The sequence below is a fragment of the Misgurnus anguillicaudatus genome, chromosome 15 (genome assembly GCF_027580225.2).
Source record: "Misgurnus anguillicaudatus chromosome 15, ASM2758022v2, whole genome shotgun sequence".
In the NCBI taxonomy this organism is placed as follows: Eukaryota; Metazoa; Chordata; class Actinopteri; order Cypriniformes; family Cobitidae; genus Misgurnus; species Misgurnus anguillicaudatus.
This window is the reverse complement of record NC_073351.2, coordinates 18868241-18930000: the sequence shown is the minus strand read 5'-3', so window position 1 is coordinate 18930000 and position 61760 is coordinate 18868241. Positions and strand designations below refer to the sequence as shown.

The following is a 61760-nucleotide window of genomic DNA, read 5'->3' as shown; positions in this document are numbered from 1 at the left end:
CGGAATCTTCAGACGAACAAACACCCCGCGTGTCATCACTATAAGACATTTTTTGCCTTAGATATTAGACACTTCCTGTTTCTCTGATTTCACCATGACTTTGCCGCTTCGCGATGGCAACACCGTTCGAGATATCAAAAATCCCTTCGCAATTTAGCAAGTCCAATGTCTTGACATCATGATCACCACATTTGGTGTCATTTGCATGAATCCCCTAGGAGGAGTATTCAAAAGTTCACCGCATGCATTTTTTAAACAATCCAAAATGGCGGACTTCCTGTTGGGCGGAGCTAAAATGTTAGAGGGCGAAAGTTGTTCGGGTCGATGAGATCTATATGCGTACCAACTTTCGTAAATATGCGTACATGTTTGCCCGATCTGTGCACTCCTGTTTGTTTTTGCATTACAGGGGGCGCTACAGAGCCCCCGTGCCACGCCCGTGTTCCAGCCTTTGGCTTTCGGCGATCACGGACGACTCTGATGTCTGTGCCAAATTTCAAGAGTTTTCGAGTATGTTAAGGCCCCCAAAATGTCCAAAAGTGTTGAAAAAAAAAAAAATAAAATAAATAAAAATAAAAAGAAATATAGCTGCAAGCAGCAATGGCGGGCCCTCGCACGTTTATTTACCGCTACACGGTGCCTCCGAGAAAGCGATGTACGGTGGGCAAGTGCATCAAGTGGGTAAATATCGGTGGACTATTTTATGTTGTTACTGACCCATTTGGGGACTGTAGGTAAAAGAAACCACACATTTTAGACAAACGGGGGCGCTAGTGAGCCACTTAAGAGACACGCCTTTATCTCACCTTTTTGTCCACACTTAACAGCCGACAACTCTGATGTGTGTGCCAACTTTTAGATTAATCTAAGCACGCCAAGAGCCCTAAATATGCCTGAAATAAAAGTAAAGTTTGGGGCATTGTCATGGGAACAGCGTTCGAGATATCAAAAATCCCTTCGCAATTTATCATCTACAATGTTTCGGCATCATGTTGACCACTTATGGTGTCAATCGCATGAATCACATACGAGGAGTATTTAAAGGTTCACAGCATGTAACTGTCAGCCTTGAATATGCTGGAAAATGAAAGTAAAGTTTGACGCATTGCCATGAGAACAGCGTTCGAGATATCAAAAATCCCTTCGCAATTTATCATCTACAATGTCTCGGCATCATGTTGACCACTTTTGGTGTCAATCGCATGAAAATCCTAGAAGGAGTATTTAAAAGAACATTGCATGCAACTGTCAAAAAAATCCACCTTTGTGAATGACACACTTCCTGGTGCCTGGTGGTGGCGCTATACCCCAGACTCACAATAGGCACATCGATGCGATCGGAATCTTCAGACGAATAAACACCCCGCATGTCATCACAATAAGACATTTTTTGCCTTAGATATTACACACTTCCTGTTTCTCTGATTTCGCCATGACTTTGTCGCTTCGCCATGGCAGAACCGTTCGAGACATCAAAAATCCCTTCGCAATTTAGCAAGAACAATGTCTCGACATCATGATCACCACGTTTGGTGTCAATCCCATGTATTCCCTCGGAGGAGTATTCAAAAGTTCACCGCATGCATTTTTTAAACAATCCAAAATGGCCGACTTCCTGTTGGGCGGAGCTAATAGGTTAGAGTGTGAAAGTTGTTCGGGTCGATGAGATCTATATGTGTACTAACTTTCGTACATGTGCGTACATGTTTGCCCGATCTGCGCACTCCTGTTTGTTTTTGCATTACAGGGGGCGCTACAGAGCCCCCGTACCACGCCCGTGTTCCAGCCTTTGGCTTTCGGCGATCACGGACGACTCTGATGTCTGTGCCAAATTTCAAGAGTTTTCGAGTATGTTAAGGCCCCCAAAATGCCCAAAAGTGTTGAAAAAAATAAAAAAAAAAATAAAAAAAATAATAAAAATAATAATCCGAGCAAAAACAATAGGGCTTCGCACCTTTCGGTGCAGGCCATTCTGGCCTGCTCCTCGGTGCTCGGGCCCTAAATATAGCTGCAAGCAGCGATGGCGGGCCCTCGCACGTTTGTTTACCGCTACACGGTGCCTCCGAGAAAACGATGCACGGTGGGCAAGTGCATCAAGTGGGTAAATATCATGCTGCTACTGACCCATTTAGGTACTGTAGGTAAAAGAAACCCCACATTTTAGACAAATGGGGGCACTAGTGAGCCACTAAATAGACATGCCTTTATCTGACGTTTTTGTCAACACTTAACAGCCGACAAATCTGATGTGTGTGCCAAATTTAAAGTTAATCTAAGCACACCAAGAGCCTTAAATATGCCTGACATAAAAGTAAAGTTTGACACGTTGCCATGGGAACAGCGTTAGAGATGTCAAAAATTCCTTCGCAATTTAGCGTCTACAATGTCTCAGCATCATGTTGACAACTTCTGGTGTGAATTGCATTATTTCCCTAGAAGGAGTATTAAAAAGAACATTGCATGCGACTGTCAGGCTTAAATAAGCCTTTAAAATGAAAGTAAAAAGTTTGACGCGTTGCCATGGGAACAGCGTTTGAGATATCAAAAATCCCTTCACTATTTATCATCTCCAATGTCTCGGCATCATGTTGACCACGTTTGGTGTCAATCGCATGAATATCCTAGAAGGAGTATTGAAAAGTTCACTGCATGGGCTTAAATATGCCTTTAAAATGAAAGTAAAAAGTTTGACGCGTTGCCATGGGAACAGCGTTTGAGATATCAAAAATCCCTTCACTATTTATCATCTACTATGTCTTGGCATCATGTTGACCACTTTTGGTGTCAATCGCATAAACATTCTAGGAGGAGTATTTAAAAGAACATCACATGGAACTGTCAAAAAAATCAACCTTTGTGACTGCAACACTTCCTGGCGCCTGGTGGTGGCGCTATACCCGAGACTTACAATAGGCACATCGATGCGATCGGAATCTTCAGACGAACAAACACTCCGCGTGTCATCACAATAAGATATTTTTTGCCTTAGATATTAGACACTTTCTGTTTCTCTGATTTCGCCATGACTTTGCCGCTTCGCCATTGCAACACCGTTCGAGATATCAAAAATCCCTTCGCAATTTAGCAAGTCCAATGTCTTGACATCATGATCACCACGTTTGGTGTCATTTGCTTGAATCCCCTAGGAGGAGTATTCAAAAGTTCACCGCATGCATTTTTTAAACAATCCAAAATGGCCGACTTCCTGTGGGGCGGAGCTAATAGGTTTGATTGTGAAAGTTGTTCGGGTCGATGAGATCTATATACGTACTAACTTTCGTACATGTGCGTACATGTTTGCCCGATTTGTGCACCAATATTTTTTTTGCATTACAGGGGGCGCTACAGAGCCCTACTGCCACACCCGTGTTCCAGCGTTTGCCCAGTCCTAATGGCCGACGACTTTGAGGTCTGTGCCAAATTTCCGGTGTTTTCGAGCATGTTAAGCACCCAAAGTGCATGCCAAGTGCTTACATATCCCTGAAAATGAAAGTAAAGTTTGACGTGTTGCCATGGGAGCAGCATTCGAGATATCAAAAATCCCTTCGCAATTTATCATCTACAATGTCTCAGCATCATGTTGACCACTTTTGGTGTCAATCGCATGAAAATCCTAGGAGGAGTATTTAAAAGTACACCGCATGCAACTGTCAAAAAATCCACCTTTTGTGACTGCCACGCTTCCTGGTGCCTGTTGGTGGCGCTATACCCGAGACTCACAATAGGCACATCGATGCGATCGGAATCCTTGGCCGAACATACACACTGCGTTTTTATCCCAATAAGAAATTTTTTGCTTTAGATATTAGACACTTCCTGTTTCTCTGAATTCGCCATGAATTTGTCGCCTCGCCATGGCAACACCGTTCGAGATATCAAAAATCCCTTCGCAATTTAGCAAGTCCAATGTCTCAGCATCATGTTCACCACAATTGGTGTCAATCGCATGAATCCCCTAAAAGAAGTATTTAAAAGTTCATGATTAACACACTTCCTGCTGCCTGGTGGTGGCGCTATACCTGAGACTCACAATAGGCACATCGATGCGATCGGAATCTTCAGACGAACAAATGCCTCGCTTGGCATCACAATAAGACATTTTTTGCCTTAGATATTAGACACTTCCTGTTTCTCTAATTTCGCCACAAATTTGTCGCCTCGCCATGGCAGGACCGTTCGAGATATCAAAAATCCCTTCGCAATTTAGCAAGTACAATGTCTCGACATCATGATCACCACATTTGGTGTCATTCGCATGAATCCCCTAGAAGGAGTATTTAAAAGTTCACCGCATGCATTTTTTAAACGATGCAAAATATCCGACTTCCTGTTGGGCGGAGCTTAAATGTTAGAGGGCGAAAGTTGTTCGGGTTGATGAGATCTATAAGCGTACCAATTCTCGTACATGTGCGTAAATTTTTGCCCGATCTGTGCATCAATGGTTTCTTCTGCATTACAGGGGGCGCTACAGAGCCCCCGTGCCACGCCCGTTGTCCAGCCTTTGGTTTTCTGCAATGACGGACGACTCTGACGTCTGTGCCAAATTTCAAGAGTTTTCGAGTATGTTAAGGCACCCAAAATCCCCAAAAGTGTTAAAAAAAATAAAAATAAAAAAAAAAAAAAAAAAAATAATAAATTTGAGCAAAAACAATAGGGCTTCGCACCTTTCGGTGCAGGCCATTCTGGCCTGCTCCTCGGTGCTCGGGCCCTAATAATCCGAGCAAAAACAATAGGGCTTCGCACCTTTCGGTGCAGGCCATTCTGGCCTGCTCCTCGGTGCTCGGGCCCTAACTAGATATTAAAGTTTGAGGACAAACTTTATGTTGGCTTGACAAAGCCTGGTCTGAACGTTTTAAACAGTTTGACAGAAGTTTGACAGAAGTTTGGTTAAGCATGCTATCTTGTTGTTAGTATGCTTCAGTATGAAGCTTTTTAAAATAAAGCTAACATAATTTACCATTAAGCTGGCATGATTTAGCATGAAGCTAACATGATTTAGCATAAAGTCAGCATAAAGCTAACATGTTTAAAGACCCAACCCCCATGTCTCTATGATGTTCTGATGCGAAGATATAAGGCTTTGTTTATTCCATTGCTAGGGTACTAAGTTTGGTTGCTAGGCAGAAAACTGGCATCCCATAATGATTTCACTTCAAGTCACAAGTAAAACGGTCCAACCCCCATGTCTCTATGATGTTCTGATACGGAGATATAAGGCTTTGTTTGTTCCGTTGCTAGGGTGCTAAGTTTGGTTGCTAGGCAGAAAATTGGCATCCCATAATGATCACACTTCAAGCCACAAATAAAACAGTTCAACCCCTGTGTCTCTATGATGTTCTGAAGCGGAGATATAAGGCTTTGTTTATTCCGTTGCTAGGGTACTAAGTTTGGTTGCTAGGCAGAAAACTGGCATCCCATAATGATTTCACTTCAAGTCACAAGTAAAACGGTCCAACCCCCATGTCTCTATGATGTTCTGATACGGAGATATAAGGCTTTGTTTGTTCCGTTACTAGGGTACTAAGTTTGGTTGCTAGGCAGAAAATTGGCATCCCATAATGATCACACTTCAAGCCACAAGTAAAACGGTCCAACCCCCGTGTCTCTATGATGTTCTGAAGGGGAGATATAAGGCTTTGTTTATTCCGTTGCTAGGGTACTAAGTTTGGTTGCTAGGGAGAAAATTGGCATCCCATAATGATCAACCTTCAAGCCACAAGTAAAACGGTCCAACCCCCGTGTCTCTATGATGTTCTGAAGCGGAGATATAAGGCTTTGTTTATTCCGTTGCTAGGGTACTAAGTTTGGTTGCTAGGGAGAAAATTGGCATCCCATAATGATCAACCTTCAAGCCACAAGTAAAACGGTCCAACCCCCGTGTCTCTATGATGTTCTGAAGCGGAGATATAAGGCTTTGTTTATTCCGTTGCTAGGGTACTAAGTTTGGTTGCTAGGGAGAAAATTGGCATCCCATAATGATCAACCTTCAAGCCACAAGTAAAACGGTCCAACCCCCGTGTCTCTATGATGTTCTGAAGGGGAGATATAAGGCTTTGTTTATTCCGTTGCTAGGGTACTAAGTTTGGTTGCTAGGGAGAAAATTGGCATCCCATAATGATCAGACTTCAAGCCACAAGTAAAACGGTCCAACCCCCGTGTCTCTATGATGTTCTGAAGCGGAGATATAAGGCTTTGTTTATTCCGTTGCTAGGGTACTAAGTTTGGTTGCTAGGGAGAAAATTGGCATCCCATAATGATCAACCTTCAAGCCACAAGTAAAACGGTCCAACCCCCGTGTCTCTAAGATGTTCTGAAGCGGAGATATAGGGCTTTGTTTATTCTGTTGCTAGGGTACTAAGTTTGGTTGCTAGGGAGAAAATTGGCATCCCATAATGATCACACTTCAAGCCACAAGTAAAACGGTGCAACCCCCATGTCTCTATGATGTTCTGAAGCGGAGATATAAGGCTTTGTTTATTCCGTTGCTAGGGTACTAAGTTTGGTTGCTAGGGAGAAAATTGGCATCCCATAATGATCCCCCTTCAAGCCACAAGTAAAACGGTCCAACCCCCGTGTCTCTAAGATGTTCTGAAGCGGAGATATAAGGCTTTGTTTATTCCGTTGCTAGGGTACTAAGTTTGGTTGCTAGGGAGAAAATTGGCATCCCATAATGATCCCCCTTCAAGCCACAAGTAAAACGGTCCAACCCCCGTGTCTCTAAGATGTTCTGAAGCGGAGATATAAGGCTTTGTTTATTCCGTTGCTAGGGTACTAAGTTTGGTTGCTAGGGAGAAAATTGGCATCCCATAATGATCACACTTCAAGCCACAAGTAAAACAGCCCAACCCCCGTGTCTCTATGATGTTCTGAAGCGGAGATATAAGGCTTTGTTTATTCCGTTGCTAGGGTACTAAGTTTGGTTGCTAGGGAGAAAATTGGCATCCCATAATGATCACCCTTCAAGCCACAAGTAAAACGGTCCAACCCCCGTGTCTCTATGATGTTCTGAAGCGGAGATATAAGGCTTTGTTTGTTCTGTTGCTAGGGTGCTCATATTTGGTTGCTAGGGGCGTGGCTTAATAACTCTGTAAGAATCCTGAGAGACTGATTGGATGCCTGAGTAAAATGATCCCACCCCCATGTCTCTATGACAGTGTGATGCAAAGATATCCATCTGGGCATTTTATAATGGCAGTCTATGGGAGATGTTGCTAGGGTGCCCAAAATGGTTGCTAGGGGCGTGGCTTAATAGCTTTGGAGAGATCCTGAAAGACTGATTGGATGCCTGAGTAAAATGAGCCCACCCCCATGTCTCTACGACACTCTAGAATGAAGATATTCCTTCTGGGACGTTTTTATTCCCTTATATGGGCGTGTTTCCTGCCCCATTATAAGTCAATGGGGAAATTTGGGGGCCTCTTACACCCCAGGGGTACAGCTTACACCCCAATGTGATGTATGTTCTTACAGAGCCTGCCAGCCTCTTCAACTGTGATAAGCCACAAGTTTCTACAAATTTCACGTTCGCAGCTATGACCCGTCAAAGTTGGTCGTAATGTTAAGTCAATGGAATTTTTGGGGTGTTTGAGCGCCCCGTTTAGGAATTCGGTAGGTCCCATCAGTTAGAAAAGTCATAGCATAAATCTACGGACCAGTCTTAAAAGTTTTGTTAAGTTTTGTGGGTGTAGCTTGAAAGCTCTAGGAGGAGTTACAGTCAGAAAAAGTGGGGGAGCATAAGAATAATAACTAGATATTAAAGTTTGAGGACAAACTTTATGTTGGCTTGACAAAGCCTGGTCTGAACGTTTAAAACAGTTTGACAGAAGTTTGACAGAAGTTTGGTTTAGTAGGCTATCTTGTTGTTAGTATGCTTCAGTATGAAGCTTTTTAAAATAAAGCTAACATAATTTAGCATAAAGCTAGCATGATTTAGCATAAAGCTAGCATGATTTAACATGAAGCTAACATGATTTAGCATAAAGTCAGCATAAAGCTAACATGTTTAAAGACCCAACCCCCATGTCTCTATGATGTTCTGATGCGAAGATATAAGGCTTTGTTTATTCCGTTGCTAGGGTAATAAGTTTGGTTGCTAGGGAGAAAATTGGCATCCCATAATGATCAACCTTCAAGCCACAAGTAAAACGGTCCAACCCCCGTGTCTCTATGATGTTCTGAAGCTGAGATATAAGGCTTTGTTTATTCCGTTGCTAGGGTACTAAGTTTGGTTGCTAGGGAGAAAATTGGCATCCCATAATGATCAACCTTCAAGCCACAAGTAAAACGGTCCAACCCCCGTGTCTCTAAGATGTTCTGAAGCGGAGATAAAAGGCTTTGTTTATTCCGTTGCTAGGGTACTAAGTTTGGTTGCTAGGGAGAAAATTGGCATCCCATAATGATCAAACTTCAAGCCACAAGTAAAACGGTCCAACCCCCGTGTCTCTATGATGTTCTGAAGCGGAGATATAAGGCTTTGTTTATTCCGTTGCTAGGGTACTAAGTTTGGTTGCTAGGGAGAAAATTGGCATCCCATAATGATCAACCTTCAAGCCACAAGTAAAACGGTCCAACCCCCATGTCTCTATGATGTTCTGAAGCGGAGATATAAGGCTTTGTTTATTCCGTTGCTAGGGTAATAAGTTTGGTTGCTAGGGAGAAAATTGGCATCCCATAATGATCAACCTTCAAGCCACAAGTAAAACGGTCCAACCCCCGTGTCTCTATGATGTTCTGAAGCGGAGATATAAGGCTTTGTTTATTCCGTTGCTAGGGTACTAAGTTTGGTTGCTAGGGAGAAAATTGGCATCCCATAATGATCAACCTTCAAGCCACAAGTAAAACGGTCCAACCCCCATGTCTCTTAGATGTTCTGAAGCGGAGATATAAGGCTTTGTTTATTCCGTTGCTAGGGTACTAAGTTTGGTTGCTAGGGAGAAAATTGGCATCCCATAATGATCACACTTCAAGCCACAAGTAAAACGGTCCAACCCTCGAGTCTCTATGATGTTCTGATGCGGAGATATAAGGCTTTGTTTATTCCGTTGCTAGGGTACTAAGTTTGGTTGCTAGGGAGAAAATTGGCATCCCATAATGATCACACTTCAAGCCACAAGTAAAACGGTCCAACCCCCATGTCTCTTAGATGTTCTGAAGCGGAGATATAAGGCTTTGTTTATTCCGTTGCTAGGGTACTAAGTTTGGTTGCTAGGGAGAAAATTGGCATCCCATAATGATCAACCTTTAAGCCACAAGTAAAACGGTCCAACCCCCGTGTCTCTATGATGTTCTGAAGCGGAGATATAAGGCTTTGTTTATTCCGTTGCTAGGGTACTAAGTTTGGTTGCTAGGGAGAAAATTGGCATCCCATAATGATCACCCTTCAAGCCGCAAGTAAAATGGTCCAACCCCCATGTCTTTATGATGTTCTGAAGCGGAGATATAAGGCTTTGTTTGTTCTGTTGCTAGGGTGCTCATATTTGGTTGCTAGGGGCGTGGCTTAATAACTCTGTAAGAATCCTGAGAGACTGATTGGATGCCTGAGTAAAATGATCCCACCCCCATGTCTCTATGACAGTGTGATGCAAAGATATCCATCTGGGCATTTTATAATGGCAGTCTATGGGAGATGTTGCTAGGGTGCCCAAAATGGTTGCTAGGGGCGTGGCTTAATAGCTTTGGAGAGATCCTGAAAGACTGATTGGATGCCTGAGTAAAATGAGCCCACCCCCATGTCTCTACGACACTCTAGAATGAAGATATTCCTTCTGGGACGTTTTTATTCCCTTATATGGGCGTGTTTCCTGCCCCATTATAAGTCAATGGGGAAATTTGGGGGCCTCTTACACCCCAGGGGTACAGCTTACACCCCAATGTGATGTATGTTCTTACAGTGCCTGCCAGCCTCTTCAACTGTGATAACCCACAAGTTTCTACAAATTTCTCGTTCGCAGCTATGATCCGTCAAAGTTGGTCGTAATGTTAAGTCTATGGGAATTTTGGGGTGTTTGAGCGCCCCGTTTAGGAATTTGGTAGGTCCCATCAGTTAGAAAAGTCATAGCATAAATCTACGGACCAGTCTTAAAAGTTTTGTAAAGTTTTGTGGGTGTAGCTTGAAAGCTCTAGGAGGAGTTACAGTCAGAAAAAAATGTGAACAGAAGAATAATAATAACTAGATAGGTACATTTCCTGAAGAAAATGTGAGTGGTGCTTGCCGTGGCAAAATTCTGTGGACCATATATGATTATACTCCAAGCCAAAAGTAAAACGATCCAACTCCCGTGTCTGTACGATGTTCTGATGCGGAGATATAAGGCTGTGTTTATCCGGTTGCTAGGGTACTGTATTTGGTTGCTAGGGAAAAAATTGGTATCCACTAGGGATTACCCTCCGAGTCACGAGTCAAACGGTCCAACCCCCGTGTCTCTACGATGTTCTGATGCGGAGATATAAGGCTTTGTTTACGCTGTTGCTAGGGTACTGTATTTGGTTGCTAGGGAAAAAAATGGCATCCACTAGTGATTACCCTCCGAGTCACGAGCCAAACGGTCCAACCCCCGTGTCTCTACGATGTTCTGATGCTGAGATATAAGGCTTTGTTTACTCTGTTGCTAGGGTACTGTATTTGGTTGCTAGGGAAAAAATTGGCATCCACTAGTGATTACACGCCAAGTCACGAGTAAAACAGTCCAACCCCCGTGTCTCTACGATGTTCTGATGCGGAGATATAAGGCTTTGTTTACTCTGTTGCTAGGGTACTGTATTTGGTTGCTAGGGAAAAAATTGACATCCCATAATGATTACACTCCGAGTCACGAGTCAAACGGTCCAATCCCCGTGTCTGTACGATGTTCTGATGCGGAGATATAAGGCTTTGTTTACTCTGTTGCTAGGGTACTGTATTTGGTTGCTAGGGAAAAAATTGGCATCCCATAATGATTACACGCCGAGTCACGAGTCAAACGGTCCAACCCCCGTGTCTCTACGATGTTCTGATGCGGAGATATAAGGCTTTGTTTACTCTGTTGCTAGGGTACTGTATTTGGTTGCTAGGGAAAAAATTGGCATCCCATAATGATTACACTCTGAGTCACGAGTCAAACGGTCCAACCCCCGTGTCTCTACGATGTTCGTATGTCGAGATATAACTGTTTGAATTTTATGTTGCTAGGGTGCTCAAAAGTGGTTGCTAGGGGCGTGGCTTAATACCTATGTAAGGATCCTGAGAGACTGATTGGATGCCTGAGTAAAATGAGCCCACCCCCATGTCTCTATGACACTGTGTTGCAAAGATATCCATCTGGGCATTTTATAATGGCAGTCTATGGGAGATGTTGCTAGGGTGCCCAAAATTGTTGCTAGGGGCGTGGCTTAATAGCTCTGGGATGATCCTGAGAGACTGATTGGATGCCCGAGTAAAATGAGCCCACCCACTTATCTCTACGACACTGTAAAGCAAAGATATCCCATCTGGAACTGTTTTATTCCCTTATATGGGCATGTTTCCTGCCCCATTATAAGTCAATGGGAATTTTCGGGTGCCTCTTACACCCCAGAGGTACAACTTACACCCCAATGTCATGTATGTTCTTACATAGCCTACCACCCTCTTCAAATTTAGTAACCCACATGTTTCTACACAATCCTCACTCGTACCTATGACCCGTCAAAATTTTTCCAATGGTAAGTCTATGGGATTTTGCCCCATTGACTTTTCATTGGGCATTTTTGGGCACCTCTTACACCCCAGGGGTACAACTTACACCCCATTGTGATCCATGTTGTTACAGAGCCTACCACCCTCTTCAAATGTTGTAACCCACATGTTTCTATAAAATCCTCGAGCGGAGCTATGACTCATCAAAGTTGGGAGCAATGTTAAGTCAATGGGATTTTTCGGGTGGTTTTTCGCCCCCCTTTTGGAAATCTTGCATCCGATCCCTTATAAAAGTCATAGCAGACGTGTCCTCAATAAGCCGGTCATTTTGAGCCCTGTTTCATTGGTCTACGACAAACCGTGTGGGACGAGTTACGCGCCGAAAAAGTGTCCAGATATAAGAATAATAAATAAAGATATAATAAATAATAAGTATGAGCAATAGTAATAGTGATGCCTTGCATAAATGCAAGCACCACTAATAAGATTAAGATGAAGAACAGTATGTTGGCTTTTTTCAAGCCAACATAACTAGATATTAAAGTTTGAGGACAAACTTTATGTTGGCTTGACAAAGCCTGGTCTGAACGTTTAAGACAGTTTGACAGAAGTTTGACAGAAGTTTGGTTTAGTAGGCTATCTAGTTGTTAGTATGCTTAAGTATGAAGCTTTTTAAAATAAAGCTAACATAATTTAGCATAAAGCTAGCCTGATTTAGCATGAAGCTAACATGATTTAGCATAAAGTCAGCATAAAGCTAACATGTTTAAAGACCCAACCCCCATGTCTCTATGATGTTCTGATGCGGAGATATAGGGCTTTGTTTGTTCAGTTGCTAGGGTACTAAGTTTGGTTGCTAGGGAGAAAATTGGCATCCCATAATGATCACACTTCAAGCCACAAGTAAAACGGTCCAACCTCCGTGTTTCTAAGATGTTCTGAACCGAAGATATAAGGCTTTGTTTATTCCGTTGCTAGGGTACTAAGTTTGGTTGCTAGGGAGAAAATTGGCATCCCATAATGATCAACCTTCAAGCCACAAGTAAAACGGTCCAACCCCTGTGTCTCTATGATGTTCTGAAGCGGAGATAGAAGGCTTTGTTTATTCCGTTGCTAGGGTACTAAGTTTGGTTGCTAGGGAGAAAATTGGCATCCCATAATGATCAACCTTCAAGCCACAAGTAAAACGGTCCAACCCCCGTGTCTCTATGATGTTCTGAAGCGGAGATAGAAGGCTTTGTTTATTCCGTTGCTAGGGTACTAAGTTTGGTTGCTAGGGAGAAAATTGGCATCCCATAATGATCAACCTTCAAGCCACAAGTAAAACGGTCCAACCCCCGTGTCTCTATGATGTTCTGAAGCGGATATATAAGGCTTTGTTTATTCCGTTGCTAGGGTACTAAGTTTGGTTGCTAGGGAGAAAATTGGCGTCCCATAATGATCAACCTTCAAGCCACAAGTAAAACGGTCCAACCCCCGTGTCTCTATGATGTTCTGAAGCGGAGATATAAGGCTTTGTTTATTCCGTTGCTAGGGTACCAAGTTTGGTTGCTAGGGAGAAAATTGGCATCCCATAATGATCAACCTTCAAGCCACAAGTAAAACGGTCCAACCCCCGTGTCTCTATGATGTTCTGAAGCGGAGATATAAGGCTTTGTTTATTCCGTTGCTAGGGTACTAAGTTTGGTTGCTAGGGAGAAAATTGGCATCCCATAATGATCAACCTTCAAGCCACAAGTAAAACGGTCCAACCCCCGTGTCTCTAAGATGTTCTGAAGCGGAGATAAAAGGCTTTGTTTGTTCTGTTGCTAGGGTGCTCATATTTGGTTGCTAGGGGCGTGGCTTAAAAACTCTGTAAGGATCCCGAGAGACTGATTGGATGCCTGAGTAAAATGAACCCACCCCCATGTCTCTATGACAGTGTGATGCAAAGATATCCATATGGGCATTTTATAATGGCAGTCTAAGGGAGATGTTGCTAGGGTACCCAAAATTGTTGCTAGGGGCGTGGCTTAATAGCTCTGGGGTGATCCTAAGAGACTGATTGGATGTCTGAGTAAAATGAGCCCACCCCCATGTCTCTAGGACACTCTACAGTGAAGATATTCCATCTGGGACGCTTTTATTCCCTTATATGGGCATGTTTCCTGCCCCATTATAAGTCAATGGGAAATTTGGGGGGCCTCTTACACCCCAGGGGTACAGCTTACACCCCATTGTGATGTATGTTCTTACAGAGCCTGTCAGCCTCCTTAAATGTGGTAACCCACAAGTTTCTACAAGTTTCTCACTCGCAGCTATGACCCGTCAAAGTTTGTCTCAATGTTAAGTCAATGGAAATTTTGGGGTGTTTGAGCCCCCCGTTTAGGAATTCGGAAGGTCCCATCAGTTAGAAAAGCCATAGCATAAATCTACGGACCAGTCTTAAAAGTTTTGTAAAGTTTTGTGGGTGTAGCTTGAAAGCTCTAGGAGGAGTTACAGTTGGTAAAAGTGGGGGAGCATAAGAATAATAATAATAATAATAATAATAATAAGTTTAGAATGAAGAACAGTATGTTGGCTTTTTCAAGCCAACATAATAATAATAATAAGTTTAAGTGCAACAACAGTATGTTGGCTTTCTCAAGCCAACATAATAATATCCCTGAGGAATAGTAATAGTGATGCCTTGCATAAATGCAAGCACCACTAATAATAATTTTTACAATAGTAATAGTGATGCCTTGCATAAATGCAAGCACCACTAATAAGCTTAGATCGAAGAACAGTATGTTGGCTTTGTCAAGCCAACATAATAAAAAATCTATTCACAATCTCAGCACGCTTAAATTACAAATAAAATAGATGACTCCTTCTGCCTGCGTATTAACCTAATAAAACGTTGCAATAGTTTAGCCAACTTTAAAGCTCTTTTTATGCGTATCATAGCTTAACTTTATTTTTAGTTGTGTATTTGTCGGATATGCGGTTATCCATCATATAAACTGTAAATAAACGCCAGCGAACTACAGGCATAATCTTGGGCATCTATAAACGGGGCCCTTCCTCATTATAAACCTTTTCCTCTCCTTTCACTCGCTCTCAGTTCTCGGTGAGGCCGGCGGGGCGGATCCAACGTTACATTGGAATAGAAACCAAAAGGCAACTAAATCAACGCTTCGGCTTATTAACTTCTGACGATTGCTTTTCTCCCTTGTGGATATATTGCTCATAAAGGTGAGCACATCAATCCAGACGATCGTTGAACTAAAGATTTTAACCGTTTAGATTGTGTGATAAAATGGACAGTTTCTATTTAAAATGTTGCTATGACAGTGTGTTGTTGTACTTTAGGCCTTTGAGAAATGCTCTTACTTGTTTTACAAATGATTACTGTTTTTTTAATTATGTATGGGTATTGTGGATAGTGTTTTATTTGTCTTAGTGGTCTGTCATTGAAAGCATTTGTCACTATCAAGCCAAAATCTATGCTGTGTTAATTTCCTCATACACTGGAATTACAGGAATGGAGATCTACTGTCATATATGGTTATAAATCTATACTTATGATACCAACCAGCACTTTATGTGACAAATTTGTATGAGTTTGAATGGAATGGTTTCCAAGCTCAGACATAACTGTCTCTTGAGAAGAGACAGTTATCACAGCATTGGTCTCGTGACGCCAGTAACTACCTCACACATGTTGTGATATAAATCCAGACTGACTGTACCACTTTCAAGCACTGTCCATTTGACCCTTTTTTCATATACTTGGATATAGTTATTTAAAAAATGAATCCGGAACTCTGCATTAATGAGCCAATGTCTTTGTGTAAACAAAGCAAGCCTTGTTGAATCAAGACATTATCTTTATGTAGGACAATTGGGTGTAGGTTTACAATATGTTTAATAAGACACAACCTGTTTATCCATTATCAGATGCCCTCGGCAACAAATGGCACCAGGACTGTGAAGTCTGCCAGCCCAGACTTGGTGTCTGGTCCTGGATCAATGAACCAAAACACAGCCAGCAACCAGCTGACTGGAACCCAGTCAGAGGCCATGAAGCAGGTGCTGGTGGTTCTTGAGAAGAAAGTACGCAATATGGAGAAGAAAAAGGTTCAGATTTCTCTTTTCAAATTACTGTATAAGTGTAGGCGTGACTGATAAAGCCACAGACATGTACAAGTATGTTCATTCGTTCATTTTATTTTTAAATCAGATCACTTTAATGTTTAATAACTAAACATGTGAAACTACAGTCATTTTTGCACCTTACCCCAGAGAAAATGAAAATCTTTAGTCAGGTTACAGTACACAAATCAAAGAGAATGAAAGACTGGACATCCTCAGTTAACGTTAACTTACCTTAGTTGTTGTGAACTGTTTAGAAATTCCTGAATTGTTATAAATACAACGTGAGTTTTATTTTTAATATGCAAATGTATACTGCATCTCTTGCTTTTAAGACTTTTAACCAGAAAGCAAATTCTCGCCAACAAGGCCGTTAACCATTTATAAAACCATGTCACTTGGATTTGTACCGAAGACGTGTTGTGTACTGTAAACGAGATTTTAAAAAGCAAAAAAACGTTTTCATGTTACTCGTTTTTTAAAGTTAAGATGGATAGGTCTTGCTCGCTGTTGTTTCTTTTGTATTCACAAGCGCAGACGCTAACCGGTTAGCATCCATAGCTCTTACGCTATCCGGGGTCTGCATATGATCTTATACCAATTCTCGTGTTAATGACTGCAGTTTTTACATTAAAACTGTTATTTTCATTATTTAATAACTCGTATTATGACACTATAAATTCTGGTGTGTTTCATCGCGCTTTTTGTCCAGTTGTTCCCATCACAGCGAGCGATAGAAACGCACATGTTTTTAAAGCTAATATGGCGACCTGAAACGGGTTCTGTGTATGCTAAAATGTGGAAAACTGTCGACGCACATGTTCATGTATATGGCTTGTTTTTATTTCGCGAGGATCTCATAACCGAGTGGGCTTGTCGAGATAAATGGGTCACGACTATTGTGTGTCCTCATGATTCTCCATAAGCGCATTTGGCTGTTGATTTCTGAGGCTGAGCTTCCCGTTAGATGCTTTAGTGATGTAGTTAGTGCTGCACTACCTGGTTTATTATTTCCCTTATTGTAAAGGAGAACGTAAAGAGTTCATTTCTTTAGGTGTGTGCCTGGGAAAACATACTTTTAGGCATGTATAAACATAAGCTGGTGGCATTGTTATAGCTTATATATAACAGTAAGGAACTCTTACAACATTTTTGACTAATGCGTATACATTAGAACAAGCATTCTAGGAGGCAATGTGCAAATTGTTGATGACTTCTGTACACTTGACAATTTGATTTGTCTGCTTTTATGATAGTGGGAAAATTATTTTTCTGTCTTTATCCTCAGATGCTTTTTGTGTCACTGTAGCAACTGGTAGAGCATTGTGTTAGCAATGGGTTCTGTTCCCAGGGAACACATACTGATAAAAATGTATACTTTATAGCGCTGTAAGTCACTTTGGATAAGTGTTGCCAAATGCATAAATGTAAATCTTAATGAGGTTTTTAGGAATAGGTTAATTTACAAAATCCTTTATTAATAACTATATTATAAAAATATAATATGTTCTTATGTTCTTTCTAAAGAGCAAGCTTGATGATTACCAGGCCAGGAATACCGGCGGAGAGCGTCTCAACCAGGACCAGTTGGTAAGTAAACTCCCGATATTTTTTTTTAAAAATCATCTGTTGTTTTTTTCTTCCAAATAAAATTTTGTTCTGTTTCCAAATCTATCTAGGAAGCACTGTCTAAGTATCAGGAAGTACTCCATAATCTGGAATTTGCACGGGAGCTGCATAAGAGCTTTTTGGCATTGGGTCAAGAAATAAGTACATGACAATTCAATTAGCTCTTTCTGTAGCCCAAGGCAGTTTAACTTCACACATTAAGTGTGTACAGATCTAAAACTGTAATGTTCTGAATTCCTCTACCTTAAGTTTTATTAAACCGTTAGTTGCAAGTTGACTCCGTCTTGACCATGCTACAATGCATGTGTGCATTTGATAGATCCAGAAGACGGTTAAGAAAGCGGCACGCCGTGAACAGCTCCAGCGAGAAGAGCTGGAGCAGAAGAGGCTGAAAAAGGTTCTGGAGCTACAGTTTCTTCTGGACCGACTTGGGGATGAAAGCGTGCGGCATGAGCTGTTGCAAGAAGCTGGAGGTCCCTCTCTCCTTACCGAGGGTGACCTAACAGCCCTGGATGAGTTTTACAAACTGGTGGGGCCTGAACGTGACCAAAACATCAGGTCAAGTGATGTCCATTGCTTTCATGTATACTTTCACAGAAATCCTTTTAACCAAATATGAGTCAAGAGGCATCTGTCATTTGGACAATTGCAATACTTAGTATTTATAAGACTGTAGACCAATTAAAACGAGTGAAACGGGCGGAGAGTACTGGGATATTCAAAGTGGCTTGTGTCATTACAGTGTTATGTGCCATAATGTAGGCAGAGAAATAAGAACATTGAACAATAAAAACAGATAATTGGCATTTACAAATGCAATAAGTCAAAAAGATTAAGAGATGCAGGTAGACCCAAGTAAGAATATTGAGATAGATGTCTCTGAATCCAAAGTGGCAGTAACGTGTCTGTAGGAAAGGTGGCAGTACCAATACAATACAAAAACGAAATAACTAGTATATAGTGTAGGTATAGCGTATTAACTGTAGTTGCCAGTTGTAACGTATAGATCAACTCCAATATGGGCTGGGCGATAAATTGTGTTTTGGTAATATATCTTAATTCTTTTCCGAGCGAGATGCAGGATGAGACTATAACATTTATATCGATATGGTCTGATTTAACCCTCTTTCTTCACAAACAGAAGCTCTGGCAGAAATGTACACTGAGATCAGACATAAGCTTTGCAGCTATATATTGAATTTAACATGCTTTTTTAAAGTGACATCTTGCATGAGTCTTTGACTTGAAAACATGCACTTTGTAGTATATACCAAGATATTTTTCTTTCATCCCAAAATAAACAAGATATGAATTTAGGTCGGTATCGCCCAGCCCTAATTGAAACAAGTGCTTTGAAGGTTTTATGCTTCCGAATAAGAATTTAAATGCATTTCAGAATGAATCATAATAAATTTGGTAGCACTTTCACAGTAATTTGTGCTTTTAAAGGGGTCATGACGTTTCTTTATTTATTATGTTTTCTGAGGTGTACTTATAATATTATAATATAAGCTTTTTTTGCTGAAAAACATACAAATTTAAGTAATTTATGATCTTTTCTGCCCTTTTTTTCATCCTTTGATTAAAACAGTCTGATTTGTGTGTTTGGGCCAGTGTTTGGCCTGGCTCAGAGTCCCGCCCACTTCTATGATTGACAGCCTACATGCTATGGCTGACATGCAGTTTTACTACAAATATAGCTTCTATGCTTGAGTGTCTGTGACATAAATAAACACACAATATCAAAAGCCCAATGATAAAAGTTTTAACCACCTAAAGGAAGCATATAAATGAAACACAGACATTGTTCTTAGCTAGTGTGTACACACACAGAAATGTTTTTAATCTGAGAATTGCACCTTAAATAATGCACTTATTGCCAGCAACTATAAGCACAGACTTTTAATTAAATTTTTCTAAAATATTATGCTCTTGTGCATATAGTGTGTTGTCAGATCTCTTGCTTCCGTCTTCGCAATGTAATTCAAAACGTACCGTTGCAAAATAATATTGAAATGAAATGCGATTCTTGTTAAGTTCAAAACTGTAGGCACATAGGTGTGGGCTGATATGATCGTACATCTTTAAAAAAAAAAAAAACTTGAAGAAAAATTTTCACTGACGTCAGGATTCTTCAGAAGCCCTGCAAAGGTGCTTGTTTTCCATAGCCAACAACAGCACAATTTTGTCTGAGATCACAATCTTAATTACAATCTTATGATTGTAAACAACTACTCCTTTAGATCCTTTTGAGTTGCTGCTCTGACTGAAGTTCAGTCACTGAATGACAGTGGGCGGAGCCAACTATATGATGATGTGCTGTATCGTTCTCTGGCGCTGGCTGTATATATCTTTATGTGCATCAATAATCGGACATTTTCATTCGTTTTCTTTCCGGAGAACGATTGCATAAATGCTTTTGTTATTGACGAGGAGGTCGTTTTAAACTGATACTTGCAGGATGTATTAAAGGCGGAGTCCACAATGTTTGAAAAACGCTTTGGAAAAGGAGACGGGCCGACTACCAAAACACACTTATAGCCAATCAGCAGTAAGGAGCGTGTCTACTAACCGACATCCTTGCCAAGGACGTATGTGTGGGGCGGGTCTATCAACAGAAGGTCCAGATTCTATTGGGGTAGGGGCGTGTTTGTTTAGGTGATTTCAAATATCAACATTGGCTTTCAAACATCGTGGACTCTGCCTTTAATGATACAAAGATGTGTCAATAGTAATTAATTTTGCCTTGATTTAAGGTCATGACCCCTTTAAATATAAAACACCAGTGTGCAAAATGTCTGTTTGGTTGTATTTTTTTTAAATGAAATTTTAAAGCTTAAATTAGGTTGTGTATTCATAAATTGCTGCTTTTTTCCTCGCACAGGTTGCCTGACCAGTATAATGAAGCATCTCAGCACTTATGGGAACTTTTGGAGGGCAAGGACAAGCCCGTAGCAGGAACAACATGTATGTAACATCAGCTTTATCCCAATCTGTAGAGTCTAATGGTTCTTGAGAAATGCTGTGCATTAGGAATGTTTAAAGTCCCCCTGTGGTAAAGTTTTATTATTGTTTGTGTGTCTATGGTGTTTTAATATTCTTTAAGACAAACCAAGTGCAAGTTCACAATTCATTACCATTGCTGAAAAAAAAATTGAGTTTTCCAAAGTTTTAAAACTGCAAATTGCCTCTGTTTCATATGTCACAAACATGTAACCAGTCACATTATCAAAGTTGAACGTGTGAATCAGTACTATAGGTATCATAGACTTGCATTCAGGTTTACTTCTGTGATGCTCAGATGTTTAGTGTAAATGCTCTAAGCTCTTAACATCAGCACTAAAATTATTAGTGCTACAAACGCGCAGTTCACATATGCATTGTCTGAACACAGACCTAGCAGTTGTGTGTCTGAAACATCTAATGTAGCATCCATTTACATATATCTATGGTCTTAGGCTGTGCGATTGAGTAGAGGTGGGGACAAATATGCATATTCATAAATGCACGTATACTAAATAGGCAAGGGTGTAGAGCAGGGTTCCCCAAATCTTACCCTGGAGGGTCGGAGCGCTACAGAGTCCAGGTCCAACCCTAATCAAACTTCCCCACCTGTGATTTTCTAGTGATCATGAAGACCTTGATTAGCTTGCTCAGGTGTGTTTGATCAGGGTTGGAGCCAAACTCTGCAGCGCTCCGGCCCTCCAGGGTAAGATTTGGAAACCGTGGGTGTAGAGTTATATTCAAGCTGTTTTAAAGCATGAAGAAATTACTGTCACAGGAAACACTTTAACATATGAAATTATGATGCTCAAAGATGGGTTTTAAGTAAAAAAAAAATTGACTACAGAGGGACTTTAAATGAAGTTATAGATGTAAATCAGCTTGTGGGAGTTAAGAGTGTAGTTTTTCAGCTACAGCTTTTTAAATGTTTCCAACTACAGTTTCAATACGATCTAGTTATGTATCAGCTTAGTCAGTGTCATTTTAGTGATATTTGTATTTGCAATTTCAAGCAAACATGTAATATGCTTTGAAATCTTGTGTTGTGTTGTGAAAAGTTCCCCAAATTGTGGTATTGCAGAGTTGCGTAAACCAGTGACATTTTGGGTAAACAAACTACTGTCTATTGGCTATGCAGGATCTGAACTAATAGTTTGCTGAATACTATTCAGCCCTAAAGTTATTTCGACCCTCCACTTTTTTTGGAAAGACTGAATGCATCCTGTTTCGGGCCTTACATGCAAAATAAACCAACAGATAGTGGAAAAGCGCATTAAAAGGGTCATGGTAAAATTGATTCTTTCTCTCTCAGATAAAGCACTGAATGAGACGTTGGAGCGAGTTTTGGAGAGCGGATACTTTGACAGAGTGCAGTCTCATCAGAATGGAGTTTGTGCAGAGGAGGAAGAGCAGAGTGCTGCAATCGAGGTGTCTGAAGCAGACGAGCACCCTGCAGACACAAGTAAAAATCATTTCCTCTAGTTTCAAGTTACACAATCGACTGTATCATTTTGAAACCACTGCAATCCAGACTGATTTCTCTAAGAAAGTGACCTTTTCTGTCTCTTTACAGAGAGTGAAATGACAGAAGAGTATACAGACCCCATTCCGATTGAACCAACAGAGGTGAGACGTGTAGTACAATTTCTTCTCTTAAATATTTTCTTATTTACTAAATGTATTTTGCCCTTTCCCTACAGTTTGTAAATAGGCAGTTAGTTTCAGAGACCTCATACAGTAGTGCAGACAATGAGCAAGGAGAAGAATGGAGTGTAGAAACGCAGGTAAGGTGCTCTAAAATTTGTGACTTCAGCTGTGACGTTTTGATCTGTAACTAACTGGTTGTTTCAAATGCATTGATCAGTATATTGAACATGTTACAGGTGGTACACTCCATGCAGCAGCCGGAGCAGACTGCTCCTTCCCCAGTTGTCTCAGAGCCCCACCCACTAACTCCAGTGACCCCCACACCCCATTCGGACCCTGTGGTAAGAAAGCAGGTGGTTCAGAATCTCATGGCACAGATGCAGGGACCATACAACTTCATGCAGGTGAGGTTGTATTTTGTGAAATAGTTTTAATTTTCCATATGGGGCATGTATGTTTTTATAAAATCCTCCTCTCAATTCCAGGATTCCATGCTTGAGTTTGATGGGCAGGCCCTTGATCCAGCTATTGTATCGGCGCAACCTATGAAGCCGGCCCAAAGAATGGAGATGTCAGCAATTGTGTGTCAACCAGGCAAGTTCTTAATACATACTTTTGGTTGTTCTGGTTTTATTAGGGGTTAATTTTTTGGTAATTCTCCTTACATTCTGGACTTTTAACAGCTCACCAAGATTCTGGTCTCGCACAGCCTCCAGCTGTTCCCATTCAACCTGAACCAACGCAAGTAAGCAGTTTTCCCGGAAAAAGTTATCACAGACCATCCTCTACCACAAGTACTTGGATATATGCCAAAGTTGTTTACAAATATGTTCTTCTTTTAGATACTCATGGTCTCTCCATCACCAGAAGCCTTCTCCACACAACCCACACTGTACCAATCCTCTCACACAGCTGACCCTCGACAACAGACAGACTCCATTGATCCAATTCAGGTGAGCTGTCAACCTTTTTAATTTACTGAACTCTTAATCATTCAGCTTTTTAAAAATTATTAAATAAAACTTTGGCAACCTGTACATTTATGTTCTCTGTGTAGACCTCCATGCCCCTGACAGAGCAGCCACCTCCATCCCCATCTCTCCCTCAGGCCTCCCCAACTCCAGTATTTCAGCCCAGCTCCAAACCCCTGCACAGCGGCGGCATCAACGTCAATGCGGCACCATTCCAGTCCATGCAAACGGTAATGTTTCTCAATATTGTAATGATTAACACTTTTTATGGTCTTTAGTGGTGATTATGTATCTATAATTACCTTACACTTCTCAATATGTTCTTCCTCATAGGTGTTCAACCTTAATGCACCCGTCCCTCCAGCTAATGATACAGACTCAATAAAGCAGACCAGGCAGTACCAGAACAGTTACAACCAGGGTTTTAATAACCAGACGCAGCACCCTGTGGAGCAAACGGACATGCCACCAGAGCAGCTCCAGTCTGGTGAGAAAATGCTTGGATTATATAGGAAGCATCGAAAGGATTCCAGTTAATTGGAGTGTGTGGGAAGGGATCATAAGGGAAAGCATGGAGTCTGAATAATACGCCCATTGTCTTTACAGTGGTTGGTGCCTTCCATTCTCAAGACCAGTCGCTTTCTAACTCTACTGGCCACCAGCCAATGTCCCAGCAGCCAAGTGGTCAGGGCAACGGGTTCAGCCGTCAAGCACAGTCTTTCTATAACAGCAGAGGAGTGTCTCGAGGCGGTCCTCGAAACTCACGCGGTGTGATCAACGGCTACAGAGGACCATCCAATGGTTTCAGAGGTACAGAACAATGTTTTTAAGTACAGCAGCTGTTGCATTTGACACTTATTGGATTGAATTGGAGGATTATTGATGGATGCATGAATAATTAGTGGTTTTTAATTTTTTCAAGGGGGATACGACGGTTATCGGCCACCTTTCTCCAACTCTGCAAACTCAGGATATGGACAACCCCAGTTCAGTACACCACGGGACTATTCTAACGGCAACTACCAGAGGGTAAGGCCACATGCACATTACTATATAGATTGACTAAACTACTCCTTATTTGTTATGTATTGGGGTCTGTGTTGCTTTTCCCCTGCCCTAGAATCAGATTTACCATCAACCAAATAGCCATAGTAGCCACAGTAACAATTTGTATAAAGGAAATTGTTTCCTCTATTTTTAATTACTGCACCATGTCGGCCAGGATGTTTATTTCTTTCTTTAGTCGAACACATTTAGAGTTATATTAAATAATATCCTGGAAATGTGAATACCTCTGATTTATTATGGCCTTGACCGGGCTTCAATATTTTGAACAGGGTTCCCACAGGTCCTTGAAATCCTTGAAAGTTTGTGAATCTGGGGAAAAAAATCAAGGCCATAGGAAGTTTTTGAAAATATACATGCATAGATACAGGTCATTGAAAGTGCTTGAATCTATTTTATGCAATAGGTTTTCTTAAAAAAAAAATCCAAATTATTCCCTGTGTAGTGTACTATAATATCATAAAAATTCTAAACTTTTTAAGAACACCTGCTAAACTGTTTGCTTTAAATGCTTATATCTTGTATGCCAATGTTGATTCATACCAAAGTGCTTTTTTGCATAGTTGTGTTTGACACATGAAAACGTCTCGGGTTACGTACGTAACTGTTTTAACCTGAGAAGGGAACGAGACGCTGCGTCTCCCTTGGCATACTTCCTGCGTCCCTGTAATATCGTGTTTGGCAATATTTTAGATAGAGATATACTTCCTGGCTCCTGCATCACCCTTTCATAAATCCTCACCATTGGTTAAATTTGATGTACACATTCAGACGCACTTACCCCTGGAGACATCCCCAAAGTGTCACCGCAGTGACGCAGCGCGAGTTCCCTCGAAAGGGACTGTAACAATGTATCTTAAAAGGTAACACGATGTAACCTTGCTCTCACTTGAAATGTGTCCCCACATTTAGTCCTTGAATTTGAGGGTAGTGGACATTGAAAGGTCCTTGAATTTGAAATTAACTAAGGTGTGGGAACCCTGTTTAAAGCTTTTAAAGGCACATCCATCCATTATATGTAATCTATATGACTATAGTGGGTTGATAAATGTTTTTTACAGCAAATCCATAGGTTTGTGAGAGAAATAATTCTTATTTTCGAGCTTATTATTAATGGTTAAATCATATTGTAAATCAACGATAACAATTCTAAATTTAAAAATATGGTGGCACAAAGATCGTGAAATTGCATTTTTTGAATATAGACCAACATCATTGATGACATGGGGTCAGTGAATAATCAGAACATTTTCATTTTGGGGGTTACCTTATACCTTGGAACCATATTGATTTATTTAAATGCATTTACATTGTATTGAACACTGGATGCTTATACTATAACTGGACTTACTATTTGTTTGTTTCTACGCAGGATGGTTACCAACAGAACTACAAACGCGGTGCTGCTCAAGGAACCCGAGGGGTGTCCCGAGGAAATGCTTCAGCCATGCGATCTTAAGTCTTGAAGACTGACCCTGACCTGATGACTGACCTTGCTTCCTGGACCACATGAACATTTAAAAACATGTCCTGTCCCCCTGGATTGATCAAAGAGTTCTTATTCTGAAATGTTAAATTTGAAATGGTTCAAAATTGAGATCACAAGCTCAAAACTGAAGATTTTAAAGCTACCCTGTGTTTCTAACAGATTCCTGTAAACTTGAACAACTTCGTTAACTTATTTTTTTGTATAAAATAAAACTCTTGTACCTGCCACAACTGGTCCTGTACTGAGAGTTCACTTTCTGCTCCACGGTTTTGCTCACACTAACTCGTTTGGGTTCTAACATTTTTTTCATTTGGTACATTTTAAAGATGCTCTCGGCCCCTCAGTTTGTAAAGTTATTGTTGCCTCGAGTTTCAATAAAGATGTGTTGCATTAACCATTGCGGTTGCAGTTTTTTTTTTTATGTCGTCTTGCACTTCAAAACCAGATTTGTTGTTGTAATTTCTATGCTTTATGCAAATGCATTAAAACTGATCTGTTTGGAATAGGTCTTAAACTCTTATAACCTTGACAATGTTAAGATTTAATAGCAGAAATGCTAAATCCCATAAATATAAGCTTTGGTCTGGTTTATGGAAAAAGACAAAACCCTGTACTCTGTCTAGTACACTGGTCTCATCTACCATTTAGACTTTTCTTCTTATATTTGAACTTTACCCAACACTACACTGTCCTAAAAGGTGCTGCCATAAATGGCTGATAAAAAAACTTTTCAAAAGCAGTCTGTCCACAGCTCTGGCTTTGTTCTGACAGTGTATCAACATTTAAATCAAGCCTCTTTACAATGTTTGATGTGATTATAATAAGAGCTCCTTATGACATCATCATCGTTGAAAAAAGACTGCAGAAAAGGGTTTATAATACAAATCTTATCATATTTTAAAAGTGAAATTGAAATAAAAGCTTTTAATGAGTTTGAATGCCTGAGATTATCGTCTCTATTATTATTTTATACACTTCTATTATGCTTTCCTTCTGATAAAAGTGCCAAAAAAGTTCTTAAAATCTTATTAATACTAGTCTCTGTAAAATGTACTGCAAATGACAGCAGATTTGATTCAGTTTATCCACTGAGAAAAAGAAGCAGCATAAAGTGATGATTTGTAATTAATTGGTGATCGAGGGACTGTCAATACACAAACCAAAAATGAGCACTTTATTTTAAACAGATAACGTTAATGTACATGTCAAGAGACCATATAATTATATATCGGATATACATATATTATTGTTTATAGATGTCATATATCAACTGATTTTTTCTCTTTTATTAAAAACTGTCACAGCAAACATCACGCAGGCTTGGTGCTGCTTACAAACACGCACACGCGGAGAGGGTTAATTAGGGTTATAGGTGAAAAACCTAAAAAAATTACATAAAAAAAGCTTAGCAAAAGAGGCGTTTTTTATCGTAATTTTTTTTGTTGTTAATACAAATTGTTCAAACGTTTTTTTGGATTTTCCCAGCACATGACATTTAAAATACGACATTTCCGACATTGTAAAAGGTATTTTAATAATTAAAAAAGATTGACTAATAATTTTTAAATTATGCGTAACCTAATGACACCGACCTTTAATTTGTTTAATTCTAATTTAACCGAGAATTTTATTTGCGTCATTCTGACCATGCAGGCAACGTCGCGGACACCTAAATGTCTGTTTGGGGTCCATGATGCCGAGGTCCTTCCGTAGAGGCATCCCCACGTGAACGTTTGAGTAAGATGGTATGCTGTATATGAGCCACAGTTACGTGAAGCAAAAGGGTGTTAAAGATTTAAAGTTTTCCTCTCGTACAGAAGTTAAGGTATGCTTAATAAGATATGAAAGTATACGTCATGAATTGTCTGTTTAATTGGAAGATTTGTTTCAGCTCTTACGATATAAATCATTTCACGTGATTCATTTCTTATGTATCCTTACTGCTCTTATTTACTTGCTCGTGTTGACAGGGTGCAGTTCTTGAACTATGGCAACTGTTCGGAAGAAGGTGGACAACCGCATTCGTGTCCAGATTGAAAACGGTGTCGCACAACAACATCGATCTATGTTTTTTATAGTTGGTGATCGTGGTAGAGATCAGGTAAGTTAACGCATAATGTGTATTAATGTATTAACTTTGTAATACTATCAGGTGTTTGTTGTACATCTTAAACTCATCGGTGCTTTATGCATTTAGGTTGTCATTCTGCACCACATGTTGTCTAAAGCAACAGTCCGAGCTCGGCCGTCAGTTTTATGGTGCTACAAAAAGGAGCTTAGCTTTAGCAGGTATGACAGCTTATTCATTACAATACGTCACAAAACTTGGATTTCATGGATTTTTATTACACAAGTTGTATATTATACATTTGCTTGTAAGCAAAATATTTTATTAATATGAAGTTAGTCATCCAAAAGTATGACACTGAGTGGAAGCATTTATGAATTAAACTTCCTTAATATTTCTTATAGTAATCGCAAGAAAAGGATGAGACAGCTGCAGAAGAAGATCAAAACTGGCACGCTGAACCTAAAACAAGATGATCCCTTTGAGCTCTTTGTCGCTGCAACCAACATCCGCTATTGTTACTACAAAGAAACTCACAAGATCCTGGGAAACACATTTGGCATGTGTGTTCTACAGGTAAAAAAAACAACATCCCAGACAGGATTTTCATTTTAAAGTGAATTGTATTACTGAAGTTTATCTAACTTTACTCTCGGTTTAGGACTTTGAAGCTCTCACTCCCAACCTCCTGGCTCGAACCATAGAGACTGTGGAGGGTGGAGGCATTGTAGTCATTTTGCTAAGGACCATGAATTCGCTGAAACAACTCTATACAATGACAATGGTAAATTTCCAATAAAGTGCTTGTAAAACAACGACTGTCATTATGTGTGTAAACATAATTGCAAATGCAAGTGTCTTTGTTTACTTTTAGGATGTCCATTCTCGATATAGGACAGAGGCACACCAGGATGTTGTTGGAAGGTTCAATGAAAGGTTGGTTTTGTAAATACAAATTACAACACATCCATTCTGAAAAAAAAAGTTTTTAGCGTTTTATAGTAGCCTACTTACTAGGTAATGGATATATGTGGAAGCACAGCGATTCATTATCAGAAATGTAATAACCGTGTGTCTACATGCACAGATGAGAATAAAACTCAATCTAATGTCATCTTGTTTCCCAGATTCATCCTTTCACTCTCCTCCTGTAAGACATGTGTTGTAATTGATGACCAGCTTAACATCCTGCCAATCTCCAGTCACATAACCAACATTAAACCTGTCCTTCCTAAAACACAGGTAAGCCTTGTCCAGAAAAAGTAAATTTTCTGATTGTATATAAACTCCGATACGTTTCATAATTGGTGTAATTGCCAACAGGATGAAGGACTGTCTCCACGAGAACAAGAACTAAAAGATCTAAAGGAGTCTCTACAGGACACACAGCCTGTAGGTGTTCTAGTGGACAACTGCAAAACTATGGATCAGGTAATCTATCTATTTTTTGCAGTCTTAGCAAATCGTAGTGATAATTAAAGTCAAAACAGGAGGGTCAGTGAAATGCTTTTAACTTACTCTATTTTAAATGGAAAGTGAAATCATTGTTTTTACCATGTCTTCATACTTGTCTTTAGGCCAAAGCAGTGTTAAAGTTTATCGAGGCCATTTCAGAGAAGACCTTGCGGAGCACTGTAGCTCTTACTGCCGCCCGTGGTCGAGGTAAATCAGCTGCGCTGGGATTGGCTATAGCCGGAGCTGTTGCATTTGGGTATGTGGCATAATGAATGTACACACAGGGTGCATTTTCTTAATGGAATTTGTGTATTTGTCTACAATATACACTGTTAGCTAATAACGATAAGGCTAATGGGCTACGCAATAACATTTTTGTGTTCTGTTTCTTTTCTCAGCTATTCAAATATTTTTGTCACGTCACCCAGCCCAGACAATCTACACACACTGTTTGAGTTCATCTTTAAAGGTTTTGATGCCCTCCAATATCAGGTAGATATACTTTTGAGTGTTATTGTGCCCAGAATATTTCTGTAAAAAATTACACAATATAAATTGGAAATTGTATTTTGGTCCTTATTATAAGAAGCATATTTGAAACCATATTCATTTGTATTTCAGGAACATCTGGATTATGAAATAATTCAGTCTTTAAATCCAGAGTTCAACAAAGCTGTGGTTCGTGTGAACATCTTCAAGGAACATCGACAGACCATTCAGGTAAACTGGTTTACTTCTCTACTGTTTTTTATCTTAATTTTTGTTTTTAAACATGCGTTAACCATATATGCACACAAGTAATGTTTTTAGTGTGGCATGTTTGTTAAAGGACAAGTTTGGTATTTTACACTTAAAGCCCTGTTTTCAGATTGTTTATGATGAAATAGAACGGTTTTGACTGAAATTTGGACATATGATGCTGTCCCGAGAATTTTCGGGTGTTTGTTTTATCACCCCTCACCTCTACAATGGGTGTGTAGGTGCACTGGAACAAACCTTCCTAAAATGCAAATATGAATGCGTGAGTGAATGGGTGAATGTGAGGCAACTTGTAAAGCGCTTTGGATGGCCATAGGTCTGTTAAAAGCGCTATATAAATGCAGTCCATTTACGATTTTGTCCAACTCCATTGACTTGTATTAGATGTGCTGTGAGGTACGGTATTACTCCGCGCCGGGAATTTTGTTTGTATTCTTGCAATTGGCAAAGGTGGATTATCGCCACCAACTGGGCTGGAGTGTCTATTATTTAAGCTCCCAGCAGAAGAATGTATTGGTTTGAGGCATTTGGAAAAATAGGTCCACAAGTTTACAACAAATGCTAAAACACCTGTTGGAAAGCATCTTTTGCAGCGATTTTTGTGTGAGCATATCAGTGAACACCCCTGACCACTCGGTGAGTTTCACGTCTTTGTAAACGAAAATTTAATGCATTTTAGGAAGGATTGTTCCAGTGCACCTATACACACATTGTAGAGGTGGAAGGTGATAGAACAAACACCCGAAAATTCTCGGGCCAGCATCATATGTCCAAATTTCAGTCAAAACTGTTCCATTTCATCATAAACAATCTGAAAACAGGGCTTTAAGTGTAAAATACCGAACTTGTCCTTTACATACCTGCAAACTAGTTGTTTTTCGGCAAAAATCGGCATTTTGAATTGAAAAAGGTCATCCGCGTGAATCATGTAGATCCGAAGAGTTTTTGTTTTTTGGGGGGGTCTCAATTTCCCATAAACGGGAGTTTCAAAAACCTACTGCGGTGTGCTTCACAAAAACAATAAAAGCTCTTTGGTCATCACGCGAGGTCAAGGTTAGGATGGCCGATTGGTCAATGGATGGGACCTGAACAAATGGGGTTACGTGTAGGGCGGAGCAGCTTCTCTAAATAGGCCTTGGCTGCATCAGCTCTCCCGTGGATGAATTAAACTTTTCACGCTACCGCTACCCACCAGAGGCCGTTTAAGGAGGATAAATTCTGCGCGTATACAATGTGTCACCTTTTTCAGCCCTTCTGAGTTGCCTTTAAAACTAGTTATATTTTCTCATTTAACTAAGGCCTAGTCATGGTTTAAGCTAATCCCTGTCTGGGAAACCATCTCATAGTCTTTAGTCAGTCTATTAATTTCACTTATATTTAAAACGCATACCCCCAGTCTACAGAAAACTAGGCTTAAAGAGATTGTTCACCCAAATTTGAGAAATCTCTCATTATTCACTTACTCTCATGTTTTATTAATCCTGTATAAAAAATTTTTGTTCTGATAAAACAAGGGAGATATTTTAAGAAATGTTTGTAACCAAAAATGGTCATGGACCCCATTTACTTCTATAGTATTTTTTCCTACTATGGAAGTGAATGGGGTCCATGAACGGTTTGGTTACAAACATTTCTCGAAATATCTTCCTATATGATCATCAGAACAAAAAATGTATACAGGTTTGTAACAACATGAGGGTGAGTAAATGATGACAGAGATTTGGGGTGAACTGTCCCTTTAAAGCTGGTCCTAGACTAAAGCACATGTTTAAGCTGTCTCAAATAAAAACAACTTGCACTAACAGATCTTTAAATATGCCAGTGCCATTAATTTGAAGATACACACCATTAATGTCTTTTTAAAGGCATATTTAAGAAAGATACTTGACTCTTTCCCTGCCAGCATTTAAAAGAAAAGTTTCCAGCAGCAGCATTTTATATGACTTTCACAAAAGTTTAATGCCTTCCAGAAAATGTTCTTTAAATATATAAACATACGATATTACCCGTCATTGGCAGGGAAAGAGTTAAACGTCTTAATTAAACTCCCTTATAATATAAAAATCTCACTTATAACTGGTTGTTTTGATCTGTAGTACATCCACCCTGCTGATGCTGTGAAGTTGGGTCAGGCAGAGTTGCTGGTCATTGATGAAGCTGCCGCTATCCCGCTGCCTTTAGTAAAGAAGTTACTGGGGCCTTACCTTGTGTTCATGGCATCTACAATTAACGGGTCAGTATCTGTAAAAATGCTACATGTGTATGAGTTTTATACATTTTTACTCAGGAGAAAACCCTTCAAAATGTTAATCTTGTCAAAATTGACATATTCTACTAGATTGTATTATGTCTACCCCTGTTAGGAGCCAAAATAAATCTCAAACAACCTTTTTACTTTTATTCTATAAAATTTAAATCTGTTTCTTCCCACGCACATAGCCATAGAAGCAGGCGTGGCCATATAAGAGATTGCACTAATTCTTGTCTACATGTCTTTATATACAGCTATGAGGGTACAGGTCGATCTCTGTCCCTAAAACTCATTCAGCAGTTGAGGCAGCAGAGTGCAGACAGCCAGCAGAATCTGTCAGCAGAAAACAGAAACACCAGCACAGCCAGACTGGCATCAGGTATCATCAACATTTGTTTTATATTGAAATAGTACCCATTTTCACATGTTGAATTATGCATCGGTAATGTGGAAATGTTTCATCATCATATGTCGTCTTTAGCACGAACACTTCATGAGGTGACCCTCCACGAGTCTATCCGATATGCACCTGGGGACCCTGTGGAGAAATGGCTAAATGAACTGCTATGTTTGGACTGTCTGAGCATCCCACGCATGATTTCTGGTTGCCCCTTGCCCCAGACATGTGACCTGTATCCTTTGACAGCTCCGCAAAGCTTGTTTTTCTCATTGTAGGTTCCAAAGGAGATTTTTGTAAGTGTACCATATGGTTTCTTCAACCAAGACATGCTATTTAAATATTTTAATGTCTATGTTAGGATTCTTTAACCTCCCATGCAGTTACTATGTGAATCGAGACACTTTGTTTTGTTACCACAAAGCCTCTGAGACTTTCCTTCAGCGTCTTATGGCACTCTACGTAGCATCTCACTATAAGGTAAATGAGTATCAAGCGCATTGAAGGTGTTATAATAATATCATTAAAAAACATTTACTAAAAATCTGTCGTTCCTCAGAACTCGCCCAATGATCTCCAGATGCTCTCAGATGCTCCAGCTCACCATCTCTTCTGCCTGCTGCCACCTGTCTCTCCAACACAAAATTCTCTCCCAGAAGTCTTAGCGGTCGTGCAGGTATGGCAACAGTTCACGCACTTCTAATATTAATTCATCTGAGCTGTCATTTTTAATGCGACCCTGTGAACTGTGTAGTTGTAAGAGATTTGCAACCATGTTTTTACTTGCAGGTATGTCTGGAAGGAGAGATCTCACGCCAGTCTATTCTCAGCAGCTTGTCTAGAGGAAAGAAAGCTTCAGGTGACCTCATTCCTTGGACTGTGTCAGAACAGGTCAGAAATCCTAATTTGAATGAATCGTTTATAACATACTTAAAATTGAATAATAGAATAGAAAGTCAATTATGTTGTGTTTGTATTTAGTTTCAAGATCCTGAGTTTGGAAGCCTCTCAGGGGCCAGGATTGTCCGAATCGCAGTGAACCCAGACTATCAAGGGGTAAACGTCTTCCCATCTTTCTCTGATATATTAAACCTCAGTCTTGTCCGGGGAAGACTTGCTTTCAACATCACAGGTGCTTGCATTACTGCATCATTTGATCAGCATGTGTTTAATTCATTGCATTGTTTTTCAGATGGGTTATGGCACGCGTGCATTGCAACTGCTGCAGGGATACTATGAGGGTCAGTTTCCCCTTCTGGATGAAACTGAACAAACGGCGGCCAGCACAATAACATCTGTGAGCAGCGAGGTAAGAGTTTTATTAAAGAGCAACTATTGTCCGATTCAAGATTTTACATTTTCTTTGGTGTGTAAGTGTTTATTAGTGCAAAAGGTACATACTCCAATGTAAACGATGCGGGGGGTTATCGTTTCCAACGTAAATCTCTTTTCTTGGACTACAACAAACACGGATTGTAGGTAACAGTTGATGTAGACAAGACCGACATTATCATAATTCTTCCCGCTTCAGACTGACAGCCTGTAAATTAATTCCTGTCAGCATTGTGCTGTGACCGAATCTTTCAAACATGGTAAGGAGCGTCACATTTCCGGCTGACTTTGAGGTATTCAGGCCAAACACAACGTATAGATTAGCTGGCCAAACAGGGACACAGAGCTTAAATTTCAGATCGATGAGCTTTGTACAAAATCAATGCTTTTGAGGATGTGTATTTTTGTATGCTTTAGTGCAGCAAAATGATGAAATATCCACAATTAAACATACTAATGTAAGGAGTGTGTATACTTTTTTACTTATTGTCTGTGTACAGGCTGTCAGTCTTTTGGAGGAGGTGGTGTCACCTAGGAAAGACCTGCCACCGTTGCTGTTAAAGTTGAATGAGAGAAGAGCAGAGAGGCTTGACTACCTGGGTGTGTCTTATGGTCTCACTCCTCAACTTCTCAGGTGAGTTGGTTCACGTTCATGTAGCTAACTTGGTAAAGCATTGTGTTAGTATCGCAAAGGTCGTAGGTTCTGTTCCAGGGTCTTCATATAACTGGTAAGCCATTCAGAGTAACAGACTGTATTGCAACATTTGGAAGTCAGGGTATACAGAATGAGCTAAAAAGGTGGACCAGACTTTGTTACGTCAAGTCAAGTCAAGTGTCTAGCCACAACAGTTGCTTCACGCATTTGCAAAACAAAGATTTATAGGAATGTGCATGTACAGAATGTGCATCACATGTGACCAAGGCATATTACTTACCATTCAACTTTTCTGCTTTTTTATAGATTCTGGAAGAAAGCCGGATTTATTCCTGTATATTTAAGGCAGACTCCGGTAAGGATGCATCGTTTTCAGTTTGGTCAGGGCTGTTTAAAGGCTCATAAGGGCCTAAAGGCTTGCATACTGAACTGTGTTTGGGATTAAGCAGAATATGGAAGAAGGAATGTTTTGTTTATATTGTAATTTGTAGAATGACCTGACGGGGGAGCACTCGTGTGTTATGCTGAAGGAGCTCAATGATGAAGATTCAGAAGACCAGGGCCAGTGGCTGTCTGCCTTCTGGAAGGGTGAGCAGTTCATATTTTTAAAACTAATCCTGTTAATAATTGATGTCAAACTTTTAGATTCGTGCTCTGGCACAAATCGCGCACCGCTCATAATATTGCTCCCTGCCCCTGAACCAAACTGAACCGTATGTTTGTAGCAATCACACTAGTCAAATGAACCGGACTTTGGGGTCAAATGTACATGGGTATGGTACGGTAGTGTGAGTACTCCCTAAATTTTGAATGGACATAAAATATTGATTTGGGTTAAAAACAAAATGCACTAATTTATCCCGGTTTAGTAGTAAATCAGTTTAGCACTCATTGTAAAACTAAACACAGTATTTGACTTCACTGACTTGATATGTTTCTTTGTGTTGCACAGATTTCCGAAAGAGGTTTCTCTCCCTGCTGTCTTTCCAATTCAGCAAATTTAACCCAACCCTGGCCCTCAACATATTACAGAACAAGAACGCCAAAGATGACAGCCCAGCAGGTACAAATCATAGACTGTAAAAATAGATGGACAACGCCAATTCGCTCTCTTCCATTGGTAAAAAGTGAAGCCGCCAGTTTCCGGATATTGCACTGATATCTTGGGTCTTTAGTCTGCGCGCAGTAGCGATTTCGCGACCAGTCCTGTGCAGTAGTGAGCAGGAAGTAAAGCCATGATATCAAGGTCCCGTCCTCGCAGAATGTGCATATCACAGCTGTCAATCATGACGTCACACTTAAAAACAAACTTATTTTAAAACAAAACTTCAATTTACATCTGCGTGATCAAAACTACAGAAAATGACAGAAACCAACTTTGGAAAAAAGATAATTGAAATGTATTAAAATTGTTTAGTTGGTCTCAAGTCTCATTGAATAACATGGGGGATGTGTGGTTTATGACCGACCTATACTAGGACCAGTCACTGGGGGCGATTGAGACGTTTTGGCTTCACTTTTCAGGGCTTGTGCGGCACGCTTGGTACAAATCCACATTCTCCACTGCATTAAACTAAATGTATGTGTGTGGTTATGAACCCTTCATGTATCTGTGTCTCTTTAGCGCTCACCTGTGCTGAGCTGACTACCATGTTCACGCCATATGACCTGAAGCGTTTGGAGATGTATTCAAGAAACATGGTGGACTATCATCTCATCATGGATATAATACCTGCTATTGCACGACTGTATTTTCTCAAACAACTAGGAGACGTCACGCTTTCCGTTGCCCAATGTGTAAGTTAACTGTGCGTATGTCGCATGTATCCGACTTTGTGGACGCTGGACACTCAATATTTCTTGTCATTTTTTTCAACACTGAACCACTCCCAAAAACACATTTGTATTTCTAGCATTCTAGTCCTTTTTATGCAATGTAAATCTTTTTTCAGGCTCTGCTGTTGGGAGTTGGGCTTCAACACAAGCATATAGATGATCTGGAAAAGGAGATTGACCTGCCCAGTTCTCAGCTTATGGGCTTGTACAACCGTATCATTCGTAAAATTGTGCAGGTGATATAAACTAACCCTTCTTTGCCCATGCACCATCTCTTCTTTGACTAATGTAGCACAAATGGATTCATATTAAGCTTTCTTATTAAACAATTGCCACTGGCACTATATCCACTCATCTACACTATATTGTTGTTATAGTGATTATTGTTTAACATGCTAAACTCTTCTGCAGTTCTTCAACAATCTTCAGGAAAAGGCAGTTGAGGCTGAGATGGTGGCCACCAAGGATATTAGCATGGAACCAACTGCACAGACTCTCAATGAAGATCTGGTACGAGACTTGTTTTAGGATGTAATGGACTTGCATTGCAAATTACTTGTAGTGCCAAGTTTATTTAACTTTGATACAGATTATTTACCGTTATATCCCATTATGTACACTCAAACTTAATTTCCAGTTTGATTACAGCTACAGGTCAAGTTATGTTTTGAAGTTTAAATCTAAATGTAATCCCAAACTCGTTTAACCCGTAGAATGAGGCTGCTAAAGAGTTCCAGGAGAAACACCAAAAGGACATGGAGAAGATTAAAGAAATGGATCTTTCAGAGTGAGTAATGGACCAAATTGATTTATTCGTCTATTCATGGATGAAAGAATGTGTCTGCATTTTATTCCCCTAGGTGTTGCTATGCACTGTCATTTTAACATGTTTAAATGGAGAAGTACTATTTTCCCACTCGTGTGTGCAAATATGTTGTTCTCTCTTTGCTTTTATGAATTTTCTATGAAGGTACATGATTCGAGGACAGGATGAGGAATGGGAACAAGTGTTGAAAAAAGCAGGACATACAGCTATTGTTAGCATTAAAAGGTAAGTTGAGAAATATTACCCAATGGTATGTGTTGGACACACAAAAGTTGTGTTTCAATTACCCTTCAAATTTGGCAAATTCAAACTGCAAATACTTGGCAATTTAGCAAAAACTAGGCTAAGGGTAACAGCTTGTTTTGGGCTTAGTTTGGGATCATTAAATACAATGCATTCATATTTCAATTTCCCCCTTTAGTGACAAGAAAAGAAAACTGGAAGGAACAAACCAGAAAGAACAACTACAAGGCAAAAAGATGAAAAACAATAAAGAAAAAAAAAGGAACAAATTTGGTAAAAAACCATAAAACATGGACTCTAAATCCTTATTTTTAGTTATATGCATTTCACATCCCACAAGTTTTTCTCGATAATAGATTCAGTCAAACATTAAGAATGAGACAAAATGGTTTTGAAGGATTGCAGATCATTGTGAGTTGACTAGAGTATGGGTGAAGACACTTTGTTTTTATGGATGTTGTTTTATTTCTTCTACAAACAAAATAAAGTTGTACATTGTTTTTTTGTAAACATTGTTTTGACACTGAGATTAACAAATAATTACAAAAATCCATTCTCTGAGTATTGACAGGAGAGAGAGGATTGGTGACCCCTGCTATAAAATGTTGAAAGCATTCACTACTGTCAAAAATATGATCAGATGCTTGTGAAATGTGACACTGTCTGTAAAATCCAGTCTATAATCTAATTATAAAATTAGGAGCATCACAGTTTTGATTTCAATCTTTGATATGACCATACTCAGTCAATTTTAAAGATATAAAGGTTATGTTTTCATTTAATGTTTTTTACTTTATGTAGGAAAATTTTATGTAGACAAGTAAGTACAAAGAAAAAAAGATTTTTACAGACTCGGTCACAAAGTGATTTTCAATAAAAAAGAACATTACAGTGTTTGCTAAGAAATGTGAGAAAAATTATTGAAAATTACAGTGCATTAATTTCTGATTTGAAATTGCCCTCTGGTTGAATTCTACAGGATTTTAAGAGACGTGTGTCATGTTCAATAATGGTCCGCCTGGACACAACAGAAATACTCTATTTAGGGAGATGGCAACCTTAGCTATTCTATCATTGGAAGGCTGGTCAAAAATGATCAGTGACATCATTGTAACAATTTCATAACACTCTGAGGGGCGGTTTCCCGGACAGGGATTAGACTAGTCCTAGACTAAAACTAGACTAAAACATTTTTAAGAGCTGTCCAAACTGAAAACAACTTGCACTGACATGTCTTAAAATACATCAGTGCCCTTTGGTTTGCCTCAAAATGCACACAGATAATGTTTTAAGTAAGGCATGTTTTTTAAAACTAGTTATATTTCCTAATTAATCTAAGGCCTAGTCCTGGATTAAGCTAAGCCCTCTCCGGGAAACCGCCCATGAATGTTCACCAGTTTACATTTTACAGTTTCTTGCCACAGTTTAAGATGATATTTTAATCTATTTACTCACTAAAAGGTAAATATAATTGTTGACATATGGAAGCCGTAGAAAGAACATCATTTTTAAACAAATCATTTTTTTATATTTATAAATACTACAAAGCTTATCATTGTCATCTGGCATATATCATTATCAACATAAAGATATAATTCATGTCGTTATTTATTTAAATATAATGCATACAAGTGTACAAAGAACATGTTTTTTACTTTTATATTTATAATTCAATTATTTATTTCCCCTTCATTTATTAGGGGCATTATATCAGCATCATAGTCATCTGACAGTCGGAGTCATTACAAGTCTTATTTTAATTGGAAAAACCTGAAAGCCAGTCAAAGAAAATATTTTTTTTATTTCTTTGAACAACATACAATATGACATAATAATAAACAATATCTATGATTAAATCGTAATATTGAGGTTATAATGAGTATAATGTTATAAATCTGCTAGTGAAACGAGAAGTTCAGTACCTGCATCATAAATTGCTCTTCTGTGTGCTTTCTCCCTATCCACCAACGAATAAAAACTTTATTTTTTATAACGCTGCAGGGTGGTTATTTTTAAAATAACCTAAAAAAAAAAATAACATAACCATTAGAAAACGTTCTGTATATTTTTGTAACCAGAAAATAACGTTCCCATAACGTTGCAGGGTGGTTATTTTTAAAATAACTTAAAAATAATACAGAAAGTTCTCTAAAGGTTATTTTTTGTTATTTGTTTGTAACCACAAAATAACATTTCCATAACGTTGCAGGGTGGTTATTTTTAAAATAACCTAAAAATAACTTGCACAGAACGTTCTCTAATGGTTATTTTTTGTAACTATAAAATAACGTTCTTATAACGTTGCAGGGTGGTTATTTTTTAAATAATGTAATGTGTTTTGCGTTTTGGATATTGTCCTGGCAACTAATTAATGAGACTGATTAAGAAATTAGAAACACAGGGCGGGAGAATTTTTATCAGGAGCGGTAAAGACAATCAGCTCGTTTACATGCACACCAATAATGCGATTATTTCTAATTATTTAAGATGTTTACATGACTGCTAACCTCTCCACTCCGGTTTACATGCAGTTTTTATTTTCGGATTATTCACACATAGCCCAATGCAGAGCACAAATGATGAACTCACATATATGGTCAACTGTTTTAATTTACTTTTGTTAAATGACAAACACGTTGTTATATGTATTTCATTATCTGGTGCCGTGATGAAGATATAAATATGACAGTGCCTGTTTAAAAATCGTTTTATATTAATAGCAGAGTTCACACAACAACTATAACGATAGCGATTTTGGCACATGATGAACGATAAACCAAACAGCCAATCAAATCTATTTGAACTTGAAGTGCAGGCGCACTTAAAATGCAGAAAGCTCATTCATGCTGAGGTCTACATAAAATTACCTCAGGTATCCAGCGCTGATGCAGTTTCTGTGAAATTTTTCTACCACACTGACTACGCCAAAAGGTATGATATTATTACACAAACTACTGCATTCATTGTTTAGTTACGCGAAACGCAGCGAGTTGCGGACATCTGCTGGGTTCCCGCTGTGTAAATGCAACAAGAACAGCATACATTCAGTGACATGTAAACAATTGCAAAAAAGTTTAGAAATATCCAATATTAGGTAATGCCGCGCTCGTTGAGCGAATTAGCATGAATTATCATTATGATGTGGTCACTTATTTATCGTTATAATTATTGTTATAATGTCCCTTAAAGGTTTTACACTGCTGTCGTGTTGTTTGATCTGTTTCTGAATGAAGGCAGACTGCTGACAGCGAGTCGTGTTGGCAGAGTTCATGTAAAACTTCCTAATGTCAAGTTTAAAACGAATTTGTGGTTAAGGTGCGTGACTAAAACACACGCGCACTTCAGTTAGTGCGGTATAAATGCGATTAAAGCGTTTACATGGACGCATACTGCGATTATAAACGGCGTACGCCACCTAAACCTATAGTTGTTCCACTTTAGCACACAAAAGTACACTAAATACAATTAAAGTTGTACTTGTTACAATTAATATACAACTAAAATATATTAAGTACAAAAATAGCACAATTTAGTTGTTCCAAAATTACACTCTTTAAGTAAACTTATCAATAGCACACTTTAAGTATACTGGTCATAGTTTGACTGCAAGTATACTGAAGTATATCAAAATTAAATATATTTAGCATACTATTTTTTCGCTAAGGCGGCCATGAGTAAAAAAAAAGATAATACAGGAGAGAAGAATGTCTATTTTAGCGTGAGATTTCTTTTTTGAGAGTGAGATTGAGGTTGAATGCGTGACTGTCACGCCAGATGCGTGATCCCAGTCTATCATGTGCTCCACACACTTTTTGTTGTTTTTCTCACAGCTCCACGCCCATTTTAGTTGTTTCCAAATGATAGGTGGACTCTGAACCGCTAGAATCCGTGTGGTCGGTAGAGATATGGCTTGACCTCTTTTAGGTGAATTCAAAAACAGTACAGTTGATAAGCAGTTTGTTCTAGTCACGACTCAATTTACTTTGTTGGTGCGGAGAAGTTGTCTCTAGTCTAGCCTTCACGCAGTTGTCAAAAAGAGAAAACATCGACATGGAGATACCTATCGTAGATTTCAGTTTCTATGAACGTGTAAATACGCATGCATCAGACGATAAATTAGAAAAGCTTGGGAAAGAATTGAGAGCGGCATTTACCGACGTGGGATTTGTTTACCTAAAAAACACAGGCATACAACAAGAAGAGGTTTGTAATTATTATTGCCCTCGTTATTTCTTATGATATTTTGATGTATGCAGACGAGCTATTATTTATTCACTGTCTCTTCTGTTTAATAGGTGGACAAAGTCATGAGTGTTTCTAAAAAGTTCTTCAGTTTACCTGAAAATATGAAGACACCTTTCAAAAGAGGCAATTTCTCCTGTGATGTGAATCACGGATGGGTTTCACTAGAAACGGAAAGGCATGTCAATAAATATTCAATAGTTTATTTTTATTATTTTATATCATTATTAACAAACTCACAAATTACTTTTAAGTTACTTTTTCTTCTCTTGTCATGTCATGTCACAGTCTGAATCCTCTGCGTCCCGGTGATTTGAAGGAGGCCTTTAATATAACATCAATGAAGGCAGATATTGTAAATATTATTTTTTGTTACTTCAATCTCCTAATATTGCCTTTTAAAAATCTTGACTTTGTTTTGTGTTGTACACAAAACAACGCCTTATTATGCCTTATATAACGCCTTATTTTTCACAAATTTTATTACTGCAGCTGTTTTCCTATCTGTTCCCAGCGCTCTGTTACTTTCAGACTCCATGAAACCTCCCTCCTTCCACAACAAACCGATTGGTTAAAGGGACACTCCACTTTTTTAAAAAATATTTTCATTTTCCAGCACCCCCAGAGTTAAATATTTTTCTTTTTACCGTTTTGGAATCCATTCAGTCGATCTCCATGTCTGGCTGTACCACTGTAAGCATAGCTTATCAAAAATGTGGAGTGTCCCTTTAAGACAAGAAGTGAAACTCAACAGATTCTTTTGCAACACCAGCGACCAGCCTGCCAACTTAGCAACTTTATTGCAAGATTTAGCAACTTTTCAGTCTATCCTAGCTTTTTTTCAACAAAATTAGCTATTTTTATAATTTATTTGGCAAGTTTGGAAATGTTTAAAAAAAACATTTTATTTCTTTGAAATCAGACTCAGCAGTCCAGAAGCCACAAAGTCTGTAAAATAAACTGTTGAAAGGATTTGATGCTTACTCTAGGGATTGTACGTTAGTCTATGTTGTCAATGTCAACATTTAGTTTAGATTTCAGCTTTAATATACGTTTATGTTTTAAACAAAGCAGCAGATAATGCAATAGCGACATTTTCCTCCAACAAAATTCTGGCAGTGTCAGAAATTTTGAGACACAATCCTGCAGTGTGGCTTCTCTTATGACAACAAATGACATCAAGATGCTGCACAAGTCTTTCTGTGTGTGCCTGTCTTTACCGCCTGTAAGACTGAGAAAAACAGTGAAAACAGGAATTTATTTCTCTGTCACCTACATTCAGTGGCGGCGCCGCCAGGGAGGAGCTAGGTGGTGCTGTAGCTCTGGCTATAATATCCATAGCGAGTTTGGAAATTTAGCCAAGTAAAATACCCCAAAATGGATACACCAAAAACTACCCGAGGAACAGCAGTGGACATACTAAGAACAGTAATCTGGCACTTTTGGCTATAAATACGGAGAGAACGAGGACCCTTGACTGCGTCAACATCATTGATGATGCTGTTTTGTTGTGAAGACGTCTATGATAAGTGCTTGATTTTCCCCTCTGTTGGCTATTACAAATTGAATTAATTTGGTGGTTAAAGCACAAATCTTGGCTCTGCATTATTACATCTATGGGGTGCCCATACGTGTCATTCTTCCCGGACGGGTCCTGTCCAGGATTTCGGTGCGTCTTCCGGAGGTCGTATTTGTTGACCGCATACGCCATTCAGTTAAAAACATAAGATATACAATCATAGTTTCATTCTTACCTTCAAATGTAACAGTTGCTTTTCTGTAATAATAATAATAATAATCCTCTATGACGTATGCGGCAGACAAATACGATTTCCAGAAGATGCACCCGAAATCCTGGACGGGACGCGTCCGGGTCCGGTAAGAATGGCACGTATGGTCACCCTATGATGCTCCAACAATAGAAACAATGCTGATTCATCACTAGCTGTGTGATTTCGTGATATGAGCATTTAAGCCGAAGCGTGCACAGTGTCTGTTGCTGCGCTTGCTGCTCTGTTGTATTCAGGGCTAGACTGTGACAGAACTGTGAAATATTATTTTCAGAGGTTTACATTGGCAGGCTTATGTATGTTGTATCTATAGCCCTTGTGTTGAATACATCTGTGGTTCTCAAACTTTTTCAGTGCGCGGCCTTCTTGGTATACCCCGCATTCCTTTCGCGGCCCCCCAAAGAAAATTTACGTCAAAAAACTGTTCTAAAACTTCACATTTTAATTAAACAAAACATTAAATTATACAAAGTAGTTCTGCTTTATTTTTTTGTAGGTTTAATTCATGAATAAATTCATGTATTTTATAAAAATGTCATAAAACTGGGCCCCCCTGGCACCATCTCGCGGCCCCCCTGGGGGCCCCGGACCCCAGTTTGAGAACCACTGGAATACATTTACATAGTCGTGGAAAGAGTATAGGATAGTAAATGCGGGTGTGTACGCGTGTATAAAGGGTGGTCCGATGCGACCTCCTTAATGAAACGCCCCAAAATTTAAAGCACCTGTGTTGAGCATCCCATCCCCATAGCACCTGCATCAAAAAATCTCTGGAGCCGCCACTGCCTCCATTTGCTCATAAAAGACCATTTGCATTCTTAAGCGTATAGGGGTGCTGATAGTGATCAGAGACTATTTTCAGAGGTGCTTGTCCAGTACAGTGGGGTTTAAAGGTGGTCTTCTGATTGATTCTAGATAAGTTTGATTGTATCAAGTTTGGTCACATGGTCAAGAAAGAGATAAAAAGTAAAAAATTCTGACCAGGGACGTGCACAGGGGGGTTGCTCAGGTTGCCCGGGCAACTGCCCATATGCCCTTCTTGCCTCGCGTTGCCCTTCCAAGGTGGAAAAAAATAAATCGTACTTTTACTTTGTTGCACTGGGTGGCGTTCCTTCGTTCCTGTATTTTTATTAATTACGAAATGAAACCTCTGAAACTTCTCGATGTCGGTGATGATGTGGGAAGTTGCACCTGCATCCACCATTAGGCCTTTCCTCTTGGTATTTTGTACCCGCATCACGTCGCTTGCCGAAAAGCATACTCTTTGTCACTTGGCTCTGCGGAAACTTTTTGTGCATTGTCCTGCTGCCTTCCCCGTCTGCATGTTGCGTCGCGGTGACTGTTACTTTACTACACTGACTGCACCACTGTTTACGCTGACATGTCTTTGCTTTGTGGCCTCTTGTACCACACCTGTAACAAACCAGCACCACAAACAGCTGTACCCGCAAAAGTGGTTTTTCTTCCAGGCTGCGCTCCAGCTTTCATAACATTATGCGGACAACCGTATCCGAGGACATTTTCAATGGCTTCATAACTCCGAAGCCCGTCTTAAATTCTGCAAAACTCAATTTATCATCTCTCTGGGTAACATGAATGGCAAATGGCTTAAATGTCTCTGGAAGTCCTTTCAGAACCATTGCTATTAAAAGTCCATCACTCAGATTCTCACCTGCGTTCCTCAAAGCGGTGATTGCGGTCTCAGCCCTGATGACATAATCAGTAACACACTCACTGGGAGACTTTTGCAATGACGTTAGCTCTGTGTATAAGCTAATCACTCTGGGCTTTCCTTTGCCAGCATAATATTCCCGAAGAATCTTCAATGCCGTTCTTCCATCGTCTGCTGCTTCCCTCATAACCAGCGACAAACGTTTGTCATCCAGAAACTGTATTAGCTCTGCATAGGCTTGGGCGTTTTTCGCCGTATCTTCCTCGTCTTCCTCAAAAGACTCGCTTAAAATAGTCTCTTTCAGTCCTTGTAAATAAAGATGACCCAAAAACTTTGTCTCCCATAGCTCGTAGTTTTTCCCATCAAAGACTAATCGAGACCAGCGACTAGTTGTGGTTTCTTTTTCTCTTCGTCTCATGTTAAAAGACTCGGGTACACGCTATATCTGTCGCGACTTTTACCCGGCGTCTTAACACTCAAACTTTTCTACTTTTACTCTGCTCTGGGCCCATAACCTGTTAACAGAGTACATTCAAATAAGTTCAAATAAAGTTTCACTTTATCAGCCACACAGTCGCTCTGACTGGCGCATTTTTATTAAAACAAAATAAACACCTGCTTTCACTCAGTCATTAATTAGGTCACATGACATCTCGCAGTGTGACTGGGTTGCCTGTCCCAAACAGAGAAGATAAACAAAAATACAAATACAAATGAGAGCATACAATTTATAGATGTCAACATGTATTTTATTTTTAAATTGCCGTCTCGTGTTTCTGGGACATTCGCGAATTAATGACTCGTTTAAGTCGTTTCCTTACAAAGTATTGCAAATAAATGAGTCTTTTGAGTCGATGCTTTACAAAGCAAATGGGCCATTTGTTTTGAATTGGTTCACGAATCAGTTTGAATGAATTGTTCAGATCGCTGCACAAACTAAATCGTCTGATGCGGTTTACTCGTAGCCTATGTAGAAACACGCAGAAAATAAAGAATGTTGGATGACCTGAATACTAATTCACTAATCTTTTAACTAAAAGCAAAACTTCACACATGTACCCGTCATTATGCGCGACCTGTTCGGCGTCATCGTCGTCAGACCCAGTTAAACGCACACAACCTACAGTAACACTGTAGCACATATTGAAGATAATCCATCAATGATTGACGTCTGATTCGCTGTATATACTGTAGCCTACTATATGATGTAAGTTCTTCTCACAACACACACGTGACATAAGATTCACAACATAAGAAAACATGAGTTTTGTCTAAAATCACTTTGTATCATGTAATTGTATTCAAAATCTTAAAGGAATAGTTCAGCCAAAAAAATATACTAAACCCATGATTTACTCACCCCCAAGCTGTCCGAGATGCATATGTCCATCGTTTTTCAGACGAACACATTTTTCATTTATTACATTTGGAGAAATCTATCAGTGACTTTATAGGATATTGATAGGGATATTGATGTAGGGATTTTCGTGACTCAAGTCATGTATATCTGTGTTATTATTAGTAGTAGTTAAGGAGATTGAGTGCTGTATTTCAGTGTTTTACTTTTTTGTGTATATATTTTATAAAGACCCTGTTTTTCTCAGTAATTCATATAGCCCGTGAGTATTTTTTTTGGGGGGGGGTGCCCTTTTTTTAGGTCAGAGCAAATTCCTGTGCACATCCCTGGGTTGTGACCTCTTTTTCTTCCCCCTCTTCTTTTCCCTCATCCTCCTGGGCTGCTATCCGTGAACTTCCCTTTTGGTTTCTGCCCATTTTCTATGCTTTTTTTACCTGAGCTCTGGGGTTCAGGCCTGGCTTCCAGTTCTTAGTGGTGTCTCTCATTCTTTAAACTTTGTTTCTTTCTCTGTTCTCTATCCTATTAGATAATATCTCATACACATTGGAAACAGTTAATTGTGTCATATTTATGCATTTCATGCATTTAATAGTGTAACGATTTGAATTGTAACTTTAAATCAGTACTGTTATTAACTCTTTCCCCACCATTGACGAGTTAACTCTTCCCTGTCAATGACGAGTTTTTCCAGCAATCCGTATTTCCGCTATTACCCACCTCATAAAACCCAGAAGTATTCCCTGGGGCGGTGTTCTTCGCATCCGGCCCTGGGGGGCCGGTGCCCTGCTGAGTTTGGCTCCAACCTTAATCAAACACACCTACCTATGATTTTCTAGTGATTATGAAGACCTTGATTAGCTTGCTCAGGTGTGTTTGATTGGGCCTGGAGCTGGACTCTGCGGGCCGCCGGCTCTCCAGGGTTGGATGTGAGGAACACTGCCCTAAGGGGTTGTGTACACCAAAACTTTTAAACGCGGCTAAAAACGCCTGGACAACGCCGAATGCCAGCTGTTTTTCAGCTGAGTGCCAGCTTTCTTCAGCTAAGCGCTTTGGTAGCTCTGATACATCAGCTGTGAAACGGTTGGTTGCTGTGATACTTGTCCCGCCCCACCTCCACTGTGATTGGACGGCTGTGTGAGAACTGACATTGACGAGCGGAGCTTTTCTTCCAAAGTTGAACATTTCTCAACTCTCGGTGCTCAGCGCTGAGCGCGGAAATACTGCCGGGTGCCGGCATTATGCTCTCCCACATATTTTGCTATCATAAATGTGCTTATTTACGTTGTTGGTGTAAGTCGCATAAGGGTGGTAATTGACCAGAAATACAGCTTTACACCATCTTGCTGTTTACATTTTTTTGTCATTTCGGCATTCCTACAGCTTGAACCACTGTTGTGAATCCTTCCTTACACGCCATGCAGTCTGACATTAATGACAACTGAGATCCCACAGTTTGACAGCTGGGATAATGTTTGCACAGTCTGACATGAAACAATCGTAAAGGACTATTTTAAATTGCACCCGGCTTAACATGCAGTTCCAGGTTTGAAAGTGCAACTAAGGACAGCAAGTGTGTGAAAGCTGTTTTGTGTGTAAACCTCACTGCATGTCAGTGACCCGGACTATAGACTATCTGTCTGATTAAATGCTGATGTTGCATTGCGCTATAGCGTGGGTGGGCATTCCTGGTCCTGGAGGGCCGCTGTCCTGCAGAGTTTGGCTCCAATTCTAATAAAACAGAAAGATCTAATCAAATGGTGCATGATTACTTGGAAATTATAGTGTTTGATTAGGGTTGGAGCTAAACTTTGTAGGCCAGTAGCCCTCCAGGACCAAAAATGCCCACCCCTGTGCTATAGGAAAGCATTTGTGATTGGAAACATAATATTTTTTACTGTTGTTGGTTAGAATTGGCCCTTTGAAGGAGTTGAGGATTTTCGAGATGTCCATATGTCATTTTTTCTGCGCTGTAAGGATCTTTCTCTCAGGGTCTTGAGAGTGATGGCTCTTGGTTTAGGTCTGGATGCAGATGTCTTCCTCAAAGCCCATAAGCATATTGCAAGTAAGTAAAATGATTTGCACCCCCAAAATGAAAACATATTATTTTAATTGCCTTTAGATTTATTCTATATATTATTTGTTCACCTTAGTGTTAACCCTAGCTATTTAGTTTTCTTGTGCTTTCAGCAAAACCAGCAAATCCAAATCAAAAAGTTACAGTCTGCATTTGTTTTCTACAGCACTAAAATTATATCATGTACTATAGCATATATGTTAAACAACATAAGGATTATTCCAGGATTTGAGAAAAACTCTAATACATGTTAAAATTTTATTAAAAAAACACATAAACATTGTGAATTCTGATTAAGTATCAGGATTCATACAGTAGCTAAATTATATCTCTAGCTATTAACAGTCTGCCTCCAGTTGCCAACTCTATAAAAATAATGTTATAATGATCTAACAAAACCAGACTCATTCAGTCTTACTTGTGAAAGGCAATTCCCCGAGACTTTTTTTGAGGTGTGTGTAATGGTTTGTCAGCCCCTAAACATTTTTTTCTCCAGTTGCTATGAGATTAATGGAGAAGTTGCCACCACTAATATGGCGGGACCTTTGAGCCACAATACAGTGCAGTCTAGTTATTTCTGTAATGTATATGTGTGCAACAGTCAACATCTAGCTTCTGCTTGGCGGCCATGTTTTTAGATATCTGTAATATAGATATCGCTTGCTTAGGTCATAATAAACAAAATATTTCTGACATCACATCAACTGAACAGACTTGTTTCTTAATCTCAAATTATTTTTTTCATCGCTCCAGATATTGCACTTTAGTGGTTGTTAATTGCCTGTTTTACTAGAGGGCAGGGCCTTCCTTATTTATACTAATGGAACTGTACCTTCTTGTTAATTTCTTGTAGTTTTTATTCTCTTGTAGTTTTTTGTCTCGCCCATGTCCCCTTATGAATTTTGAATATGGGCAGTGATACAGACCTATAAATAGTGGCAGTGACATTAGCCAAGAATGTGATCTCAAAGATGTATAATCAGATTTTATGTGTATTTAAGCGGATATGAATCGAACCACTTTGCGGACTTTGTACTACCCTCCTGTGAAGAGCGATTGTGCGAAACAAGATCAGGTGCGCTGTGGTGAACACTCGGACTATGGCAGTATCACTCTTGTCTTCCAAAGTCCAGAGGGTGGACTGCAGGTTAGTGCCATGTTAAATATAGTAGTCCTATATCATTTAGGATACATATGAAGTTGTCTTGGTACCTGTATGGATGTGTATGTTTTCTCCAGGTTCTCAGTCGGACTGGAGAGTACATTTCAGCCCCAGCCATTCCTGGAACAGTTTTAATTAACATAGCAGATCTGATGCAAAGATGGACCAGCGACGTTTTTGTGTCCGCTGTAAGTCTCTTCACTGATCTGGTTTGTGGCATTTATTGTAATAGTTTGGTGATGCTTATTTCTCATCCTTGACCCTTAGGTTCACAGGGTGTTGCTTCACCCCGAAGGCAACTCCAATACACGTCAGTCTTTGGCATTCTTTGTTCACCCTGATGATGAGGCCAATATTTCTTGCTGCGATGGGTCAGACAAATATCCTCCTGTTAATTCACTTGATTACCTTTTGTCGAGGTTCAAGGACTCTTATGGGAAAAAGGTGGATTTGTCATAATATGTTTAGATTTTAAATTTGTGCGTACAAGGACATTAAAATAAATATTATAGAGCTTTCAGAGTCTTTTCCATGGCATTTTCTAACAATCTAAGGGCCCCTGCCTTCATGTAAAAAACACCAAAAATAAATGCGTTTACTAACTTGTATATCAATTATTTAATGAAGTTTGTTTAACTAAGTTTGGGAGAAGCATGGTCATGTGATTCAACCAATCAGCGCGAACAGGTGTCTATAAATAGCCGTCCCTCACCTTTGTCCCATGACAGTTTTATTACAGCATCCCTCCTCCACCCCATCACCTCACTCTCAGCTAGTACATCTATTCCAGTTAAAGATGGGGGAGTACTGCGTTCTGCGTTTCTGTAAAATTCTGAGCTCTGAGCCCTCACCTCGGACAGCACGGCAAATATGCTTCATCTCATTTCTTATTGATTACATGATAATGCGAACTTGTGAAATATCAATTCATTTAATCAGAATAATGACATTGGCATTATATTTACATCTGAAATGGCATTTTTGTTTACTTGCATTCTGTTTAATAACTTGTTTAATTGTGCTATTAATGCATTTGTACAACAACAACATCTGCGTTATGCTTTAAAATTAATGTCATTTTAAATCCATAAACTATATAAACGATGAAAATGACATAAGCAACAGTCACGTGATTGATTTTAATGTTCGATAATGATTTAAAAAAATATGTTTATATACATTTTTGCAAAAAATTTTACCACATATGGGAGCATGTGATTCCATGCCCTGCAAACTCTGGTGTTGTACCAAGATGAATCTAAAAATCGACTTGTATATCTTAATCTTAAACCATACATTTTCTACACAGCGGGGGTTAACTGCACATTTCTGTACTGTGGTATGGAAATATTGTTTTAATTCTTCAGATAGCAAAATGAAACAGCAAGGATTAAGCTCAGATTTGGTCGTGACGTATGTAACTCAGTCTGGCACACGACCTCAACGTGATTGTTCTTAGCCACCCCCCTCTGTTCGCTGATTGGACCTGCAGATTTTTGCCGGGGAGAAAATGAAGCTCTACACAGCAGTCCATGCCGAGTCCCAATTCGCATACTATCCGTCCTAAATAGTATTCGAAACTAGAATTAGTACGTCCCAAATCGTAGTATGTTGAAATGAGTATCCCAAAGATACCCAGATGGTCTAATATTTCCGTCTAGAATTCGAAGTGCAGATCAATGCACACTCTAACGCAGTGTTTCTCAGCCCTGGTCCTCAGGGACCCCCTTCCAGAAGGTTTTAGATGTCTCCTAATTTAAAACACCTGAACTAACTCATCAGACTCCTTCCAGAATGTCTCCCTAACAAGCTAATAATTTAAATCAGGTGTGTTGATTGGGGAGACGTCTTGGACATTCTGGAGGGGGGTCCTGGGGGACCAGGGTTGAGAAACACTGCTCTGCACATTTTGTATGTTTCTCTCATCTGACACAATCAGTTCAGTTCATAGAGATCTCTACTGAATCAGGTGTGTTAGGTGGGGGAGACATACAAAATGTGCAGAGCAGTGGGCCTCCAGGCATAACCTTGAGAACCACTGCTCTAACAACTAATATTGCCCACAACCCATTGCATGCGGGAGGGAGGAGTTTAACCACACTGACCCTCTTGCTTATTTGTAGTAATACTGTGGCTGTACAAATGTTAACTTTATCAGTCCAACAAAAGAAACATTGTTACTACACTTTTACTATAGTAAAAGCATGGTTCATTTTCATCTGGGTATTTTTACGTTGTATACATAAGTATAAAATTAAGTATAAAATACGTTAAACAATAGTTATACTATAAACTTTAAATATTTTGACTTTAAAATAAGTAGCTTTCGTTACACACATTGCACATGAACGTCAGAAACAGCCGCCTCACAAATAACCTGCGTTTGGTTCTACGATGACGCTCTGCTTCACTCCTCAACTTGGTAGAACACATTGTAAAATGTATTGTGAAATAAATGATGAGAAAAAAAGATGGGGATAGTAAATAAAATTATATTGGACATAAGTTATTAGAATGAATGGAATATTGTCAACAGTGGTTTGCATAACTAGGCAACCACGTTTTTGTTCACGTTGCATGACGTCATCGAAGTATGTCCCAGAACGTGCATACTCTTTTGCTACACACTCAAAAGTATGTACGTTTTCCTCACAAAAACAGTACATACTTTTAGGTCATAGTATAAGTAAGCGAACTGGGACTCAGCACCAGACGTTGTACTGGAGCGAAATGAAAATTAAGTGGAAGCACGTAGGGTGGAGCCAGGCTATATCATAACGGCTAAGATCTCTGAAAAGTGACAAGAATGCAGTACAGAATTGATAATATTGCACAATGCATATTAAACAGATTAAGACAAGTAACCCCTTATGAAAATTACCATGTTTTTTTTTGGTAAAAGTAACCATGTCGTTTTTATTGTGTGAATTGATTACTATTAGCAAAATTATTAGCAAAGCTAATTTGTTATTAAAGAATTTAATTTTGTGATAACCATGGTTTTACTACAGTAACTGTAGTAAAAGAATGGTTAATTTTGGAAGGGACAGAGTAATGGACCCTTCTTTGATTTGGAGGTTGCATGCAAAATCTATTTGTCTCAACTAATGGGCATGACACCTTTGTACGGCAGGAGCAGAAAATCTTTGAAGCTTAAATGTAATAATTGTACAGAAATGTAAATAATTTTATATTGATTGTAATGTAATAATAACTTGTACCATTAAACATCAGATTGGTTGCATGAGTTAAACAGTGACTGTATCGACATAGTTATTCAGTGATAGACATTCTTTTATTTTTGAATTGTGCTTTGTTGTTCAGTTGCACTGGTAATGCCTAATCAAAGACAGTAGATGATTATAAAACCAATGTTGACCAGTCACATTTGTGCATAACAGATAAAAGAAATTAAACAAAACTGTCTGCCCTTTGTCCACAGGGAAGTCTGTGAATTTATATCCTTTAGCAGTCAATGTTTACAGCCTGTAAATTAACTCCTGTTAGCATTGCATTGTGACCGAATCTTTCAAACATGGTAAGGAGCATCACATTTCCGGTTAACGTCAGAAGAATTCAGGCCAATCACAACGTAGAGATTAGCCTGTCAATCAGGGACAAATCACTTTTCAAATCAATGAGTTTTGTACAAAATATTCTATTATGCATATCATATCTTAACGTAAATAATCTTTTGTGTTTGGTAATAATACCAAACTACCAATACTACATTCTGTTTAATCATTTCAAATACTGTTAAGCTTTTTTTAAAACAAAAAAGCTTAACATTTAAACATAGTAAATGTGTCTGTGACGTCACCAATAGGTTTGTGAAGAGCTTTTTTGAAGCCAATAGTTGCTTTTAACCAATTGAAAAAGATCTGGTCCTGTAGTAACTTGACCCTCAAGACTAAGGTCAGGTTATTCAACACCACTGTGAAGCCTGTCTTAATGTATGGAGCAGAAACATGGCGAACAACAGCAGCTGGCTTAAAAAAGCTACAGACATTTATCAATTCATGTCTCCGAAAGATCCTCAGAATCCGCTGGCCTAATATCATCACCAATGAAGAGCTCTGACGACGCACTCAACAGGAACCCATTGAAGAATTAATCCGTCAACGCAGATGGAAATGGATTGGCCACACCCTCAGAAAGCCAGCCTCCAGCTTCAGATAATCCCTTACCTGGAATCCGCAAGGCAAGAGGAAAAGAGGTCGTCCCAGAATAACCTGGAGAAGGGAGCTGGAGGCAGACATCAAAAAAAGTGGTCAAAATTGGGGACAGTTGGAAAGACTGGCCAAGGACCGAGACGCCTGGAGAGACTTTGTTTGTGGCCTATGTCCCAGACGAGACGACAGGCTATGATGATGATGATGAGTTGGTGGAGGCTGCCGTCACCATCTTGGCCGTGTCACCACGCATCACTCGCGGATAACCGAAAATGGGTAAAGAGGCAGGATGTGGGTAAAGTTGAGGTGGCTGGTTTCTAAAACCACGCCCGCCTAGCTCAATAGTCCTGACAGCAGTGGCAGTTCACCCTCACTCAAGTGGCCTCGATCAAAACATGTGCAGAACAGACCCTAGGACTTCAGAATTTTACAGCTATGAGATCTCGGGAGCATAAAACACAGACACAGAAGTGCAGGTGCTTCAAGTTTGTTTATTTTTGTCACACAATCAGCTTGACTGCAATATCTTTAAATCTGATGGTTTTGAGATGTGTGTCAACATGATAACATCAACAACTCTGTTTTTGATATCGTGACATGTTCCCAATCGCTGTGGCCCATTTAGCTGTTTCATCTGCATGCCTATTTACCCATGGTGTCAGGTGTGCTCTTTCACCTTTACTACAGCCAACCCTTCAGGGAGTTGTACTGCTTTAATAACTTGCCTACTAAATCTGAGTGGGCTATTGGCCTGCCTTCTAAGGTTTTAAAATTTCACTGATCTCATGAGGATACCGAGTCATAAAGATTTAAAATAGGGTTCCAAGTAATATAATTTTTTTTCTGTTGAGCCCTTAGTTGAATATTTCACATTTTCAGATGAAAGGAATGACATCAGATCCTTTAACCAGGAGGTAGTGGGGGAGGGGGGGTGGACACTTCCAATGCAACAAGATGCACCTTCTAGCAATAAGAGATGCAAAAACAATAACCTATGCTTTCTGTCTCATGATGGATGGCGACTAGGGGACATGGGGACAACGGAATGTGCAGAGCTCTAGACATGAAGTCAAAAAAGGAAGACCAGTATGAGGCCAGTTTTGGGAAGCTAAAAAAAGTATGGGTGTAATTGGCAGGAAAAAATAAGCTGTAAAACTGGAGTGGAACGCACTCCAGGTTCACCTGAGTCGTCTGTTTCACCGGGTTCGCCTGAGTCGTCTGTTTCACCTGATTCACTCGAGTCGTCTGCTTCACCTGAATCTGCTTCACCGGAGTCTAATTCACCGGAGTCGTCTGCTGCACATGAGTCACCTTCACTTCATGTTTTAGTTGGAGGGTTTGAATCTGAGTCCCCTGAACTTATTGTCCCGACAACGTCTGCTGAGCCTAAGTTTCCTGAGGTTTCTGTCACAACCATAAGGGCTGAGTTTCCTGTTTCCAAGGTACATGTGTGTCATGTAGAGGCCGAGATGAATTCCTGATTTCCCTGTGTCCTGTAGGTCAGCTAGTGTGGTCACTTTCGAGTTCCATGGATTCTCTGCCCTTGCCAAAATGACTAAGTATAGAGCGCCACCCTGGTGGGCAGAAGCTCCCCCAAGTTTTTTTTTTGGGGGGGGTAGTACCATTGTGTCATTTCGTTTTTACTTCAGAGTCTAGCATTATTTAAGTGTTTTTTTTTTCTTTCTTCATTAGTAACTTTAATATGTGAAAACGAAAATATATTTGAATGATTTCCATGAAGAGAATGTGATGTTAGAAGCTTTGATTGTTGTAAAAACTGAGAGCTATTCCAGCTAATGTTAAACTGATCTGTTAACCTGAAGTGAATGAAATGTTTATTTATTTGTCAATAGGTTTTACCTCAGTCTAACATTTATCTTAGTGGTTTCTATTTTCTTAATTTAGTAACTTGTATGTGAGAATTAATATAGATTTTTGTGGTTCCCGGCTATATGAAGATATGATGTTTTTGATTATTATAACTTAATAATGGAGAGGCGGCTAACTGCTGTGGTAAGATCTTTTCATGTAAAAAATACTAAATGTTTATTCATTTTCAATAAATATAACAAATAAATAATTTCAATAAGTCTTCTTTATTGTGTTGAAGTCACTAGTTATTTATATTTGATAAAATATAATGCTATCAATATACAATGTGTGATGTGTTGAGGTATTTAATTTAAAATAACCTGTGTTATACATTCATATAATATTTCAATAGACATTTTATCAGTAATAAAATAATTTAATTTATAAATTTTGTTATTAATATATTGTCTTACTCCTCCTTATATGGAAATGTGTTGTACTTATTTTAGATAGATATAGACAAAAACACAACATGGAATGTACTAATAGACGTGCTGTACTTCACTGCAGCTGGGGTCTTGAGCTCTGTGCGCTCTTTCAGTGAGTGCATGGAGCCGCGGCAACATGCACTGTCCTGAAGATCATTAAACTGTTTTGCTCCATGTCAACTGTGCATACTCCCAGCAAAAATGTTTGGTTCACAAAACGTTCCCCTAACATTAGAATAACATTCCCATAACGTTAGTTTTTGGTTCCCATAACGTTATTTTTAAGGTTTGTTTTTGGTTAGCCAGGAAAGTTTTCTTTATGGAAATAGAACGTTAGTTTTAGGTTAGTTTAACGTTCCCCTAATGTTATTCAAACGTTTTATATAACATTATATATAACGTTATAATAACGTTAGGAATACGTTAGTTTTAGGTTAATTTAACGTTTTTCTAACGTTAAGGTAACGTTATAATAACGTTAGGAGAACGTTATTTTTAGGTTAGTTTAACATTTTTCTAACATTATTCTTAACCTAAAAATAATGTTCCCCTAACATTATTCTAGGTTAGTCTAACGCAGTGCTTCTCAATTATTTTCTATCACGCCCCCCCTAGGAAGAAGTAAACATTTTGCGCCCCCCCAACTCTCCGCCGCGACTGTAAATAGTATAATTTGTCTATAAAATGACACATCTGCAAAGCATTGTATCCTTATTAACATTAAAGAAAACACAAAAAAAGAAATATCAATCAACTTACAACAAAGAATAACTTTATTATCATTGTTTTTTAGTCTGTAACAGAAAAGACTTAAAATGCATCAATTTGCCTGAAATAAAAAAATCAATCCTTATTTACAGTATATTTTTTGACCATTTGATACTGAAAAATAAAATTAAATATAATCAATAACTAATAATAAAAACTCAAGCGGCTTATCAGCGTGTTTGGGGTGTAATGTCTTTAAGTGACGGTGCAAAAAATCACTTCCTGAAAAAGTATTTTCCCCGGGGTCTCACGCGCCCCCCCTGGTGTCGCTTCGAGCCCCCTCTGGGGGTCCCGCCCCACTATTTGAGAAGCACTGGTCTAACGTTAGAAAAACTTTAAACTAACCTAAAATGTATAACGTTAAACTAACCTAAAACTAACGTTCTCCTAACGTTATCAACGTTAAACGAACCTAGGGGAACGTTAACCAAAAAAATAACATTTTATTTCTGTAAAGAAAACTTTCCTGGCTAACCAAAAACAAACCTAAAAAATAATGTTATGGGAACCAAAAACTAATGTTAGTGGAACATTTTTAGAATTAAAAAAAACCTAACGTTAGGAAAACTACGAGCTGGGGTATGTGAAAAGAATGTGTTTTTTTAACCAGGCGAACACATTGTATTATACGAAATAGACAATGTAACGTTTTTAGCAATGCAATAGGTGCACTTAAAAAGTAAATGCAAAAAGCGTCTGTGTGTCTGGGTTTACTGGTATTGGGGGAAAAGAACGCACAGAGACCAATCACGGTAAAAATGGGTATGTATTTGTGGAATCATCCTTTCTCTTTTCCCTGTAATCTCTAGCCCAGTGTCGTACCCGCTCACCGTAGTTGCATGTGTCATTTACTCCTGACTTCCTGTTTTGCCCTGGGCTGCGTTCAGCCCCGACAAAACGTTGCACAACGTTTATTAAACAGAAACGGATCTAAAACCTGTTGCACACCGTTTCCAGGAAACATGTCGTTCAACCCGGAAACTGTAGCAAAACGTTGCGCACCGGTGTGAGCTTGAGCTGTTGGGGCTGCAAGCATGATTTCCTGTTTAACTGAGCAGAAAAGAAGTGAAACCACCAGATGCATCCAAACATTGTATCTGTAATTTAACTGTGTGACACCAGAGCCGTTTCTCAATACCAAGTACGCCAAACTCGGACTTGTGTCCTTCGTAGTTCGAACTTGCAAGTTCAGACTCGGAAGAACGAACTCCTGACGCGAAATGCATTCTGGGAAACTTCGCTGTCATAAGTCCACACAAGTCTCCTCTGATGCATCCTCGATAAAATGGGCGGATCAAGAACACATCCGGGGATTTTATGTGAACTTGGGCTTGATGTGAACATTGGCTGTTTCTCAATTCCAAGAACGCAAAGAACGGACTTGCGTCCTCGTGGAGATCGGTCTTGCCAGGCGACCTTGGAAGAACGAACTCGGAAGTTTTGCCGCAATGACTTCTGGGGCGTAAAGCGATTTCAGCAAGTCTGCACTCGATGCATCCTCGATATCAAGAACACATCCGGGTATTTTCATGCGTCCTCTGTCCTTGCGTTCTTGAGAATTGGAATGAACTTCGACCGTTAATGATGACGTAGAGCGAGGACACGAGGACGCAAGATCGCTGAAGAACGCATATTGAGAAACAGCCTTTGAATTGGAACAGTACTTGGGCCGCGACTGATGACGTTTGGATGGATCCTTAACAGCCGAGGATATCCCAAGATTCATTGCGCGCATGCAACGGCGGCTGGATATTCTAAAATAAACAATTAAAACCTTCATTAAATAAAAGTGTTTATTTATCAAAAAAAGTTTGTCACTGTTTTAGTAGTATAAGTTATATTTTGTGTTAATATTATTATTTTTATGATGCATATATTTCTAAGGTTGATTAATTTAATTTAATATACTGTTGAATAGTTTAATCTACATCAACGTGTCATATTATCTAAACTAAATTTATATTTTTCTGATTTCATATTTATTTTAATAAGTCAGAAACGTTTCCGCTATGTCCTGCTCAGTAGCGGAGTGGCCATCGGGAGAGTCGGGACACTTCCCGGTGGGCCGGTAGTGTTTTGAGGCTGCGAGGGCCGGTCTGATACATCGCAAGTTATATAGCAACCCCGTCTGGCGGCCTGATGTGCGGCTGCTTCCCGCTGGTCAAACTGTGCAGCCTCTTTGCTCAACACAGTAGGCTATATAAAAGTGCTCAACCTGTTCGGCAGCTCTAACCATATTTAGGATTTTTTTTAAATATAGGGGGATTATTGAACGGCCCCTCTCCAAATTGCATAGCCTGTCGGCCTTTGATGTGAAAAGCCACGTCGCCGAATGCCTGTTTATTTTAGTACGCGGTCGGATTGATCCATCAAGCGGAGACTATTTGATAGAAAGTGTGGATTAAGGATGTTTAAAATCTCTAGCCTGGTGGTCAGTACTTGAATGGATAAATCAGCACATTTTCAAAGGTTTATCTCCATATGGCTATATATCATAAATAAAATGTAGAAGGGTAACTTTGCAGTATCACATTTTATATTTCCTACTATTAGATTTCTATTAGATTTCCATATTAATAGACGAGAGTATTCAACTGAAATATATAAATATCCTCACAACATTATTATTTCTCAAAACTGACAAAAATTATTTTCAAATGAATCTGTATTCTAGGTGCACACATTATTCCGGATATGATTTGAATATTAGACGAGATAATATAACGGCAATGAACGTCTCATATGCCATTAAATATCTACATATAAATTAACATTACAGCATAATGAAATTAATAAAAAGACAAGGAAGCAGGATTGGCATGTAAATTGTATTATTATTTGCGGAAAAAAGCAATATTACTGAAATAATTTCTGAGGTAATGCGCCAAACACGTTAAAATAAATAAGCAATAACAGTGGAAAAAACATTATTATCTCTCAAAATTTTATATGACAAAAATTATATTTAAAGGAAATATTCTTACAGTTATTTAAAGATGCACAACTTATTCCATATTACTCCCGTTTATGGGCACATTCATCTCTGGTCTCGCTCTGTTATGATTGACAGGTGCGCAACTCCGTCTTTCAAACAGGTATAATTTTACTCATTTAGGAAAATTAGCCATGATTTAATGATTTTATTAATATTATGAAAATGTTTTTTTTGTTGGGCAAATTTATTACGATTTGTATTACCCTAGTTTTACTACAAATAGGCTACGAGACATTTTTTTACCACGGAGGGCCGGTGGTATACGAAATTTCCCGGTAGATTTTTTGGTCCCACTCCGCCCCTGGTCCTGCTGACAGGCGCAGCAGGTGACGCCAATTATGGGTCGTCCGAAGGTTAGACCGTCTCATTTCAGTTCTCTTCCCGGAGTTCTGAGGCTGCCACCTTGAAAGACCGAGTGCTCATATTTAAGGTCGCATGCTTAGAAGGTCACAGCCCCTGAATTGGGACACAGCTACAGACTAATGACACACAGGTGGAATGAATGAGGTGATAATTAACAAGTGTCCATGTGATGACAATGGCCGGATCATTCTGTCATGACTGGTTTGCAGGAGTGAGGAAGTGAGGATGCAAGTGCAGAGTTTGTAGACTGAATAAATTAACATTTAATTAATAACTGGGAAACAAAACACGGGAATCAAAATAACAGCCAGCAGCCATATCACCCTGTAGCCCAAGCCAGCTTGCCCACTGAAGCTAAGCAGGGCTGAGCCTGGTCAGTACTTGGATGGGAGACCACCTGGGAAAACCAGGTTGCTGCTGGTAGAGGTGTTAGTGAGACCAGCAGGGGGTGCTCACCCTGTGGTCTGTGTGGGTCCTAATGGCCCAGTATAGTGACGGGGACACTATACTGTCAAAAAAGCACCGTCCTTCGGATGAGACGTTAAACCGAGGTCCTGACTCGCTGTGGTCATTAAAAATCCCAGGATGTCCTTCGAAAAAGAGTAGGGGTGTGCCCCGGCATCCTGGCCAAACTTGCCCATTGGCCTACTAATCATCCCCTCATACTAATTGGCTATATTACTTTGTCTCCTCTCCACTAATAAGCTGGTGTGTGGTGAGCGTTCTGGCGCAATATGGCTGCCGTCGCATCATCCAGGTGGATGCTGCACATTGGTGGTGGTTGAGGAGATTCCCCCATTCATATGTAAAGTGCTTTGAGCACTGGAAAAGCGCTATATAAATGTAACGAATTATTATTTTTATTTTTTTAACAGCAGGTATTTGTATATGGTAGCCTTTCAAACAGTCCAGTATCTCCTCTTTTTTTTACTAAATAGATTTTTAAAAAATCAGATTAATGTAGCCCACTTGTTTTGTTTTTTAAGTATGTTACTATTGATAAAGCATGTGACAGATAGGGGTGTCCCTCTTCCTAGATCAGCAGGAAATATACAAATACACCCAATTCAGTTCAGTTCTCTCTGTTTTATGAAATTTCAGTCTCTCGATTTTAAATAAAAAAACATTTTGTTAAAATGTGGGAATACTTCATTTAAATATTGTTGATTAAAATGTTTTTGGTGTTACTTTAACCTGCTGTGCACAAAGAAAATAAAGTGCAAAGATTAAATTAAAGACTGATTTTATTACATTTTAAAAATGTATAATGTTTTTAATAAATAACCAAACCACTGTAAAACATTGCATAAAAAACATGACTTTATTTTCCTTTTAAGTATACGAACTCATAGAAATAATCTATACCTCTTTTTTACGTATACTTGTTTGTCAAATGTTGATTTATTGTTTCTATGCTTTGGCAATGTAGCCTAAAGATAATTATTTCCATGCCAATAAAGCCATTTTTAG

At 39.3% G+C, this 61760-nt stretch overlaps 3 protein-coding genes and 1 pseudogene across 4 annotated transcripts; all 4 read left to right on the top strand.

Annotated features, from left to right (window-relative positions):
- The first annotated feature begins 14708 nt into the window (after positions 1-14708).
- caprin1b (cell cycle associated protein 1b) lies at positions 14709-25967 on the top strand. Its single transcript, XM_073853535.1, has 18 exons — positions 14709-14869; positions 15575-15754; positions 17297-17359; positions 17449-17537; positions 17720-17956; positions 20283-20365; positions 21714-21863; positions 21975-22027; positions 22102-22185; positions 22285-22452; positions 22534-22642; positions 22732-22793; positions 22891-23001; positions 23106-23249; positions 23353-23506; positions 23626-23829; positions 23942-24048; positions 25457-25967. Exons 2-18 carry the CDS (start codon positions 15575-15577, stop codon positions 25541-25543), a joined length of 2085 nt encoding a protein of 694 aa, XP_073709636.1. The 5' UTR covers positions 14709-14869; the 3' UTR covers positions 25544-25967.
- Positions 25968-27240: 1273 nt separating this feature from the next.
- nat10 (N-acetyltransferase 10) lies at positions 27241-38289 on the top strand. The gene is made up of 29 exons (XM_055174078.2): positions 27241-27398; positions 27544-27674; positions 27771-27862; positions 28046-28217; positions 28303-28425; positions 28516-28577; positions 28769-28883; positions 28965-29072; positions 29219-29352; positions 29495-29588; positions 29718-29816; positions 31952-32088; positions 32361-32485; positions 32588-32738; positions 32887-32983; positions 33063-33179; positions 33293-33394; positions 33485-33559; positions 33696-33812; positions 34336-34469; positions 34797-34845; positions 34982-35078; positions 35443-35553; positions 36115-36287; positions 36443-36562; positions 36738-36836; positions 37040-37113; positions 37297-37377; positions 37574-38289. Exons 2-29 carry the CDS (start codon positions 27561-27563, stop codon positions 37680-37682), a joined length of 3081 nt encoding a protein of 1026 aa, XP_055030053.2. The 5' UTR covers positions 27241-27398; positions 27544-27560; the 3' UTR covers positions 37683-38289.
- Positions 38290-40173: 1884 nt separating this feature from the next.
- LOC141349723 (uncharacterized) lies at positions 40174-50306 on the top strand. 2 transcript variants are annotated; one of them, XM_073853533.1, is made up of 7 exons: positions 40174-40326; positions 41691-41815; positions 41926-41992; positions 48365-48518; positions 49532-49677; positions 49770-49880; positions 49960-50306. In XM_073853533.1, the coding sequence occupies exons 2-7, from the start codon at positions 41703-41705 to the stop codon at positions 50149-50151; spliced, it is 783 nt and encodes a 260-aa protein (XP_073709634.1). In that variant the 5' UTR covers positions 40174-40326; positions 41691-41702; the 3' UTR covers positions 50152-50306. The 2 variants fall into 2 exon arrangements, with proteins under 2 accessions (XP_073709634.1, XP_073709633.1); XM_073853532.1 differs by lacking the exon at positions 40174-40326 and adding an exon at positions 41243-41598.
- Positions 50307-60596: 10290 nt separating this feature from the next.
- On the top strand, positions 60597-60713 carry LOC141349808 (5S ribosomal RNA; annotated as a pseudogene).
- Positions 60714-61760: the final 1047 nt, after the last annotated feature.

Excerpts from the sequence above, each read along its gene's own strand:
- LOC141349723 (XM_073853532.1), top strand. The coding sequence starts at position 41,446 with ATGGAGATACCTATCGTAGATTTCAGTTTCTATGAACGTGTAAATACG. Across the intron at positions 49,678-49,769 it reads GTCCAGAGGGTGGACTGCAG|GTTCTCAGTCGGACTGGAGA; the intron begins GTTAGTGCCATG and ends TGTTTTCTCCAG. Across the intron at positions 49,881-49,959 it reads GCGACGTTTTTGTGTCCGCT|GTTCACAGGGTGTTGCTTCA; the intron begins GTAAGTCTCTTC and ends CTTGACCCTTAG.
- caprin1b (XM_073853535.1), top strand. The coding sequence starts at position 15,575 with ATGCCCTCGGCAACAAATGGCACCAGGACTGTGAAGTCTGCCAGCCCA. Across the intron at positions 22,453-22,533 it reads GACCATACAACTTCATGCAG|GATTCCATGCTTGAGTTTGA; the intron begins GTGAGGTTGTAT and ends TCTCAATTCCAG. Across the intron at positions 23,250-23,352 it reads CATTCCAGTCCATGCAAACG|GTGTTCAACCTTAATGCACC; the intron begins GTAATGTTTCTC and ends TCTTCCTCATAG.
- nat10 (XM_055174078.2), top strand. The coding sequence starts at position 27,561 with ATGGCAACTGTTCGGAAGAAGGTGGACAACCGCATTCGTGTCCAGATT. Across the intron at positions 27,863-28,045 it reads AAGGAGCTTAGCTTTAGCAG|TAATCGCAAGAAAAGGATGA; the intron begins GTATGACAGCTT and ends TATTTCTTATAG. Across the intron at positions 34,470-34,796 it reads CTCACTCCTCAACTTCTCAG|ATTCTGGAAGAAAGCCGGAT; the intron begins GTGAGTTGGTTC and ends GCTTTTTTATAG.